Here is a 72089-nt window from a genome sequence, read left to right on the forward strand (position 1 = left end):
TTTATTTTATAGATTTCTGCCCTTTTCTCTATTAAGTCTCTGCCTTCTCTGAAATAGTTTTTGTTGTGTTTTCCTAATTTAAAAGGACTACAGAGTCCTTTCATTGTTACTGTTCTTTAGAAATAAAAACATTTGATGCTGTACATTATTTTTTTTTCTGAGTATATATCTTGTTTCATATGTTGGTATTTCTTGTTCTACTTTCCTAGTATATATCTTGTTTCATATGTTGGTATTTCTTGTTCTACTTTCCTTTGATCTTAAGTATTTTTTAAAGGGGAAATAAGCTTAAAATGAACACCAAGGGTGCTTTCTAAGGAAAAACAACTGTGGAAGTGATTATTCAGCAGTTGTGAAGAGAAACCTCATCTTATTAATCTAGGTGAGAGTAGAGGAAAAATGTGGAGTGTTGGCTGATTGTACTGATGTTAGCCACTAACATTTTAGTTAGTTTTCCCCCCATTTAACTTGACTCCATTCTAGTCCTAGATCCCTTATTATGTCAATTTCCGACTATGTCTGCTCCTCACAACTCCTACCCTCACTTCATTTTGCAAGCAAAGCACAGAACATGATGCTCCCACAGTAAAGAAGGCTGGTACCTAGGGATATAATTTTCTAAGGTACCTCTCTTTTCCTGCATGATTCAGTGTAGGCAATGAGAAGGGAGGGGTAGTTTTATTTCTTTTTGATCCTGGGAAAGAAGAAATGTCACTTAGGGGAAGATGAGGAGATTGAGGAGGTGGTAGGACTTCTGTAAGAAGTCTTGGTAGCAAGCGAATTCTCTTCCATGCTTCCTGGCCACTTTCCATGCTTTCTAACAATCTATGATTCCTGGGCAAGTGAGTAACTGCAGTTTCAGTGAATAATGATGAAATGATGTAATTTTTATCCACTTGATCTTTTAGATAGGCCATAAATCCTGAGCAGGAAAACAAAACATTACCTATTATTCAACATGGATCTGAAGGGCCTAGAAAAATGGCACTTCACAACACTTAACAAATGCTGAGTGATTGATTTTATTGCCTAACTTGAGATGCTTGTAATCTTATATAATAATTTCATACTTGTTATACCAAACTTTATACATCTTTTTAAATACTTGGTATTTTTTTCTGATTACTTTCACTAATAGAACTAAAACCCAGGACATTATATATAATGCAAACATAAGAAACCTCTGAAAGGTAAAGACCTTGGGGCCTGAGGAATAACATGTGGAAAATTTCCTGGGTTTTCTTTTCTTTTCTTTTTTTTTTTTTGCCTCATATTCTAGATTTATTGCTGAAGAAGCCAACTATGTAGAAATTCCAACAGGCACAGAGCTCCCAAAAAGTCTGTTTGGAATAATGAAACAATTCTAAATCAAAGACATCCTGCAGGGGAGGCGGAGGGAGAGGGATCAGAGGGAGGGAGGGAGGAGCACAGGGGACTGTGGTGATGGTGCACGGGTGCATTGGGGAAGGAAACTCTATGGGGACTACACCTGAGGGAGGGTCGGGAAGCAAACATTGTTTAAAAATGGACACTGATGTAAAAAAAATATATAAAAATAAATAAATAAATGAAGTTCTGGAAATGGATAGTGGTGATAGTTTCACAGCATGGTTAATATACTTAATACCACGGAGCTGGCTAATTTTAAATACACTTAAACTTGGTAAAAATGGTACGTTTTTATGTTATGTATATTTCCTGAATAAAAAAACAAGATTGGGGAAAAAGCGACTCACTCATACAGCTGTTTAAATGCCTTTGTACACATTGTCTTGAGTTTCTGGGTTATACTTCCTTGTTATGTTCTTCCAGATCATCCCAGAATTATCCTTTCATAGCCCTAATCGCATGTTTTATTAAATAGCCCTCCTCACTAGACTGCAGGCTTTGAGAGAACAGATTTTTTTTGTCTTATTCACTGTTGTGTCCTAGGATCTGTTATGGTGAGGCCAAACAGCAGATGTTCAGATATTTCTTGAATGTATTAACAAGTCTCATGAAAGTGTGAAATGATAGAAATCTCAAGTTTCACAATTCTAAATCTAGTCCTCTTATTTGGAGGGGCTTGTAACCTTTTAATTGCATATTTTAAAATTGGATGAAAATGGTTTACTGCATTCTATATACTTTCGGGGACATAGGTTGACATGTCTTCAGGTGTATGTTACCATCCCCCCAAAATACCCTTATTTCTCCACCATAGTCCATTGGGCCTCCCCACCCTCCTTTGCTCCCCTCTTTTCTTTTTTCCCCCTCTGGCAGCTTCAATTGTACAGCCAGATTTTTAGCGTTTCTTTTTTTTTTTTGGTTTAGGTTTTCTGTTCCTTTGGTTTTTTTCCCCTCTATATGTCACATATGAGTGAAATCATCTGGTATTTGTCTTTTTCCTTCTGATTTTTTTTACACTTAGCATAATCCCCTCCAGCTCCATCCATGTTGTCACATGTGACAAGAGTTCATCTTTTGTATAGCAGAGTAGTATTCCATTGAGTATATGTACCATAGCTTCTTAATCCACTCCTCTACCATATTGGGACAGCCCAGTATTTTCTAGTGCTCTCTCTACTTCTAATAGCTCTTGCATTACACAGTTTCTATCTGTAAGTATGGATGGTAATTTTTTTTAAGATTTATTTATGCATACAAGAGCTGGGGTACAGGCCAGAGATACAGCGGGTGAGAGGATTCACCAGAGACAGAGTGGGGAACAGAACAGGCAGACTGACTGAAATACACTGTTGAAGGGAGTAGCAGGTGAGTCAGGAGAGGTCTGCTGCACCATGTGGGTTGCTCCCTGGAAGGCCAGGGATCAAACTCGCGCTGCAGAGGCTGCAGATTTCTTCATAGTGCTGTGTTTAACCCCTTGTGCCATCAGAGAGGCCCTGAATGGTAATTTTTGTCTTTCCCTTGAATATGTCTTGAATTGGAAAATTGATTTAAGCTCTAATTGTGATTTTCACTACACCTTTGAAGGTTTTTCTTTCTTGTTTACTTGGCATAACCTTTTCCTCATTCACCTGTGAGATAATGAATAGAAACATTCAGGCAGAGTTTCCCAGGCAAAAATGGAATGGACAGAGCTGAAGTAAAATATTTTCTGAAGAAACTAAAAATGTATTTACCCATTATCATATTTTTGGCAAATGTTTCTTCCTACTTTTCACACCTTCTTGCAATCCAAATAATTTCCAAGGCACAATGTGCACTCATCCTACAACATCTAGATGCTAAAAACATTATTTGTGAATATTTGACTATTTTGGCATTTGAGGGGACATATAAAATAGCCTAGAAGAAGAATTCTGACTGAGTCCCAGAAAGGCGGGGGTGAAAGCTTGAGAGGTGAAGGCAATGTCTGACTAGGGAATGCTGTGGACCAGCACTTAGGAAGCAATTGCTGCAGTCAGCTCTGTGTTATTCCAGGACTTTCCCCAGCAGAGGGCGCTGTCGGTCTGTGTGAAGCCTCCTGGGCCCCTCATTGAAAAAGTATCCTTTGATCTTTGCAGTTTTGTATTCTTGCCATTACTTTTAAGATTCAGCTAGGGTGACTCTAATCTTAGGAAAACCTTGCGATCTGAGGTTTGGGCAGCAGTTGAAGGCTTACTGGGGAATACTCTATTCACTTTCTCAGGGTGGGACGAGCTCTTTCCAGTTGGCACCAAAGACCTGGGGACAGGGACGGAAACTAAAATTAACAAGAAAGCTTTCAAGGCAAACGGCTCCATCTCTTTTCCCAGACCCAGCTTTCTTTTCTCTGTGAACACTTGGCTTTGAAATCAAACCTATTTTCTGCAGGTTGCAAAGAAATGTGGGAGCATTCAAGCCCTGTTTGAGTACGAACTGTCTTGGAGAAGTGTGTTTCCCAGACTAAATTATCTGAGCATGCGAGGCGATGACAGCTGAGAAAGACAGGGAAGTAATATATTTTTCATTCGACAGCAAGCTAAGGGACATCTTTGTAGCTCACACAAGAACTCTGGGAAATGCTGGGCGGTCAGAAAAGCTGAAGCCTTTGGGATTGCTGCCAAGGGGACTCGGCTTACATGCTCCCGGCCATAACAACTTCATAGGCAACACGGAGAGTGACAGCTTGGCTGGACGCTGGAGGTTTTACACTTTGTAGGCTTGAAGACACTACTTAGCCACCACTCCCCACTTTTGCAGTCATCTCTACCTCCAGAGCAGTTGGAAGAAGACTTTCGTGTTTTTAATAGTAGTATTAGTTATCCCTGTGCATGCCAAAGGGAAGATAGAGGGCAGGACAGTGGGGTCCTATTGCAGCTAGTGGCTGGGGTATTAAACCGCAGATTTCTTGTTTGAAAAGGTCAGGTCTTTTATTAAGACTAGATTGAGTGGGAATCAAGCCTGATGGGTAAGGCTGGGGGTGGAAGGAGAATAGGAGCAGCTTACTCGCCACCTGCAGTGTCCCTGGAGTGTATCCACCTTTGGTGAGCCCTGTTGGCTCAAGACTCTTTTCTCCCTTTTTACCATATGGTGAAATTAAACTGTAAGGAACTCATCTGAGGTCATACCGGCCAGGGCAGTCGGCCTCCATATTCCTGGTTCTTTCCATTCACCAAACCTGGACTCCTCTGGACTTAAGGGAATCAAAATCTCCCCTTATGTGTAGCTTAGTTGCTTGCCCAAGGTGCAGATTGTGGAAAATGGAAAGGAAATTTTTATGGGGGAAAGTGACTTTTTGGGAATAGGGTGTATTGGAGACATTGCTTCTTTCCATGTATCAAGGAGCAGCCTGACTAGTCACCCCAAATTTTTCTGTGGGAAGATATTGATGAGACAGTATATTCTGGGAACCATTTTAACCAGACCTCACGCTGTCAGGCTCTTGGGTCCAATCTATGAAATCTGTGTACCCATGAGGAGTGCTCTGAGGCTTCCGTTAGGAAATATTCCCTTGAAGACACTTTACTAGATCCTCCCAAGGAGTGCATCTGGAGAAAAAGAAGAAGTCACTGGATAGAGAGTTAAATGTGTGGGGTTCAAATGCATCCTATTAACCAGCTTTCTCAGTGTTGAACTCGAGGAGATTATGATGATGATGATGATGGTAGTGAAGACTGAGTATCTGGTTAAATGATCTCCACATGTGGTAGATTTGCATTTGGTTCACATGAAGTCAGAATGAGCTCCTGGGAAGTGAGGGAAGTTAGGAAGTAAAGCAGTCGGCTCTGGTTTACTGGGACCTCCTCATTAGTCTTAAAAATCTTGACGTGGTACTACCGTGGACCAAAACATCTCTGTCATGGCAGGAGGGAGCTTACTAAAGCTCTGTCCTTTTATGCAGGAAGAAGGTTCTAGTGTTTCCGGGGATACAATGTAGTTAAAGCCAGATCACCTGAGACCAGCACCCTTGAAAGCTCTCTATTTTACCTCAGCTGTTCTCCCTTTTGGAATGTTCTTCTGTGTCTTTTATAGCTGGTCAACTCCCATTCATTTTTCTTTTTTAAGATTTATTTATTTTTTAAAAATGATTGTATTTATTTGTTTTGTGTAGAAGAGCTGGGGTGTAGACCAGAGGTACAGGGTGGTGGTGGTGAGAGGATTCACCAGAGACAGATTGGGGAGCAGAACAGGCAGATATACTGAAATACACTGCTGAGGGGAGCAACGGGCAGCTGGTGAGACAGGAGAGATCTGCTGTGCCATATGTGGGTTAGCTCCCTGGCTGGGGATAGAACCCAGGTCATAGTGGTAGCACTAAGACTTAACCTCCTACACCACCAGGGAGGCCCTTCCATTCATTTCACAAGAATTAGTTATCACTGCCCTTTTCATTTTTCTTCCTCATTGTCAAATAACTACAAGTAACACTGCTGATATGTCAGAGCTGAGTTTATTGCTGATTACAGCAAGAAAGAGCACGCTGCGGGCAGAGTTCTTGTAGGATCTTGGAAGAGTAGGCCAAGGCCAGGATACTTGTGAGGTTTTGAGGTCCCATGTCAGCCTTTAGATTCAGAAGCTTGGTTAGGATGGCAAGAAGATCACAATTGAAGAGTTTAGGATTGGTGGACACGGGGAGGTGAGGGTTTTGATAGGATCGGAATAACTTGGATTGCAGACAATCATTGGATGCCAACTATTGAAAAGTTCATCAATTTTATTTATTTAAAGATTTATTTTTATTTATTTATTTTATTTTATTTATACAAGCACTGGGTACAGTCAGAAGTGCAGGAGGGTGAGAGAATTCACCAGAGCCAGAGCGGGGAGCAGAGCAGGCAGAAGGACCGAAGTACACTGCTGAGGGGAGCAGTGGGCGGCAGGAGAGGTCTGCGCGCCATGTGGGACCCTCCTCTGGAGGCCGGGGAGCAACCGGGGATCGAACCGGCACTGCAGAGGCTGCGGGCAGCTTCGCAACCCAGCGCTCAACCGCTGCGCCACGGGGGAGGCCCAATTTTAAATGGATTTTCAAGCACCAAGCTCAGTTCTTTACAGATTCTATCTTCCTGGAATAGTAAAGGCAGGTCAGTGAAGACGGCAGAGTTGTCAAGTCCTATGGCTGTGGCCTGTCGGGGGCGAGGTAGTTCTGGTTCTCACCATCCATGGAAAGATGATTTCTTCCTTCATCACAAACATAGCAGATCTGTTCAAATGCCATCACAACCAATTTGAATTTCTGCCCTTTCCCACACAGGAGCTCCTTGAAGTCAGGGGCACTTGCATTCAAAGTCACAAACTTTGAAAATTGAGATGTCTATGGAATAAATGAAAGAAAATTTCCAAATGTGATCCCTACACCAAGAATGGGCTGCATGACAGTTGACAAAGAAAATCTTCAACACACATCAGTTACACTACTCCCCTGCCTCTTCTCCTCTTGCCCTACCTCTTGTATTCAAGAACACGGGTGATAAAATTATGATCAATTTGGAGAGAGAGAGAAATATGAAACCAAACCTCTTGCATCTTGTCATTTATCCAAAATGTGGATATATATTTTTGGAGGGGGTGGTGGAGAAAGGTCAAAATCAGCATTTAAAAACCTGTGATGTAACTTAGATAACCTGACATGAAATGTTGGCAGCCTGCCTTTTTCTGTAGATCAGTGCAGGAATATAAAGCCAGGCTATCTTTCTGGTTATACTATTATGATGCCTTCATTTTCTTGCTTAACCTTCCAGAATCAATCAGAGTTCAGTGTCTGAGTTTTGCTACAGTAATTGCCTGGGAGGGAGCTGAGCCAAACTAATAAGGGTCACTTCAGGGGTTTTCTAGGGGGCCCATGGCGGTCACTAGGAAGAAAACTCAACTGGGACCTCGAAGCTTGCTTTATTGGCCATTTCTGTATTCAGATGACTCACTGGAAACATCTTCCAGCTGTTTCTCTCCTATCCATGGCCCCATGTAGTATTGTAGTCTGCAGGTTTTTTTGCTAAAACAATAAGGATGAAAGAGGGTGGTGGGGAGGGTGCTGGAGCAGGGCAGGATTCCTGTAGCACCAGATAATAAGAATGCCAATAATGCTTGTGAAGATCCACATTTGCATAACAGCCTTGTCAATAAAAGCTCTTGCTAGGCTACTGACAAAATTAAAAGGCAATGACCAATTTGCTATTCCTCCCAGTTGCTTGTCTGGGGCTTTTCTCTCCATAGGGGATCTTGCTGAGCAAGGAGCAGGGATGTCTTTTAGGGGTGCAGAGTCCGAGAAAGGGAGGAAGGTCTCTTACAGGTGCTGTCCATGTTGGACCAGTGCTGATGGGGAGAGCAGTTCTAGACGAATGCCCATGAAATCACAGGGGAATTGGTGGAGGGTAGGCAATATCTCAGAAAAGGGCCAGGAGAAATGGGGAAGATTGAGTAAAAGCTGAAAAGAAAAACATTTACTGAGCTCTTAAATAATTTGTCTTACAACAGGATTCTGCACAGAAGTGATAATGAAGAAATAAGAGCTATGTAACTGGATATATTTCAGCTTAACGTTATGTTATTATATGGGGATGTAAACATAGATTTGGTGTTCTGCAAAAAAAAAAAAATTAAGGGCCTCCCCGGTGGCTCAGCGGTTGAGCGCTGGGTTGCGAAGCTGCCCGCAGCCTCTGCGGCACCGGTTCGATCCCCGGCTGCTCCCCGGCCACTGGAGGAGGGTCCCACATGGCGCGCAGACCTCTCCTGCCGCCCGCTGCTCCCCTCAGCAGTGTACTTCGGTCCTTCTGCCTGTTCTGCTCCCCGCTCTGGCTCTGGTGAATTCTCTTGCCCTCCCGCGCTTCTGACTGTACCCAGTGCTTGTATAAATAAATAAATAAATCTTTAAAAAAAAAATCTTAAAAAAAAAATTAAAAATCTACAGGAACACATGAACAAATGTACCTAACATACCTTTAAGGGACAAACACAAGTCCCATACATGTTATATGATTCCTTTCTTTTTTTTTTTTAAAGATTTATTTATTTATGCATACAAGAACTGGGATACAAGCCAGAGATGGGGGGGGGTGAGAAGATTCACCAGAGACAGTGGGGAGCAGAACAGGCAGATGTACTGAAATACACTGCTGTGGGGAGCAGCAGGAGATATAGGAAAGGTCTGTTGTGCCATGTGGGTGACCTCCCTGGCCAGCCCTGGATCAAACTCATGCTGCAGTGGCTGGCAATAGCTTGATAGCACTGTCTTTAACCCCTGTGCTACCTGGGAGGCCCATATTCCTTTCTTATAAAATTTAAAAACAGCTAAAACTATGTTAGGCATATATATTTTGTAAAAATAATACAAAAATGTTGGAAAATGATTCACCCCTCATTTATGAGAGTGGTTATCTCTATGGGATAGGGAAGGAAATGAGTTGGCGGAGTGTGTAGGGTGATGGGTTGTTGGTGTTCATTATGTTATAAATAAGTGCATAAGATAGAGGACAGCACGGCAAAGACAAGTGATGGCCGTGTGTGGCCCAGGCTTATTCATTTCAGTTTTGAGAACCTCAGGTAAACACACACACACATGCCCATGGGCTACTACAAAACAGACAGTCAAGAAAAACAGATCAGACACTAACCAGGGACAGACTCAGGGCTCAGGATGTTGTATGTGTCCTCTCAATCCTTCTGACACTTTATGAGGTGGACAACAGTATAAATCCTGTTTGACCCATCAGGGTGTCAGGCACAAAGCAGTTAAATCACTTGTCCAGAGTCACATGGAGGTCAATAGGTAGAGCCAGGATCTCAACCAAGTCCAGCAGCCAAGTTTTATTGTTCAAAGTTCCTAGCTCAATTGCTTTTTGATCCCGGCACTTGTTGGAGCTCCTCATCCTGGCATGTCTATTCAGCATTCTCCCCACTGACATAGCGTGTCCCTATGTGGGCTGACACTGCTGGCCCTGTCCCCTGCCCAGGACAGTGGTGATGGATATTTGTTGCAGAGAAATGACCACTCACTGACCTGATCTGAGCACCCTCCCCATCAGGGGTCTAGCCATAGTGTTGGGGTCATTCTATGAAGTGGTCTCGTAGATCTTGACTAAGGAGTGGAAAATACCAAGCTAAACAGACTGCATCTTGCAGAACGTAGATGGTGGAGAATGGAAATTACCAGCCAGCCAACAGAGCATGGTGAACACAGGCAGAGAAGAAGCGTGAGCTCACGAGAACTCACACGGGCCTCCAGCTGGACTGTGAAAGGTGAAGTCCTGGACCAGGGATGTGGGTGTGGGACACACTGTGATCTGTGCTTCTCCAGGTGTGTGCATGAATGACACTTGCTCACTCTATCATTCATTCTGGTAAACGCAGCAGAAAGACTAAGCAGGAATCATTAAGGCATGAGATATGGAGAATTCCTCTTTCTTTACAATGTGTGCAAAGATGGTCGTAAATGCATTTGCTTTTCCCAAATGAGAGATCTCCTTTCAACAGTCCTTTCTTGGGGCTGACTTAGAGACCACAGACAAGCAGAGCCTCTGGAGAGCCTAAGGAAGAAACTAGCGTGAGGAATAAAATTAAGTTGAAAACCTCCTTTGACATTTAAGAAAAGTCAACAACCATCTAAGTGATGAGAGAGACCAGAAATATAACTGGCTGAATGTCAATTTTAAAACTAGAAAGATAGCTGCTACTTTATCTCACTGAGCAGGTGTTTCTGAGCAGTAAATAACTCACGGATGGTCTATTAAACTTTAATGCTTGTGATAACAGCAAAGAGCATGTTGCCGCCCTCTAAAAAATACATATATATAAAAACAAACAGCAATTTTCAACATTTATGCTTTGCACCATTTTCTTTCCACAGTTGTTTTACTGCATTATCTTTTGCTATTATCTTGACCACAAGCTCCTGCTGCATGGAGCTGATTTGCAATCGTGGGCAGAACAACCTAATGTAATTAACTATCTGGCAAGTGTACAATGATCATTTCCACATAAAAAAGATTCTCTCCTTGAATGAGCACCCTCCAAATAAGGCACTGATTTCGCTGCTTGTAAAACAGGGGATGAGATTTTAATTTTTTTTTTTTTAAGGGAAGAGGCGTGTTTCCCCCCAGCTTTCCTCATTTAGTTTAAACTCATCATCTTTGTGAGGTTTTTATTGAAATAGTAATTATGGCACTTCAAAGTGACTTTAAAAAATATCCAGAAGAAAAAAAAATGAAGCAATGTAATTGGAAAAAGGTTAGATACGAAGAGATGTGCAATTTGAATCAGCCAGATGAGAGTTATTACCTAATAATGAGGCTCTGCTCTCCTATTACACTGGCTTTTGTATCTGAGCCTTTAAAAACCAGGAACTAATGAAGCTTCTTTACTCCCCTGTGACTGAGGTTGCTGTTGTCACTGTTTGATAAATGGGGAAAATAAGCCACCGAGTCCAGGTGAACTTGGCTTTTCTTCAGTTCAAACCATTTATTAATGCCATGCTTTGGAATAAAACTTAGAAACCTCTACTGTGGGTTCTCTTGCTTGCTTGTTTCCTTCTTCTAGAATGCCAAGGCATCTTCCTCTTGTCCTGCACAGTGAGGTCCCGAGGTACAGATAGTTACACATGGTTATGGCAGAGTTGGGGAACTGCAACCATCCCCAATGAGATTAAATGATCTAGCAGTTGAGACTGAATCCTCTGGTGGAATTGAGGAGGGAAGGAGAGTGGCATAGCTGTGTGCAAGAACCAAAGAATAAATATTCAACTGTTAGATCCGAGGTAGTTTGAGCTCAGTAGTGACGGGAAAAGTCGGTAAGCCCTAGTCAGGATTCCTCACCCTCAAAGCAGCATGCCAGGTGCACACCAGAGTAGAAGAACTGAATATTACTGGGTGTCAGCTGATACACAAAACTGTTGTGTATCCTTTGTGAAAAGTAATAAGTAATGTTTACATCATAGATCAGACAGTGAGACCAGACAAGGAGAGAGAATTTCCTTGGCTCTTTAGTAAACTTAGGTTCATGCTGTGCCAGTTAAATATGAGGTTTATGGAACTGACCTAAATGTCCACTGGTGAATGAATAAAGAAGTCACGTAGAGTTGTACACATCTAGAATATTATTCAGCCATGAAAACAAGGAAATCCTACTATTTGTGACAACATGAATGGACCTTGAGGACATCATGATAAGAGAAGTAAGCCTGGCAGAGAAAGATAAATACATATAAATTCCACTTACATGTGGAATCAAAAAACCAACAAACTCTTAGGAAAAAAGAGCATACTTGTGGAAATTGGATGTAAGTTGTCAATAGGTACAAAGTTGAAGTTATAAGATATATAAGTACCAGGGAGATAATGTACAATGTGATGACTTTAGTTAATTCTGCTGGATGGTATATTTGAAAGTGGTTAAGAGAGTAAATTCTAAGAGTTCTCATCACAAGGAGATTCTTTTATCTTTTTATTGTATCTGTATGAGAAGGATGTTAACTGAACCTATTGTGCTAATCGTTTCATAGCACATATAAACCAACTCATCAAGCTATAGGCTTAATAGATAAAATGGTGTATGGTGATTATTTCTCTAACGAAACTGGAAAAGAGTCATAAAATTGAGCTGGACATGTCTGAACCCCTTCAGACTTGGGTCATCAGTGAGGTGATTGTGAGAAAACAGTCACTAAAACTGTAGTCTTTATTTTCCTTGAATTTTAACCGTATTTTCTGGGTCTTCTCCCGTCTACATTTAATCTCCTTCCTTCCTTCTGCCTTAATTCTTCCACAAAGATATATTTTTATTTTAAATGGAAGGGCAGGAAGAAGAGTATAAAACAATGTGCCAACCCTTAATTGAACATTTTGTGCAGTCGCTTTCTTATGCACTTTATAATTATTTACTGATTGAATCCTCAAACAAACCAATTAGATGAATATAATTCTTATCTCTATTTTACAAATAAGGGACTTAATGTATCTCTATTTTGGTGGTGCCTGAAGGGACCTTGCTCATGTTATTTGACAATAACCTTTACCCAGGCATCAGGATGCTAAAAAAGTCACTCTAGGGCCCCCTTTGAGATTCTGTAGAGGAAAAAACATTGAGTTACAAGTCTGAAGACCTGCTTTCTGGAATTCTTTTCTGTTATTGATAAGAAATCTTGTGTCTCCACGTTGTCACAAATGACAAGATTTCATCTTTTTTGTAGCTGAGTAGTATTTCATCTCCCTAATCCACTCATCTGTCCATTGTCATTTAGTTTGCACCCATAGTTTGGCTATTGTAAATAGTGCTGCAATGAACAAGGAGAACACATATCCCTTCAAATTAGTGATTTTACATTCTTTGGGTGGATACCTAGGAGTGGGATTCCCTGATTGTATTTAATTAGAGGGGATTATGCTGAGTGAAATAAGTCCGAAGTAGAAAGAAAAATACCAGATGGTTTCACTTGTATGTGGAATATAGAGAAACAAAACTAAGGGTTAGACAGAACCAAACCAGTAACAAGTTCTAGAAGTCAGACTGTAGAATTGAGGTTACCAGAAGGAGAGAAGGAAGTAAGGGGAAGAGGAAGTAGCAGGGAGTATGGTGGGAGACTATGAGTGCTTCGGTGGTGAGAGTGATGGGATAATACACAACCAGAGAGGTGTGAAACTGTACTTCTGAATCACATAGTGTTGTAAACCAATGTTACCTCAATTACAAAAAAAAAAAAAAAAAAAAAAAGAAAGAAAGCTAATATTCTATCTCCTGGAGACTCATGCAAATGAAGACAATTATTTATTTATTTTTTAATTTGTTTTGAAGAGACAATGTATAGAAAAGCACTTGGTTAAGGGTGAATTGTTTTGCAAATGCTAAAACAATCCTATATAGTTCTTATTTGAGTCTTACCTGGTCCCTTTTCTCCTACCCTCTCCCTTTCCCCTTGGTCTCCATCAATCTAAGAGATTAATTTCTACTCCAAAGAAGGCAATTTTTTAAGTCATTTCCTTAAACTTGCTAAGATCCTTGAACTGACAAGCGAAATCTTGTAAAAATGCTGAGCTGTCATCCTGATGACCAAATTTATGCTCAATTCCTGGGAGGGGGTCTCAGCTCCTCAGAGCAAGCATTGACCCATTACACTTGTAGCCCTCCAGGCACGTACACACACACACACGCACACACACACACACAAAACTGTACATGCAGTACTTGCCTTTAAATGGATATGGGAGATAGGGAGATAGATGCCACCAGCCATATGGTGAGTGACTCATGCAGCACCAATTGCAAAATTGCAAGTCATCACCTCCTCCTGCTCATAGCTTGCTACAGAGAGCAAGGTCACTCAGTTCAACCTCATCTACTGTTGCCTTCTCTCCTTAACTTCCTTTCTGCTCTACCCAGCCATCCCTGTATTTCAGTCTCCTACCCATGGAGGCTCCATCCCCAAGTCAGTTTCTAAGTCAAACTTTTCATCCAATAGGAAAAGCTACCTTCCCCCGCTGAGCTGCTCATTCAGCCCCCAAATGGTCATTATCAGTGATCTCAAGGAATTCTGCCCCTCCCTCTACAGGCTCTGGGATAGATCATGCAGCCTGGGAAGGGAGAGCTTTGAGTGGGGAACTCAAAATTGTAGCAGGGTACTCCCCAGGGAAAGTGGAAGTTCCAGGTTCCCTGTTCAACCCTAAGGAATGTAGAACAGGGCAGGGAGGAGAAGCTGGAAAAGATAGAGAGAAGGACTGAGAGAAAAAACCTTGATGAGGAGAAGCAGAGAGAGATGGAGAAGACTGGAGGAGACACATGAAAAGAGACAGGTCAAGGATAAGCTGTGCTTGCTTCCTGGTCTTGTATTTGTTTTTTTTTTTTAAAGATTTATTTAATTATGCATACAAGAACTGGGGTACAGGCCAGAGGTGTGGGGGGTGAGAGGATTCACCAGAAACAGAGTGGGGAACAGAACAGGCAGATTGACTGAAATACACTGCTGAGGGGAGTAGCGGGCGAGTCAGGAGAGGTCTGCTGCGCCATGTGGGTAGCTCCCTGGCCAGGGATTGAACCTGGGCTGCAGAGGCTGCAGATAGCCTCATAGGTCATGTCCCAACCCCTTGTGCCACCAGGGAGGCTCCTGGTCTTATATTTGTAACAGGAACTTGGGGGACATTGAAGGAGACACTTGAGAGATACAGAGAAGTGGGTAAGATCTGTGGGGAGGCTGACAATGGCAGCTCTTATCTTGACTTGGATTTTGCTTTTGCTTTTTTCCTTCCAAGCTTGCCTGGCCCCTTCTGCCCCTTTCCTATGGGTCCCCACCAGGAGGTGCCTTAGACTTGTGACAAGCTCTTGGGCCACAGTGGCCCTGCTTTGGGCCAACCCTGTTTTGTTGGGCATTTACCCGTGAGGGGACCTGTAACTTTGGGTGTTTAACTAGAAACTAAACTACATTCTCTGTCTTCTCTTTTCCCTATTGCACATTAATTTATTAAAGTTCCTTTCCATTAAGGTCTTATGCCCGAGAGTATATTTTGTTTTGATGCAGCGGATGGCAGAACCCATTTAGAGCAGGCAGGTTTAGGGGTTGGGGTGCCTCTCATCCTGTCCTGTAACAGAATGAGGTTCAGCAACAAAGTTTGATCTTGGTGGTAGCTTCAACTCTGCTTTGGGTTTTATCAGTGACTCTGCCTCTAGTTGGCTAAGAAATTTTGGTTTAAACAACCTAGGGCTAGACTTAACTGTGTTCCAAGTCTGTTGCAAAGATGGACATATTTATTAAGCTGACACATACTGAACATTCATGAACTTCCAGGCACTCTCCTTCATGATTTGCTGGCATTATCTCATTTAATCCTCCCATCAACCTCAGAGGTGATTACTATTATGATTCCTAGTTCATAGGAGAAGAAAGTAAAATAGAGAGGTTTGGAAACCCTCAGTAAAATTGAAGAGCTGGGACTTGAACTCTGGATAGATGCCTGACAGAAGTCTATATTCTTAAACAAATCTTTGTTCTATCTCTTTCAGAAGTGATTTTATATATTATTTTCTATTGAAATTGTAGAGAGTGAACTGTGGTAGGGAGAATTCTAGGACTGCCCTATGATGTCTGTCCCCTGGTGTTACACCTATATCATTTCCTCCACTCAGCTGTGGGTGGGACATGGACTGTCTCTGCCAGCGGAAGGTGGCAGAGGTGATGGGCTGGCTGTCTTATGATTTTGCTCTACTATGTGAGACATCTGAGCAGACTAGAGCGAAAGAGACTGATGCTGGTCTGAAAGGAGTAAATAGCCACGAATTGCCTATGGAGAGGGCCGGATGAGGGAAACTCTTGGACCTCTCCATGGTCTCTGGCCAGAAGCCAATGAGAAGCAGAGGCCTTCAGTCTCATGTCTGCAAGGATGCAAACTGCTAACAATGCAATGAACTTCAATTAGGGTTTCCACAGTGGAGCCTCAAATGATTGCATCCTGTGAAACCTGAGTAGGGACTCAGGCAAGCCACGCTGGGGTTCCTAACACACAGAACTGGGAGATAATGAATATGTGGGTTTTTTTTGTTTGTTTGTTTTTAAAGATTTATTTATTTATGCATACAAAAGCTGGGGCACAGGCCAGAGGTATGGGGGATGAGAGGATTCATCAGAGACAGAGTGGGGGGCAGAATAGGCAGATTGACTGAAATACACTGCTGAGGGGAACAGCGGGCGAGACAGGAAGGGTCTGCTGGGCCATGTGGGTCACTTCCCTGGTGAGGGATTGAACTGGTGCTGCAGTGGCTGTAGACAGCTTCATAGTGCTGCATCTTAACCCCTTGCGCCACTAGGGTAGCTGCAGATATGTGTTTTTTAAGTGGGTTTGTGGTAGATTGTTTTGCTGTAATGATAACAATAAAAAAACTAATAGAGGTTGAGGAATCTTCCTTGGTGGATTATAGAGCTGGGATTTGAACCCAGTTGTCTGACAAAGTCAGATCCTTAGTCATGACCCTATTCTATTTCTTTCAAGAGTGATTTTATAGATGATTTTTTGTTCAATATTGTAATTATTTCTTCAATTTTTGACTGCTTTAGCAACTCATAGCCTATAATGTCCTTGACAGAAGAGGTCTTAGAGGAGGCTTTTGATATTTCATTCAAAGAACTCATCTCCTCTTTGACTTTCTTTCTGTTATTGACAAGTCTGCCAAATGCTTGTGTCCCCACCCCTGAGTATTTTAGACCCACTGGTGCCCTCACAGTATCTTCAGACTTTTATGGGTCTGTAAAATCTTCAGCATCTGTACCTCAAAAGCTCTAAAGTCCACACTATTCTATAATGGGTAGAAATTTAGATCTTTATGAAGAAAGTTATAAAGACTTTGGACACGAAGACATGTAGAAAAGACATTAAAAGAATTGAGCTGGAGAAGCAAAATAAAGAAACCAGACATGAAAGAAAACTGACCAGTATAAAGGGCTATTTCAGCCAGGGGTTAGGATGTCAGATCCCTTGTTAAGACTGATGGTATATTTTGCCCTCGAGTCTTGTCAGAATCAGAGACAAATTTGAGGGCCCAATGCCAAATGGAAATGCAGGGCCCTTTGTTCAAGAGTTAAGAGTTTCAAAACAATGACAGCAGAGCATTAAGCCAAACTCAGGTTCCTTCAGAGTGTGGATGGGCCCATGGATGACAGCACAACCTCCATACTCTTGAAAATAGACCTGAGCATGTTCACATGAATTCTGGACCTTGTGGAATTTACAATTAGGCTCTGGTTATTAACATTAACTCTACTCCCTGCCCCCCAATTCTGTGCTGCTTACTTGCCTACTAAGCCAAGGATCTTTGAAACTGATATCCAGAATCTACATTACATTTTCCATCCCATCCTCCTGCCCTTAGCTACACTGGAATGCTTAATCTGAGAGGCAGGGAAGGCACTTGCCTCTTGGTTATAGAGATCAGAGAATTTTATAGCAAAAATGGTCAATGCCTCCATCAAAGTTACAAAGGAAATGGAATTCTCTTATATCTGTATCTTCTAATGGGATCATAAAGTTAAGTGAAGGAAGATTTCTTGTTCTTATCTTTGCTTCTTCCTTTCATGCCTCCACCCCACCCAGCCCAGCCAGTATTGCACTCCATGTGCTAGCTCTGGGTATACTAATTATTGGAAAGATTGGTTGATATTCACTGGTAAGACCTAGGGAAAAGACTTTTTGTGGGTGTGAAGAGAGGGAGCAGATTTTTTTTAAAGATTTATTTATTTATGTATACAAGAGCTGGGGTACAGGCCAGAGATCCTGGGGCAGGAGGAGGGGTAAGAAGATTCATCAGAAATAGAGTGGGGAGCAGAATAGGCAGATCTACTGAAATACACTGCTGAGGGGATCAAACTCATGGGGCAGTGGCTGTGTATGGCTTGATAGTGCTGACACTTAACTTCTTGCATCACTGGGGAGGCCCCCAAGGGAACAAATTTTTAAGTGAAATTGGCTTCCTGGGAAGCAACTTGTTTTAGAACTGAGCAAACATTCCAGCACCACTTCTATCTGAATTCTGGTCATCTTCATGGCATCCTTTATTTCTCTTTTCAATTAAGACCTAGGGAAAATATTGGACATATCTCCAAAAGGTGTGGCAACCCCTTTTCTGAAAGTTATAACAGCTATGACAGGAATTTAGAAATTAAGCAACGAGGTTGATGACATTGGACCTTCTCTGTATGTACAGTCAGATCACCTGAAACTTAAATATACTCAATCACTGAGGTGCCAAAGCATTTGAATGAGCCATGCATTCCTTCCTGAGCAGAGCTGCCTTCATTTTCCTTTAGTTTCTTCTAATTCCTCAGTCCACTATGAGCATAGTCTGTGGTCTTAGCTGTCCTCCTTTCTCAACCCTATTTGGGCAGCAAGTTGATTTCTGCTCATATTGCTACAGACACATGTGTGGTCAAGTTCACCATGAATTCTTACAGCTGTAAGGCACATCATTATCATTTAATGCAATCTTTTCTTCCTCTGCAAAGGAAAATCAAGTGTTCAGAATAACATGGCAATCACTGGCAGCTTCAGAACCAGGACTTGTTCCTTTTAATTGTACATCCAATGCTCTTTGTCAGATACTAAGCAACTCTATTCTCTACTGAGTCATTTATTGTATTACTGGCTATGACCTCAGCATGCTTTTGCTTCCACAGATGCCCTTGGTCTTAAGATATAAATGTCTTCCTCTGATTGTGCTAATGGACTTGAAACACCACTACTGTATCTGAATCTTCCATCTTGGAGTCACCTTCTCTTTCTCTTTTTATCTTAGTCTTTCTTTTGTAGGTGTGGGTAGAGACCAGGGGGGCTATATCTAGCCAGATCCAATTCATTTATCCCTTATCAATATTTCATCTTTATTGATACACAACCATTAAAGTTATAAAAGTTCTTCAACACTTTTCAAATATTTAAGGTCCAATATCTTTAAGAGAACACAAAAACCCTTTCTCTCCAACTATTCTGGCTTTTGCTTTATGGTGAATTTCTGTCTTTGGTTAAGGAATAGCAGTGATGATTTCTCTTGCAGTCTGCCTTGTTGTTCATATAATTTACTTTGAATGCATCCTCTATTACTGTTTCAAAATTATGAGACTTATCTCATGATTTATCATATTAGATATAACTATTAACATGAATTCAAATTAAGCCTATAAGTGCTCAGTCTATATGTTTCTCTATTTTCTTCTATTTCCTTCAAATAGGAGCAATGTCTTTAAATGAGCAAAAGGATGGAAGAAATATGATATCAAGCTACATTTGATTTATTGGCTGACATTCAGTGCACAAATCATTACAATGGATAGATGGAAGGACTGTCATCTTTGGAAGGGAACACTCTGGGACTCTTCTGGGGATGTAGCCCTGCAATCTTGTCACTTCATAGGGTTTAATAATATCCTGAGATAGGTTGCCTTGGTCAGATGGGTAGCTGCTCCTAGTCAAGACTGGTAATGTTTACCTGTGAAGAGGGTCTGTGTTCTGGAAAGCAGAGGGGAGCAGAAATACCTAGAGGTACTGCCTGCCAAGTGTTTAGAAGAGTAAAGATTTTAGGAATCCAAGGGATAGTTGAAATCAAGGCTCAGTGGCCAATGAAACACCCCCAGATCTGTGTGTGGAGGCCTATCAATGACAAACGAGCCCAGCATGAATGTGCCACTTGCTGAATGGTGTGTCAAAAAGCTGTTTAGAGGCAGCAAAGAGACATTATGCAAAGCTCAGCTGGTGGTGTCTCCAAACGTTGCCGCCTTTAGTTTCCCTATCAGTTTGCATCATCCAAGCTCCTAACTCACTTGTCCACATCTTTAGATTCTACCCCACTCCCTAGTTCCTTTATTCCCTCTGCATAACCTTGCCAGTGAGTCCACTGAGTAGGATCAGTCACCTCTGTGCTAAAACTTGATTGCATGACAGGCTAATGTATCCATGGCTCTACTCTGGGTAAAACATGCCAGAGCTCCATTCTATAGGTTTGCATATGGTATGCGTGTGTGCATGTGTGTGTGTGTATGTGTGTGTGCGCATGAGCCTGCACATGCATGCATGCTGCAGGATTGGCTGCAAGCCTTTGATAACAAATACAATAATGCTGTTTATATTCACATGGGGAAAGACTTGACTATCAGAACTGAGCTCTTCACAGCATAATTACAACTTGCTGAGTGCTGTGGCTCTGGTGAACAATGAAGATATAATCAGTGCACCTATTTGTCCTCCTGGATTCCAGCTGTTAAAGCAATTTCTTTTTCACAGAACTGACAATTTTGCGGTTCTTGTGAAAATCCACCGTTTCCCCCCTGAAATCCTGTGAAATGGAGCTCGCCAGAGAAAACACTGTGAAGGCAGCCTGGTTTCTGCATCATCTCCATGAAATTAGGCAGATCATATTTCCAGCACTGCTATCCTGATTGCATGTTTGTTTAAAATGACAGTTGATGTTGTGTATCTCTTTCATTAGGGAGGCTCAACGATCTTGACATTATTAAGTAACTGCAGCATTTGCTGCATATAAACACTAATCCACAGAGACATCTCAGATAGTACTTGAAGAAAAATAAGGCTCTTTGAATGCGAGGAACTAACAGAAGGATCTTGGCCATATTTGCAATCTGGCAGGTGTACTATTAGCCATTCACAAATAAGCTATTTTCCATGAGGCCTAAACACCAAGATTTAGAGGGCAAACATCAACATCTGGGTTCAAGCACTTAAAGTAGCCAAGTCAAATAGAGGGAGACTGGAGAGTTCTGGAAGAGAAAGGCAGTCAGAGCAGGGCTGATTGGCTTCCTTTTCTCTGTTCTTTGGGTCCTGGATGCATTGGGTCCTAATGCTGAATAATGAATCACATGCAGATAGGAATAATCACTTTGTTTTTTAGTTATTTTTCATAGACACATGGAAGGCTTGATTCTATATGAGCTCAGTTCTTGGGCTGGGAGACCTAGATGTGATTTTTGTATTTTCTCATCAAGTGCTTTAAAGGTGTATCTAGTTTTTTGTCCCTTGGGGATACTGCCCCTTTAATCTCCAGGTACTCACAAGACAAGCCATTGTGATGGTAGAACCTGGTGGTGCCTCTCTTAGGTAGACTATTAGGTTGCTTGAAAAAGATAGAATAAAATTCATCACTTTTCCAACAGCCCAATATTTGTGGTTACTTCCTCGGGTCCTGAAGTTCTTGCTTTCTCTGTCTCATTCATTGGCCTTCTGAAAATTATTGCATGTGAAAATATTCCACAAGGTCTCTTTTCCTGCTCACTTCCTGCCTTACCATCTTCCTGCTCAACTCCTTCCTACCTGGCCCATGCCATCCAGTTTCTGGCAGTGACAGCATATTGGTCCACACACATCCACAATCCATCTTCTACCTCTGGTCAATTGTCTGCTTGTAAGGCTTCCCTGACACACTCACAATTGCTCCATCTCAGAGTTGATCCAGAATTTACAGTTGCCTTCACATGGTCCACTGTGATTCCATGGTCCATAATTCCATGAAGGTCTGGTTCAGACCTTCAACCCCCAATCCCATTTGTATGTTGGGAGTGGAATCATCAGCAGGACAAAGATGACTGTATTGAGAAAAAAAGGGTAGGTAAAGGAGTAAAAAGTATGCTTAAGTCAATCAAAAAGAGAATGATCTTGGAATTCAAAATCATTGCTTTCTTTCCTCTTCCCCACGAAGTTATTAATTTCACCTTATTGATCCTTTTTTCAGAATGAGGAATGGGAGTTTAGGAGGGTGTTTTTGCTCAAAGACTATTGAAATCATCATGCACCACATGGGGTCAGCAGAGAGTTAATTATAGATAAGTGGACTGGAAATGGGGCAGACTTAAACATAATTACACTGACTACCACTGAGGTCTTGAATGCACATTTCACTAAATTGCCCCAAATGCTAGTCCAAAGTCATCAGAGACTAAGAGAGCTCAATTGCAGAGACCTTGTTTTATATTATCAGGGAATAGCAGTAGCCATAATCATATAAGAACACTTTTTTCTGGGTTACTCAGGACAGTTCCAATTTACACTGAAAGTCCTGGGTTAGTAATTTCAGAAGTATTCTGATTTGGATGATAAATTACATGGTTGCCTTATATTTAAGTTCCTTGATGTCTTTAATTGTTCTAAACCTCAGATGAGTCCAGTTGTGGGACTGGCAGGCATGAGCAACATTCAAAATATTAAGGGAGATCAGGGGGAGCAACATGGCGGCGAGGAGACGCTGCGAGTAAGATCTCCCATTAAAAAAAGTTAATAGGGAGGAAAAGCGGCAGGTCCCAGTGAGAACTGGGACACGGAAGATAAACGGACTACTCCAGCAAACTGCCCGAAGAAGAAAGTTGCCATAAAAGAGGACGAGAAGGGAGGGAAGCGCAGAACCCTGCTCCCCTCCCCCGCCCACAAAGTCGGCACTCTCCGACCGGCAGAAAGGAGGGAAACAACAAACCAAAACGGCCAACAAGAAAAACGGACGCAGCAAGTGGGACTGTGAGTGGAAAGGAACTATTGCAGCCACCACACTCCGTGAACGGGAGAGGCGAACCCTGCAGGATCCGCCGCAGAGGTGAGCTCCAGGCGCCATTAAAGAGAGCCACGCCCCCCAGGAGGAGACCAGTACCAGCACACAGCCCCGGCCGACCGGTAAGCTTGCGTGCGGAAAGCGGCGCGGATCCGGACCGGATCGCAGCTGCCCAGGTCCCCGCGCCTGCGACCTAGGCTTGCGGGGAGACGGCGGAGGCCCTCCCTGAGTGAGCAGGAACAAGGCGCCCAGGCAGGGGAGCGGGATTCAAAAGGCGCCATTCCCGCGCCACTGATCTGGGCTACAGCCCGCGTCCTGGAACTGAGGGCTTTGGAACTGAGACCCGGGGCACGAAATTAGGGGGAGACTGCGGAGGCCCTCCCTGAGTGAGCAGGAACAAGGCGCCCAGGCAAGGGAGCTGGATTCAAAAGGCGCCATTCCCGCGCCACTGATCTGGGCTACAGCCTGCGTCCTGGAACTGAGGGCTTTGGAACTGAGACCCGGGGCACGAAATTAGGGGAAGACTGCGGAGGCCCTCCCTGAGTGAGCAGGAACAAGGCGCCCAGGCAAGGGAGCTGGACTCAAAAGGCGCCATTCCCGCGCCACTGATCTGGGCTATAGCCCGCATCCTGGAACTGAGGGCTTTGGAACTGAGACCCGGGCACGAAATTAGGGGGAGACGGCGGAGGCCCATCCTGAGTGAGCAGGAACAAGGCGCCCAGGCAGGGGAGCAGGATTCAAAAGGCGCCATTCCCGCCCCACTGATCTGGGCTACAGCCCGCGTCCTGGAACTGAGGGCTTTGGAACAGAGACCCGGGGCACGAAATTAGGGGCGTGGGTTCCCCACGACGGTGGGGCACAAGGCAGACACAGCACCCCAAAGCCGTTGAGGTGTACCCTACCATCCCCGCTCTGCTCCCTGTCCCACGGGGTGGAAAATCAGCTCCCCAAGGGCTCTAGGAGAGATCTCTGGCACCACCTAGCGACTTGAAGCCAGCAGAGGCTCCTGAAGGAGCTAGTGGCCAGCTGGGGAGTTTGCCCACACCGGGCCCCTTCCGAACAAGTAGTCTGAGCCCACAGGGAGAGCGAGCACCCACAGCCGGGGCAGACCAGGTGCGCAGAAGAGTGTGCCTGAGACCAGACACGCAGGGAGTGTGTCCCACATCACCATTTTAGAACAGGGACATTTCTTCAGTAAAGACTACCTGCAGAAGGCTTCCTCAGGAGCCAGAGGTGAGCGGGGGAAGTTCGCCCACGCCAGACCCCCTCTGGCCTGCAGTCCAAGCCCAGAGGGGAGCAGGAACCCACCGCCGGGGCAGACTAGGCGCACAGGGGAGTGTGTCCCTACATCGGCATTTTAGAACAGGGACCTTTCTCCAGTAAAGACTGCTTGAAACTGACAGATGACTCCTGGAAGAACCAGAGGGGAACAGAGAAGCCCACCCAAGATGCCGGCCAGTCCCAACTACACAGTGTCCCAACGCATACGGCAAATTAGAAAACAGACAGTAGGGAAGAGAAGAACCACACGCAACCTAGCAACTCTCCAGAGAAAAAGCACACCACAAAAAGAAAGCCAGCCCCCAGATTGCAAAGACAATAACTTGGAAGAATTTCTGAGCCTTCCAGAAAGAGAATTTAAAATTGCCGTGATTAAAAAACTAACAGAAGTCATAAAGGAAAACAATGATAAAGGAAAAATAATCAACGATCAGAAGAATGCAATTGAGTCCCTAGAGAGGGAAAACAATGGTCAGAAGAAAGAAATTGAGTCCCTAAAGAGGGAAGTAAAAGAAATGCAGGAGATCAAAGAATTAATGGAAGAACTAAAGAATTCTGGGAAAAGCAATGAAAGCAGAATAGATGAAATGGAAGAACGAATAAGTAATCTTGAAGACATAGAAATAAAAAGAACCAAAACAGAAAAGGAAAGAGAAGTACGAAGGAAAAAGAACGAAGAAAGACTTCGGGAACTATCTGACTCCATGAGGAAAGGAAATATAAGAGTTATAGGAATACCAGAAGGAGAGGAGAGAGATGTAGGAACAGAGAAAATATTCAAAGAGATAATTGAAGAGAACTTCCCAAATGTGAAGAAGGAGCTGAAAATTGATATACAAGAAGCAAGAAGAACACCAAACTTCCACGACGAAAGGAAAAATACAGCAAGACACATAATAGTAAAGCTCCCAAGAATCCAGGACAAGGAAAAAATAATGAAGCTGGCAAGAGGGAAGAAACAGATAACATTCAAAGGAAAACCAATCAGGCTGACATCAGACTTCTCCGAAGAAACACTACGGGCAAGGAGAGAGTGGAGGGACATAGTCAACAGACTCCAAGAAAACAGATGCCAACCAAGAATACTCTATCCCGCAAAGCTCTCCTTCCTCTTTGAAGAAAGAATATGGACCTTCCCAGACAAACAGAAACTCCGGAATTTCATTGCAACTAAACCCCCACTCCAAAAAATACTACAAGGAGTCCTAAAGCCAGAACCTCAGAGGGACGAATAACAATGAAAGAAGGCCAAAAAAAAAAGTTATTAAAAGAATGAATAAATAAAATCAAAGGAAAGACAAACACAATGGCAAATACAGATGTTAACATATCAATAATAACTCTAAATGTAAATGGACTAAACTCTTCAATAAAAAGACACAGAGTTGCAGCCTGGATTAAGAAACAAAACCCAACCTTTTGCTGTCTCCAGGAAACACATTTAGCTACAAAAGATAAAAATAGGCTCAAAGTTAAAGGATGGAAAACAATCCTACAAGCAAAAGGACCAAAAAAGAAAGCAGGAACAGCTATACTTATATCAGATAAAACAGATTTCAAACTCAAAAAGATAAAAAGAGACCCCAAGGGTCACTACATTATGATCAAGGGGACAATACTTCAAGAAGAAATAACACTCATTAACATATACTCACCAAACGAAGGAGCACCAAAATATATCAGACAACTGTTGTCCTCTCTGAAAACAGACATCAGAGAAAACACATACGTAGTGGGAGACTTCAACACACCACTATCAACAATGGATAGATCAACAAGACAAAAAATAAGTAAAGAAACTAAAGCTCTAAATAAGGACCTAGAGCAATTGGGCTTAACAGACATCTATAGAACACTAAACCCCAAAAAAACGGAGTACACATTTTTCTCAAGCGCACACGGATCATTCTCCAGGATCGATCACATACTGGGGCACAAGACAAACATCAACAGATACACCAAGATTGAAATCATATCAACCATCTTTTCTGACCATGAAGGCATCAAACTAGAAATAAACCATAAAAAGAAGGCAAGGAACTTTCCTACCTCATGGAGATTAAAAACCACACTACTGGAAGACCATTGGACTAATGAGGAGATCAAAGAAGAAATTAAAAAATTTTTTGAATTGAACGACAAGGAGGACACCAATATCCTAAATGTATGGGATGCAGCAAAAGCAGTAATAAGAGGAAAATATATAGCAATAGAAGCTCACATCAAGAAACAAGAAAGAACGCAAAGAAACAACCTAATCTCGAAGCTCAAAGATCTAGAAAAAGAACAACAAAAAAACCCCAAAACCAGTAGAAGAAAAGAAATAATAAAAACCAAAGCAGAAATAAATGAAATTGAAACTAAAAAAACAATCCAAAAGATCAATGAAACCAAGAGCTGGTTCTTTGAAAAAATCAATAAAATAGACAAACCCCTAGCCAGGCTCACAAAGGAAAAAAGGGAGAAAGCACAAATAAACAGGATCATCAATGAAAGAGGAGAAATCACAACGGACACAGCAGAAATCAAAAGAATAATCAGTAACTACTATGAACAGTTATATGGAAACAAGTTCAACAATCTAGAGGAGATGGACAAATTCCTACAACTCTACAATCACCCAAAGCTAGATAAAGAAGAAATAGAACACCTAAACAGACCAATTACAATTAGCGAAATTGAAATGGTAATCAAAAACCTCCCCAAAAACAAAAGCCCAGGACCTGATGGATTTACAAATGAATTCTACCAAACATTCAGAGACGAATTAGTGCCTATCCTTCACAAACTCTTCCAAAAAATTGAGAAGGAAGGGACAATACCAAACACGTTTTATGAAGCCAACATTACACTAATACCAAAACCGAACAAGGACAACACAAAAAAGGAAAACTACAGGCCAATCTCCCTAATGAACACTGATGCAAAAATCCTCAATAAAATTTTAGCTATCAGAATCCAACAATGTATCCATAAGATAATTCACCACGACCAAGTTGGATTCATTCCAGGGGCACAAGGATGGTTTAACATCCGAAAATCAATCAACGTTATCCAGCACATCAACAAAAAGAAATATAAAAACCATATGATAATATCAATAGATGCTGAGAAAGCTTTCGACAAAGTGCAACACCCATTCATGATAAAAGCCCTTGAAATTCTTGGGATACAAGGAACATACCTCAACATCATAAAGGCCATCTATGACAAGCCAACAGCCAGTATCATTCTCAATGGTGAAAAGCTGAAAGCAATTCCATTAAGATCTGGAACAAGACAAGGATGTCCACTCTCACCATTGCTTTTCAATATAATACTGGAAGTCCTAGCCAGGGCAATAAGACAAGAGAAAGACATCCAAGGAATCCAAATAGGAAAAGAAGAAGTCAAACTATCACTATTTGCAGACGATATGATATTATATATAGAGAACCCCAAAAACTCCACAGAAAAGCTAATTCAACTCATCAATCAGTTCAGTAAAGTGGCAGGATACAAAATCAACACGCAAAAGTCAGTAGCCTTCCTATACACAAACAATAAATCTGAAGAAGAAGAAATCAAAAAGACCATCCCTTTTGTTATTGAAACAAAAAAAATCAAATATTTGGGAATAAATCTAACAAAAGAGGTAAAGGACCTATACAAAGAAAACTATAAAACACTGTTAAAAGAAATAGAAGAAGACACAAAGAAATGGAGAGACATCCCCTGCTCATGGATTGGAAGAATAAACATTATTAAAATGGCCATCCTTCCAAAAGCAATATACAGATTCAATGCTATTCCAATCAAAATTTCAATGTCATTCTTCAAAGAAATAGAACAATTATTGATGAAATTCATATGGAATCACAAAAAACCCCGAATAGCCAAAGCTCTCCTGAAAAAAAAAGAAGGGAATGGAGGCATCAGACTCCCAGACTTCAAACTATACTACAAAGCCATAATCATCAAAACTGCATGGTATTGGAACAAGAACAGACAGACAGACCAATGGAATCGAATAGAAAATCCAGAAATAAACCCACAGATTTATGGTCAACTAATCTTTGACAAAGGAGCAAAGAATATGCATGGGAGCAAAGAAAGTTTGTTCAATAAATGGTGCTGGGAAAACTGGGTCGCTACATGCAAAAGAATGAAGCTTGACCACCACCTCACACCATACACAAAAATCAACTCAAAATGGATTAAAGAACTAGACATAAGACCTGAAACCATAAAATATATAGAAGGAAATATAGGCGAAACACTACGTGATTTGCACATCAAAGACATCTTTACAGACACATCACCCAAAGCAGTGATAGTGAAGGCAAAGATAAACAGCTGGGACTACATCAAATTAAAGAGCTTTTGCACAGCAAAAGAGACAATAACAAAAACAAAGAGAAACCCCACCATCTGGGAGAACATTTTTGCACCCAACACTAATGATAAAGGACTGATCACAAAAATCTGCAAAGAGCTGATGAGACTCAACAACAACAAAGAAAATAATCCAGTCAAAAAATGGGCAGAAGAGCTTAAAAGAAACTTCTCTGAAGAGGAAATGCAAATGGCCAACAGGCATATGAAAAAATGTTCAACATCACTTGTCATCAGGGAAATGCAAATCAAAACTACCATGAGATACCATCTTACACCAGTGAGAATGGCACATATTAAAAAAACTAGCAACAACAAATGTTGGCGAGGGTGTGGAGAAAAAGGAACTCTTCTGCACTGTTGGTGGGAGTGCAAACTAGTCCAACCACTGTGGAAAGCTGTGTGGAGATTTCTGGACCTACTAAACATAGAGCTTCCATATGATCCAGCAATTCCACTCCTAGGTATTTACCCAAAGGACACAGAAACATCAATTCCAAAGAACACCTGCACCCCTATGTTTATAGCAGCACTGTTTACAATAGCTAAGCTTTGGAAACAACCCAAATGCCCAAAAATAGATGACTGGATCAAGAAGATGTGGTACATATATACCATGGAATATTACTCAGCATTCAAAAAAGATAAACACATGCAATTTGCAGCAACATGGATGGCGCTGGAAGGGATCATGCTCAGCGAAATAAGCCAAAAAGAAAAAGAAAAATACCGGATGGTCTCACTCATAGCAGGAATCTAGAAAACTTAAATAAGGGACCAGGAAAATGAATAACTATAAGATAGTGAAAATCAAAATCAACAAAAAACTATGAACCAGAGACACTTTTAGGGGGGCGGGAGGGGAGGGATTGGGGTCAGAATGGGGGGGCTGCAATTGTATGGGGAATATAACAATAAAATTTAAAAAAAAAAAAAAAAATAAAAGCAATAAAGAAAAAAAAAAAATATTAAGGGAAATGAGTTTTAGATCCAAATAAAGGAGGGTTTTGTAAGTGATCTTGGAAAAAGATGATATAAACAGTAAGAATATTTAACTAATCAAAATACTGAGAATAGAGAAGTGACAAAAAGTAGAAGGTTCCAGTCAAGTCAATTTGGAATGACCCCATAGGTAGCAATAAGTAGGGAAAATATTTTTCAGAGCTGCTACCTTGGTATGGGAAGAGAGTAGTCATTAGCTCTAGGAGTTTGGACATTAAGTTGTTTATTAACCAGAAGCCTTTGATCTTTCTTCCTAGATCCTTGTTCACCAAAGGGCCTATATGGGTAAAGGACCAATCAGCCCCTTGTCAAATGGGGTGATGACATATTCTTCTTGTTTTCCAAAATACTCTTGTGGGAATCATCAATGTTTCCAACAAGAGAGTTGAGTTTGTGTTTGATCAGACGGGAAACCCACCATCTGCCATGAGCCCTTTGTCCTTCTGGAAAATTACTGAACTGCAGTATATCAAAACTATAAACAAATAAAAATCAATCGCTCAAGATACCAACTCTGACCACAAAGTCAATAAGAATGACAAGGATAAATTTGTTCTTTCCTTAAATGCTGTTTGAACACAAATGGGATGGAACTCAAATATGGAGATATTTGTAGAGGCACATTTGAAGATTGAGAATAAAGAAGAAATAAGAGAGTTCAACAGCAGAAGGTATGGTCAAGGAAAGGTGAGAATAGAACAAGGAAGTTGATAAATGGAAATTACAAGAAAAAAATAGTAAACTCTTCTACATTGTATAATATTTTATTTTGGTATAAGGTAGTTTTATTGGCTTACATTATATAAACTATTTTTCTTTTCTTTTTTTTTTTGTGGGACCCTCGCTGGCGGCTGGGGAACGAACTGGTGCTGCAGAGGCTGCAGGCAGCCTCGCAGCCCAGTGCTCAACCACTGCGCCACCAGGGGAGGCCCTAAACTATTTTTCTATAGCTTTTCATATACCTCAAGTGTAGAACAGGATAAAGAGACAACTACTAATGGCTCTGTTAGGTTTTCCAGAAGGTGTAAAATAGGGAGATTATAGCCCTGTAGGAAAAAGTGTAGGAGCAGCACATTTAGGCAAAGTAATATTGATAATGATAAAAACGGTGGTAATAGCTAATTTGTTTTGTGTTCTTATGATGTATCAGGCATTTTTTGAAGTATATTGTTATTCACTTAATTTTTTACAACTATTTTCTACAGTGAGGTAGAACCATTATTAACAAATGAAGAAACTGAGGCACAGGGTCACTAAGTTAATCACTCAAGTTATATAACAGTAAATGGAAGATTTAAAATTTGGGACAATTTATTGGAAATGGAGATGAATGGACATTCTTGATTATACTCATGATTCAATGCAAGGAGTGGGAACATTGCAGAAATCTCCCAGAGGCTGAATACGATGATTATAGAAGCCAAGGCACCTCAAGCTTACATGTGTACTCAGGAAAGAAAACCAAGAACTCATAATTGTGAGTGAGGCAAATGGGTTTCCAGCTGTGTTTTCCAAGATAAGGTTGTGATTAACTTAATGTCAACCCTTAATACTCATTATATATGTGTCCTAATTAGACTAGTTATATTATTATTATAGTTTTTTCATAAGCATACTTGCCTGGTATTTTAGCATGGGTGTCAGAAAAGGAAAGACAAATAATGGATTATTTCATGGATTTATGGAACATACAGAAATAAAAGAAAGAACCGACAAAACTATGTCAGTATAAGCCCTAAAATCGAACTACATAATTGGGCCACCAGAAGGAGAGGGTGAAAGGGCCTCCCAGGTGGCGCAGCATTTGAGCGCTGGGTTGCAAAGCTGCCCACAGCCTCTGCAGCGCTGGTTTGATCCCCTGCCACCAGGTGAGGGTCCCACATGGCGCACAGATCTCTCCTGCCGCCCGCTGCTCCGCTCAGCAGGGTACGTCATCAGTCTGCTTGCTCTGCTCTCCGCTTTGACTCTGGTGAATTCTCTCATCCTCCCATGCTTCTGACTGTACCCAGTGCTTGTATAAATAAATAAATAAAACTTAAAAAAAAAAAAAGAGAGGGTGAGGGAGGGAAGTAAAGGGGGAAGGAGACCCTGGTGGAGGATTGTTGGTGCTTTGGTGGGGGGTGTGGTGTGGAAACATACAGCTGAAGGATGTCTGTACCCCCAAATCATATTCAGAATTGTAATCCCCATATTACCTCCCTGGTGGCGCAAGGGTAAGTCATAGCACTATGAAGCTATCTGCAACCACTGGATCACGAGTTCCATCCTCGGCCAGGGAGGTGACCCACATGGCACAGCAGACCTCTCCTGTCTTGCCTGCTGCTTCCCTTAGCAGTCTATTTCAATAGATTTGTCTGTTCTGTTCCCCACTCTGTCTCTAGTGAATCCTCTCACCCTCACCCGCACCTCTGGCCTATACCACAATTGTGTGCATAAATAAATAAATCTTTAAATTAAAAACTGATACCAAAAAAAAATCACATTAAGTCTTAGAAAAATACCAGGAGGCATACTGCCTAATGCAACAATTACCTATTAAGTATCAGATGAATAAAAAATAAATAAAGTAAATATTCTCTGGGACAAAATGGGAAGCATACAATAAACACTCCTGATGCACTTCTGTTCTAAAGTATTATGGTGGTTGTCTCAATGCAAAGGACATGTAAAGTTTGTGTGATCATTTGGGTAGTAAGATGAAGGATTACATTTTACAGGATACTATTTCTGCTCTAAAGAATAATTATCAAAGTAAGGTTATTCAGACTTCTATGCTAGGCAGATAATTCCCCCAAAATGAATGAAATGAATCACTTCAAGGAAAACAACTGACAGTATTTGTTGCCAGTGATAAAATTTGAGCTTTCAAATGAAAATTAGGATTTTGGAAAAAATCTGTATCTGCTACCATCAGTTTCCCAAATATTTAAAGACTTCTCTGATGGAATCAGTGGTGATAATAACAATGTGGTTTTTGACACTATATAGTCAACATTTGGAAGATCTGTATTAATTTAGAGAACCAACATTTTCCAAATGACCAAGGCAGGCTGTTATAAAATTATGCATGGGTAAATGACCCACTCAAAGAACAAGGTAAATCAGTGGATTTTAGTGTAATAGAATATGAATAGATCATTCACTTGGTTTATGATTGCACATTACAGCTAAGCTTTGAAGAAAGCACCACTTGCAAGTTTTAGAATACCAAAGAAAAAATATTCACAATTACCTGAAAAGGAAAACCTTCCCTCTTTAAAAAAAAATTACATACCTGTATAATTAAAGTCTAATTTTTCTTTATATACTTCAACCAAACAAATATCACAACAGATTGAATGTAGAAGCAGAGATGAAAATCCAGCTGTCTTCTATTAAGCTGTATATTAAAGAGGTTTACAAAACTGTAAACTAAGCCGCTTGTCTCACAAAATTGTTTTGGAACATTTAGCTATTTTTCATTAAAAATATGTTATTTATGCTATCATGCACTGGGTTTATTAATATACTTTTAGAACAAATTTACACATATTTTAAACATTTATCAATTATAAATTCTAATATGGTAAATATCAATGGATATCAATCCACATAAACAAAACAGTCTTTGATGCCTTTAATTATTTCGAAGATGGGATAGGGAGTCTGAGACCAAAAAGTAGGAAAATGCCAATATAAGAAATAAGATGTTGCCTGCACTGGGGAGGGACCCAGTCTGCCTGGAAGCCTGATCACTCCCTGAGAGCAGACCCTGTGAGGGAAGTTGGTGGAGTAGGGGGAAGTGGGTCACCCATTGTTTGCCATAGGGAACATCACATGCAGTATCAGCACTTCAAGGAATGGAGACCATGGCCCCCGGGAGGCAACGAGGTCCTTAGACCACTCTCCCTCGTTCTTTTCCTCTTTTTTACATTTTAGAAAAGAGACACTTAATATCTTGGGCAACGAGGACTAGCATTGTGTAGGAGACAGTATGTGAAGCATAGGAAAACATAGTTGCAAAAACCATCAAAATTATTATTCTCAACTTTAACATTGAATAATTCCCCCTTTTTTCCTGGGGTTCAAAGGTACACACACATAAAAATGTGAAATATATGCATGTTTTTCTGAAGTCTGCTCTCCAAGGAGGCCTGAAATACAGCCTTCAGGCAATACATACCATGCACAGTCTACATGAGTTTATGTAGAACACCTTTGAGGGGGAGGTTTTAGGGTTTTTTATTTTAATATTTTGTTTTTCCCTTGGATGTTATTGAAGAAGGTAAGGGGGAAAAAGTAAGATTAATTTATGAGAGGGGCCTCCCTGGTGACACAGAGGATTGAGCTTAGTGCTGTGAAGCTGTCCACAGCCTCTGCAGCACAGGTTTGATTCCTGGCCAGCCTGGGAGCAACCTACATGGCGCGGCTGACCTCTCGTGTCTTACCCGCTGCTCCCCTCAGCAGTGTTTTCGGTCCGTCTGCCTGTTCTGCTCCCCACTCTGTCTCCGGTGAATCCTTTCACCATCCTGCGCTCTGGCCTGCACCCCAGCTCTTATATAAATAAATAAATCTTTAAAAATAAATTTATGAGATATATTACTAAACCAAACAGATAAGAATAATAGACATTTTTAAAATAGACACCCATCTCCTGACTGCTTGTTCATACCAGGCCTTTGACCTTACATTCCCAGGTCTCCTGCATGTTTAAAATATATTGGAGATTTAGCAAATGTGCTCTAAGGACAGTTATTATTACCTGAGATACTTTGTGCTCCTGGAGGGATATAGGCATGAACCTTACCCTTGAGGGTTCATAAAATTCTTCCTGGCAGCCAGATTTCAAAGGAGACCACAGGCCTGGCTTGGAGACACCTTGCTGAGCTATCATTATTCCTGGTGGTTTGGCATTGGGAAACCATCTTGTTCCTGCTCCCTTTTTTTCTCTGCCTAGATTGTCTCTCTCATTCCATCTGATCATCCCTCAATCTAACCTGGACTTTTTCCTTCTGCTTGTCTGTTCCCCTGACTAAGCAGATTTAGTTTTTTATCCAGTTTCTGGTTCTGTCCTACTCTGTTGCTGTTGCACAAACTGTTCTCTTGACCTGAAATATTCTTCCCTGTTTTATCACCTGGCAAACGCTTACTCATCACTTAGACTCAGCTCAAATGTTTTCTGTTCCGTGAAGTTTTCCTTGGTTCTCCCAGGAAGAATTCATTATCGTCTTATTCTTTTTTTTCTTTTTAAGATTTATTTATTTATGCATACAAGAGCTGGGGCACAGACCAGAGGTGCGGGGGTGAGGGGGGTGAGAGGATCCACCAGAGACAGAGTGGGGAGCAGAACAGGCAGAGTGACTGAAATACACTGCTGAGGGGAGCAGCAAGCGAGTCAGGAGAGGTCTGCTGCACCATGTGGGTAGCTCCCTGGTCAGCTGGGGATAGAACTTGTGCTGCAGAGGCTGCGGATTGCTTCATAGTGTGGTGCTTAATCCCTTGCGCCACCAGGGAGGCTGAAGTCATTATACTCTTATCCACATGGTTTTTTATTTCTATGTTACAGACCCTCTTATAATGAATCAGCTTTTGCTATTTCTACATGTTTCCCAGGCCACACTGGGAAAACTCCCAGAGGCGGAGACTTTGCCTTATTTGTGAGCTCCCAGCAAAGAACTGGTATATTCTAAACTTTGCACAAATGCTCAGGATTCCAGCAAGGAACAAGAATAGCATTTCAGGTCTCAGTCTCTGGGCCTCTTGTTTAATCAAGTTTTCAGTGTCTACACGGTTCATTCCACTTGCTCATTCTTTTTCTTTTTTTCCACTTTTCTCTGCCTTGAACCAGAAGTTAGAGCCCTTCGTCTGCTGCTCTGGGAGCCTGCTACTCACCCAGGGCCCAGCTGCTGAATAATCATTACCAATTAGAATACACAGGTATTGTCATTTAGCATAAGTTTCCACAAGGCACTCTTTTGTCCACACTAAGTAGTTAGTATATGTGTGGTTACTCTGGATGGCAGTTGTTTTTCAATAAAAAATCAGAGACTATGCATACAAGAACTGGGGTGCTCCTCTGCCTTGTCTAACACTAGTGATCTAGCAGGATGAGAGAGGGGAAGGGGAAAGAAGAAATAAATTAGGTTTGTTTATATGGAATTGCTAATATTTCACTCCATACAAGGAACTTTTCATGGAGCTGGCCTTGCTTGAAGCATGTATATTGAAATGGAAGAGACCAGGGAAGGGTGTCTCTAAGTGGGACAGGATTGCAGGTGGAAGAGTCCCGTGTGGTTGGGATCATGAAGAGGTTGAGTCACCAGGGCACAGCTTGCCTTGGGTCCTGGACGTGGGTACTAGCTCTGTGCTGAGAGTGGTGCACCCAGATGCTGCAGGACTGAATCAGCTCTCTGTTTGAGGTCAACTAGCAAGAGCCAAGGGGAGAAGTTGCCCTAGAACTGTGGGGAGGAAGGACACACAGAGGAATAGGCCAGATCATGTGGACAGTGAAAACTAACCCCTGGGGCAGCCTATTGGTTTGGCTGTGGAAGTTTTAGGACAGGCCAGTGAATCCACAAATTTGTGTTTTGTGGCAGTCAGACTCACAATGTTCTCAGTCCCTGTGGAAAGCTTATTTAATTGAAATGTTTTTCAAAGAATTTTTTTAAAGATTTATTTATTTATGCATACAAGAACTGGGGTACAGACCAGAGGTCTGTATGGGGGGGTAAGAGGATCCACCAGAGACAGAGTGGGGAGCAGAACAGGCAGATCGACTGAAATACACTGCTGAGGGGAGCAGTGGGCAAGGCAGGAGAGGTCTGCTGCGCCATGTGAGTAACTCCTTGGCTGGGGATTGAACTCATGCTGCAGTGGCTGTGGATAGCTTCATAGGTTGCTACTTAACCCCTTGCCCCACCAGGGAGGCCCAAGAATTTTATTTTTTTTGACTCAGGTATACTAACTTGCAGTGATGATACGCTAGATTTACTAATTTTTCCAAAAGATTGTGTGGCCTCACCAAAAAAAAAGAGGGCTTGAGAATAAATTGCTTGCTCTGTTTAAAATTTTGATGCTCTCCTCTAAGACTTATTGTAGCTGTGCTTAGGGCCCCAAGGTACTCTTAGACTCTTATCTTGGGGGGAAAGTCTTGGTGCTGGGTTCCCCAAATCAAAAGGGGTCTGTGGAGCACGACTTCCTAATGGGAACTCTTCCCCTGAGCAGCTCAGAACTGCACCTCAGACCTTTACCAGCAGTGTCTGTGGCTCTCTGGGAAGGTGAAGAAAGAAAGCCCTTCACCTAAATTATGTGTTTGGACAAAGAGTTTCCTTTCAGCTCATTGACTCAAGGGTACATGGCTCCAGCCATGGACCACAGTGGGTTTTTCTAAAAACTTGGGACAAACGTAAGGATCTGAAACACAGTTAAAAGAACCCTTCTGTCACAGGAGATGGTGGTGCCATGTTCGAGGGAATAGTTAAACCCCTCCCCTCCCCCCAAGCTCACAATGGACTATCCAGTCTAACCACATTTGTGTCATTATTTTTTTTTAAAGATTTATTTACTTTTATACAAGAACTAGGGTACAGGCCAGAGGCATGGGAGAATAAGAGGATTCACCAGAGACAAAGTCGGGAACAGAACAGGTAGACAGACCAAAGACACTGCTGAGGGGAGCAGCGGGCAAGGCAGGAGAGGTCTGCTGTGCCATGTGGGTTTCTCTCTGGCCGGCTGGGAATCGAACCCATGCTGCAGAGGCTACGGACATCTTCACAGTGCTGCGCTCAACCCGCTGTACCACCAGGGAGGCCCTGTGTCATTATTTTTATGGGAAAACCCAGTTTGAACTTCAAGTGAAGATAAATACCCATTCTTTTCTCTAGTGCACACTTGGGAAGGGGAGGGACCCCTCACCTTTTCCCTTTACATGAAGACTCAGCCTTAGGAATGGAACACGGAAGTAGGGTGACCTGGAGCAGTTCAGGTTTAAACTATTTGTCCTTTGTGCCTATGATTAGTGTTTCCTTTCATTTTCAAAAGTTGCAGGGTTGGACATTACAAGGAAATCCATAAAGTATATGATTGCCTGAATGACCCTAAGAGCCATTACAAGCAATGGGGGTGGGGAGGGAAGGGAGAGAGAACCTGGGGGTCAGAGGAGTGTCTGTATGGGTCCAGGGGTCACATAGTACTTAATCTGTCCATTGCAGGCCCCCTAGGTTTCCTGTGACCACACCAGCTGGGTAGGTTTCTAGAAGGTCCCTGCAATGAGGAATAATGGGAGTGCTAATTTCTGCATTAGGTTAAGTATTTGTTTCCCAAGACAAAAAAGAAGAAATGAAGGAAACCCAGGAAGATCAGTTGAAATTGGGCTTAATAAGTCTGATCCTCTCTGGCCACCAACTCTTCTTGCTTCTGATAAGAGAGAGAGGCAGCTGGTTTTATTCACTGAAAATTCTTTTTTTAAAAAATATTTTATTTTATATAATTCTTACATCATTTTTCATTTTTGCGCAATGTATGCATTTTCATTTTGGTTATATTCACTGAAAATTCTGATGACCATGGGAAGGAGGAAAATACAGGCAGATACTCAGAGTCCCTGTTTGGCAGGCGGCTGCTTTCTCATCCTGGGCTGAAGCTGTTTCCTGCTGAACGAAAAATGGCTGTGAAATGTCAGCTCAGGAAGGCAGTGCTGGGCCGCGGCTTGTAACTCCTCCTCCTGGGGGTTTAGTGCAATCGTATCAGTTCTGCCAGGGATTCCCCCCCGCTGTCAATAGGGGTTATCATATCAATAGACCCACAAATAATTGCCTCCACCAACTACTCCATTTCCCAGAGAAGCTAATCCCTAAGGGGAAAAAATGAGCTAATGAACCACATCAGAAGGCGAAGCAGAAGGAAAATCTCTCCCAGGAAGGTCAAGACAGCACATGCTTGTCCATGAGATGATAAGGCAACAGGGAAGGGGACTTGGAGAGAATCTTTAGCTGCAAACTAGACTGAGGAAGTAGGGAAAAAGAAGGGAAGAACAGAATTGGCTTTTTACCCTGTGCGCCTCGTAAAATGAATGATCAAAAGTAAATTACAGACTTGCAAATGGGTGGTTAACGACTGAGACAATATGAGTGCAGAGAGAAGCTCATCAAAACACACTGGGCAAGAGGGAGAGGGAAGGATGGAATACAAATGACACTCCATAAAGCTGCAGCATCAAAGCAAGGGCCCCCAGCGGCCAGGGTCACCCCCACACCTGTCGGGGCAGAGGGAGAACGTGCTGAGTCTTCTTTCAAAGGAGAAGGAGATGAAGCGTCTGTGTGTAGAGGAAAACAGCAAGGAAAGAATGGTGGAGAGGAAGGAGAACACGGCACAATAGCCCAAGGGTCTGGGGAACAAGAGAGGGCCTCTTCCCTCCACCCTGGATCTGGCTTCATGGGCCAGCGAGGGTGGGAAAGGCTGAGGGGAACCAGCCTATTCTTTGCGTCAGTGCATAGCCTCTCCACCCCACCCAGGCCCTGAAATGTAACAGTCAGAAGAGGGGTGATGTGGGGGACAGAGAGTCCCAGATTCGCTATGACCCCTCTGCAGCATCTCTGCAGCTTCTCATTCTATGGGGACTTCAAGGAAAAAAAAAAAAAAAAGCTTAAGAACTCAGGTTCTTGGAGCATTTTTTTGTGGGAAGAAGGGACCGAAGCAGAACCAGCTGCCACAGTCTAGGAGGAGCACTACGAGGAAACATGTCCCTAGTTTGGGAGGGTGGGCACCTGAGGGAGCCATTAGAGCAGTCACAGAAGGGATGACAGATGCTAATGCAGACTGCAAAGCCATCCATGGTCCCTGGGTCTGAGGTTATCACAAAGGAAGGGATTTTGAGCCCCTAGGATATGCCAGACACTATGCAAGAAGCTGAGAGTTTGCACTAGTGATCACTGTCCCTGTAAAGGAAGCTTACAGTACAGCAGGAGAGACAGATATGTTAATAGATATTTGCAAGAATAATGATGTCACCCCATGATGATGGGAGGCTTCTCAGAGGAGGTGACATAAGATCTGGGTCTGAAAGTGCCAGATGAGAAGAGCAGGGTGAGGCTGGCAGACCAGGAGGAGGCCACAGAGGCCAGAAATGAACTTGGCATGTTTACTGAGTGGCGAATACCTTAGTGTGGCTTGAGACCAGGAGATGAATGTGGGGGGTGAATCTGAAGTTAGGCTGAACTTGACTGGGGAGACTCTTTAAGTGAGGCTAAAAAGATTGGACTTCGTTCCTTTGGGAAGCCACTGGAGGTTTGGCATGATGGGATCTATAGTTGGAAAGTCCTCTCTGGCAGCTGGGTAGAGGAGGCACACATAGAGATGCCTGGGGACCTCTGTGCTGTGGTCACTGGGTACATCTGCTGTGCCAGGTGTCTACCTGTTTATAGACAGGGAAAGGGCCCAGCAGGTGGGAGGAGCAGAATTGGCAGGGGCGAGCAGAGGGGATTAGATTTCTCTGTCCCACACAGGGGAAGAGCCACCTGCTCCAGGCTTGAGCCAAGCCACACAGTAGGCTGCTTTCCTATCTGCCCTTTAAGCTTAGCTGGTAAATCTTCAGCTCAAAGGACATAAAGTGCAGTGCATACAAGAGCAGCTCAAAGCCCTAGCATGGGCATATGTTCAGAAATTGTCTTAAGAAGCCAGGAAATCAAGACGCTTTTCAATAGGTTTGAATTCCTGATGAATTAGCAAAGACAACTAAAATGGGCTCTTTGCTCCCCTTATGACTTAGCCTTGGCACCTGCCCTGATTTAACTTCCATTTGTTGACATTTGCAAAGGATTCTGGGGCTAGAATTCTCTTGCTCTCTTCTCCATTCTGATATTTAATTGAATCCCATTGATCCATAGCTTAAGTGTCTCTTCCTCAGAAGAATCTTTCTCCTCTCTGCAGGCTGGTATTTGTTCTCTTGTTTCTCTCTGGGACCTAAAGCAATGACCTGCTTTAGATATTTTCTTATTCCCACCCCATGCCCCAAGACTTAAGGACTTGTTAAATAACTGACTAAAGCCCCAAACCAACAAATTCAAAATATAATGTTAGGACTGAACATGGTTAAGTTAGGACTGAACATGGTGTAAATCTTTTTGTTTAAGATAAAGGGAACGGTTAATTTTTTGAATTTCAGGCATTTACTGGTTTATGGGAGGTGCTCATCCCCCAGTGATGTAATGGGAAACTGGAGATATTTTGACTTGTTGGATCTTCCCCATCATTTTCCAAATCCATATCCACTATGTAAATCCACTCTGTAGATATACCCTCAAATACCCTGGTAGTTCTGTCATCCTCAGGGCATTGACTGGAACATGAACCCTCATCCCCAATGAACAGAGACTACCCTTTGTTGGACAACTCCAGAATTCCCCTTCTTCCTTATAACCCTGACTATATTAGGGGCAGCAATATACCCAACAATAAAGAATATGTTTCCCAGCCTCCTTTGCACCTGGAGGTGTTACAGGGCAACCCCAATGTGAAATGGGTTGGCCTGACAGTGGATCCTCACCCAAGTACATAAAAGGGACTTATAATGAGATTAAACTGCAGTCACACACAAAAAGGTTATTAAAGGGTTTATTTACAAAAGGGGGAAAATGAAGAAACGAATAACTCAGGAAGAAAGAGAGAGAGAGAGATAAATTGGTGAATGCATCCTACTAGTTCTGCTGAGCTGGAACCCCAATAGCATGCTGAAAGCTGGCAAAAAAACCAAGGACACCCCAAGGCCCACATGTCTGGTTATATATACCAAACCTGGCTGCTTAACTCCATCCTTAGTTCCCAGCAATCCTCCCTTTGGTGGTATGACATTACGGAATTTGTAGTCCTCGGTATCTTGGATCTCTAGGGTGAGGATGGGGTCCATAAAACCAATTTGTGGAGTTTGTTCAGGACATCTTTTTCCCCCCACAGAGATAGACATGTGACAGAATTATGGTCAGAAAATATCAGAATTATAGTCAGAAATACCAGGAAAACTGTTTAAGGTGATTAGACTCAGTTGGAAAATATACCTTTTGTACGTCCCTCAACCTGGAACTAAGATGTGATGACAGGAGTTGGGCAGCAATCTTGCAACCATGAGGCAAAGACCTAGTGAATTCAAGACACTCAACTTTGACATCCTTGAGCCAGTTAGCTAATGTCAGGGACTGCCCACACCAAGATTTCTCATTAAATGAGGAAATTTTACCCTAATCTTGTTCCACCATATTTTGGGACCTTTTGTTACATGTAATCAAACTCAGTCCTGAACTAACACACTCTTTGTAGTTTGTAGATGTCCTAATGAGCTATCAAGTGTGCCTTTGAGTATCTTGTTAGGTGCTGGGAGACCTTTGCCCCACTTGATATGAGCACCTATAAGCATGAGCACTTGCCTGTGGGGTCTACAAGGCCCAGCCAACACCTGGCTCCTCTCTAATCCAATTTATCCATCGATTCCTGTCTCCATACACTAGTCTCCAATCCTACTAGTCAAAGGTGTGGGGCACACCTGTCCCCAGGGCAAGGCTTTTGTTCTCATTCTTTTTTTTTTTTTTTTTTAAATAAATTTTATTGTTATATTCCCCATACAATTGCAGCCCCCCCATTCTGACCCCAATCCCTCCCCTCCCGCCCCCCTAAAAGTGTCTCTGGTTCATAGTTTTTTGTTGATTTTGATTTTCACTATCTTATAGTTATTCATTTTCCTGGTCCCTTATTTAAGTTTTCTAGATTCCTGCTATGAGTGAGACCATCCGGTATTTTTCTTTTTCTTTTTGGCTTATTTCGCTGAGCATGATCCCTTCCAGCGCCATCCATGTTGCTGCAAATTGCATGTGTTTATCTTTTTTGAATGCTGAGTAATATTCCATGGTATATATGTACCACATCTTCTTGATCCAGTCATCTATTTTTGGGCATTTGGGTTGTTTCCAAAGCTTAGCTATTGTAAACAGTGCTGCTATAAATCTCATTCTTTTTTTAATGAATTATTTTATTTTATATAATTCTTACATCATTTTTCATTTTTTTTTTTTGATTCCCTTATAATGCTTTTATTTTATTATTTTTTTTTTAATAAATTTTATTGTTATATTCCCCATACAATTGCAGCCCCCCATTCTGACCCCAATCCCTCCCCTCCCGCCCCCGCCCCCCTAAAAGTGTCTCTGGTTCATAGTTTTTTGTTGATTTTGATTTTCACTTTCTTATAGTTATTCATTTTCCTGGTCCATTATTTAAGTTTTCTAGATTCCTGCTATGAGTGAGACCATCCGGTATTTTTCTTTTTCTTTTTGGCTTATTTCGCTGAGCATGATCCCTTCCAGCGCCATCCATGTTGCAGCAAATTGCATGTGTTTATCTTTTTTGAATGCTGAGTAATATTCCATGGTATATATGTACCACATCTTCTTGATCCAGTCATCTATTTTTGGGCATTTGGGTTGTTTCCAAAGCTTAGCTATTGTAAACAGTGCTGCTATAAACATAGGGGTGCAGGTGTTCTTTGGAATTGATGTTTCTGTGTCCTTTGGGTACATACCTAGGAGTGGAATTGCTGGGTCATATGGAAGCTCTATGTTTAGTAGGTCCAGAAATCTCCACACAGCTTTCCACAGTGGTTGGACCAGTTTGCACTCCCACCAACAGTGCAGAAGAGTTCCTTTTTCTCCACACCCTCGCCAACATTTGTTGTTGCTAGTTTTTTTAATATGTGCCATTCTCACTGGTGTAAGATGGTATCTCATGGTAGTTTTGATTTGCATTTCCCTGATGACAAGTGATGTTGAACATTTTTTCATATGCCTGTTGGCCATTTGCATTTCCTCTTCAGAGAAGTTTCTTTTAAGCTCTTCTGCCCATTTTTTGACTGGATTATTTTCTTTGTTGTTGTTGAGTCTCATCAGCTCTTTGCAGATTTTTGTGATCAGTCCTTTATCATTAGTGTTGGGTGCAAAAATGTTCTCCCAGTTGGTGGGGTTTCTCTTTGTTTTTGTTATTGTCTCTTTTGCTGTGCAAAAGCTCTTTAATTTGATATAGTCCCAGCTGTTTATCTTTGCCTTCACTATCACTGCTTTGGGTGATGTGTCTGTAAAGATGTCTTTGATGTGCAAATCATGTAGTGTTTTGCCTATATTTCCTTCTATATATTTTATGGTTTCAGGTCTTATGTCTAGTTCTTTAATCCATTTTGAGTTGATTTTTGTGTATGGTGTGAGGTGATGGTCAAGCTTCATTCTTTTGCATGTAGCGACCCAGTTTTCCCAGCACCATTTATTGAACAAACTTTCTTTGCTCCAATGCATAGTCTTTGCTCCTTTGTCAAAGATTAGTTGACCATAAATCTGTGGGTTTATTTCTGGATTTTCTATTCGATTCCATTGGTCTGTATGTCTGTTCTTGTTCCAATACCATGCAGTTTTGATGATTATGGCTTTGTAGTATAGTTTAAAGTCTGGGAGTCTGATGCCTCCATTCCCTTCTTTTTTTTTCAGGAGAGCTTTGGCTATTCGGGGTTTTTTGTGATTCCATATGAATTTCATCAATAATTGTTCTATTTCTTTGAAGAATGACATTGAAATTTTGATTGGAATAGCATTGAATCTGTATATTGCTTTTGGAAGGATGGCCATTTTAATAATGTTTATTCTTCCAATCCATGAGCAGGGGATGTCTCTCCATTTCTTTGTGTCTTCTTCTATTTCTTTTAACAGTGTTTTATAGTTTTCTTTGTATAGGTCCTTTACCTCTTTTGTTAGATTTATTCCCAAATATTTGATTTTTTTTGTTTCAATAACAAAAGGGATGGTCTTTTTGATTTCTTCTTCTTCAGATTTATTGTTTGTGTATAGGAAGGCTACTGACTTTTGCGTGTTGATTTTGTATCCTGCCACTTTACTGAACTGATTGATGAGTTGAATTAGCTTTTCTGTGGAGTTTTTGGGGTTCTCTATGTATAATATCATATCGTCTGCAAATAGTGATAGTTTGACTTCTTCTTTTCCTATTTGGATTCCTTGGATGTCTTTCTCTTGTCTTATTGCCCTGGCTAGGACTTCCAGTATTATATTGAAAAGCAATGGTGAGAGTGGACATCCTTGTCTTGTTCCAGATCTTAATGGAATAGCTTTCAGCTTTTCACCATTGAGAATGATACTGGCTGTTGGCTTGTCATAGATGGCCTTTATGATGTTGAGGTATGTTCCTTGTATCCCAAGAACTTCAAGGGCTTTTATCATGAATGGGTGTTGCACTTTGTCGAAAGCTTTCTCAGCATCTATTGATATTATCATATGGTTTTTATATTTCTTTTTGTTGATGTGTTGGATAACGTTGATTGATTTTCGGATGTTAAACCATCCTTGTGCCCCTGGAATGAATCCAACTTGGTCGTGGTGAATTATCTTATGGATACATTGTTGGATTCTGATAGCTAAAATTTTATTGAGGATTTTTGCATCAGTGTTCATTAGGGAGATTGGCCTGTAGTTTTCCTTTTTTGTGTTGTCCTTGTTCGGTTTTGGTATTAGTGTAATGTTGGCTTCATAGAACGTGTTTGGTATTGTCCCTTCCTTCTCAATTTTTTGGAAGAGTTTGTGAAGGATAGGCACTAATTCGTCTCTGAATGTTTGGTAGAATTCATTTGTAAATCCATCAGGTCCTGGGCTTTTGTTTTTGGGGAGGTTTTTGATTACCATTTCAATTTCGCTAATTGTAATTGGTCTGTTTAGGTGTTCTATTTCTTCTTTATCTAGCTTTGGGTGATTGTAGAGTTGTAGGAATTTGTCCATCTCCTCTAGATTGTTAAACTTGTTTCCATATAACTGTTCATAGTAGTTACTGATTATTCTTTTGATTTCTGCTGTGTCCGTTGTGATTTCTCCTCTTTCATTGATGATCCTGTTTATTTGTGCTTTCTCCCTTTTTTCCTTTGTGAGCCTGGCTAGGGGTTTGTCTATTTTATTTATTTTTTCAAAGAACCAGCTCTTGGTTTCATTGATCTTTTGGATTGTTTTTTTAGTTTCAATTTCATTTATTTCTGCTTTGGTTTTTATTATTTCTTTTCTTCTACTGGTTTTGGGGTTTTCTTGTTGTTCTTTTTCTAGATCTTTGAGCTTCGAGATTAGGTTGTTTCTTTGCATTCTTTCTTGTTTCTTGATGTGAGCTTCTATTGCTATATATTTTCCTCTTATTACTGCTTTTGCTGCATCCCATACATTTAGGATATTGGTGTCCTCCTTGTCGTTCAATTCAAAAAATTTTTTAATTTCTTCTTTGATCTCCTCATTAGTCCAATGGTCTTCCAGTAGTGTGGTTTTTAATCTCCATGAGGTAGGAAAGTTCCTTGCCTTCTTTTTATGGTTTATTTCTAGTTTGATGCCTTCATGGTCAGAAAAGATGGTTGATATGATTTCAATCTTGGTGTATCTGTTGATGTTTGTCTTGTGCCCCAGTATGTGATCGATCCTGGAGAATGATCCGTGTGCGCTTGAGAAAAATGTGTACTCCGTTTTTTTGGGGTTTAGTGTTCTATAGATGTCTGTTAAGCCCAATTGCTCTAGGTCTTTATTTAGAGCTTTGGTTTCTTTACTTATTTTTTGTCTTGTTGATCTATCCATTGTTGATAGTGGTGTGTTGAAGTCTCCCACTACGTATGTGTTTTCTCTGATGTCTGTTTTCAGAGAGGACAACAGTTGTCTGATATATTTTGGTGCTCCTTCGTTTGGTGAGTATATGTTAATGAGTGTTATTTCTTCTTGAAGTATTGTCCCCTTGATCATAATGTAGTGACCATTGGGGTCTCTTTTTATCTTTTTGAGTTTGAAATCTGTTTTATCTGATATAAGTATAGCTGTTCCTGCTTTCTTTTTTGGCCCATTTGCTTGTAGGATTGTTTTCCATCCTTTGACTTTGAGCCTATTTTTATCTTTTGTAGCTAAATGTGTTTCCTGGAGACAGCAAAAGGTTGGGTTTTGTTTCTTAATCCAGGCTGCAACTCTGTGTCTTTTTATTGAAGAGTTTAGTCCATTTACATTTAGAGTTAATATTGATATGTTAACATCTGTATTTGCCATTGTGTTTGTCTTTCCTTTGATTTTATTTATTTATTCTTTTAATAACTTTTTTTTTTTTTTTTGGCCTTCTTTCATTGTTATTCGTCGCTCTGAGGTTCTGGCTTTAGGACTCCTTGTAGTATTTTTTGGAGTGGGGGTTTAGTTGCAATGAAATTCCGGAGTTTCTGTTTGTCTGGGAAGGTCCATATTCTTTCTTCAAAGAGGAAGGAGAGCTTTGCGGGATAGAGTATTCTTGGTTGGCATCTGTTTTCTTGGAGTCTGTTGACTATGTCCCTCCACTCTCTCCTTGCCCGTAGTGTTTCTTCGGAGAAGTCTGATGTCAGCCTGATTGGTTTTCCTTTGAATGTTATCTGTTTCTTCCCTCTTGCCAGCTTCATTATTTTTTCCTTGTCCTGGATTCTTGGGAGCTTTACTATTATGTGTCTTGCTGTATTTTTCCTTTCGTCGTGGAAGTTTGGTGTTCTTCTTTCTTCTTGTATATCAATTTTCAGCTCCTTCTTCATATTTGGGAAGTTCTCTTCAATTATCTCTTTGAATATTTTCTCTGTTCCTACATCTCTCTCCTCTCCTTCTGGTATTCCTATAACTCTTATATTTCCTTTCCTCATGGAGTCAGATAGTTCCCAAAGTCTTTCTTCGTTCTTTTTCCTTCGTACTTCTCTTTCCTTCTCTGTTTTGGTTCTTTTTATTTCTGTGTCTTCAAGATTACTTATTCGTTCTTCCATTTCATCTATTCTGCTTTCATTGCTTTTCCCAGAATTCTTTAGTTCTTCCATTAATTCTTTGATCTCCTGCATTTCTTTTACTTCCCTCTTTAGGGACTCAATTTCTTTCTTCTGACCATTGTTTTCCCTCTCTAGGGACTCAATTGCATTCTTCTGATCGTTGATTATTTTTCCCTTATCATTGTTTTCCTTTATGACTTCTGTCAGTTTTTTAATCACGGCAATTTTAAATTCTCTTTCTGGAAGGCTCAGAAATTCTTCCAAGTTATTGTCGTTGCAATCTGGGGGCTGGCTTTCTTTTTGTGGTGTGCTTTTTCTCTGGAGAGTTGCTAGGTTGCGTGTGGTTCTTCTCCTCCCTACTGTCTGTTTTCTAATTTGCCGTATGCGTTGGGACACTGTGTTGTTGGGACTTGCCGGCATCTTGGGTGGGCTTCTCTGTTCCCCTCTGGTTCTTCCAGGAGTCATCTGTCAGTTTCAAGCAGCCTTTACTGGAGAAAGGTCCCTGTTCTAAAATGCCGATGTGGGGACACACTCCCCTGTGCGCCTGGTCTGCCCCGGCGGTGGGTTCCTGCTCCCCTCTGGGCTTGGACTGCAGGCCAGAGGGGGTCTGGCGTGGGCGAACTTCCCCTGCTCACCTCTGGCTCCTGGGGAAGCCTTCTGCAGGTAGTCTTTACTGAAGAAATGTCCCTGTTCTAAATTGGTGATGTGGGACACACTCCCTGCGCTTCTGGTCTCAGGCACACTATTCTGCGCGCCTGGTCTGCCCCGGCTGTGGGTGCTCGCTCTCCCTGTGGGCTTAGACTACTTGTTCAGAAGGGGCCCGGTGTGGGCTAACTCCCCAGCTGGCCACTAGCTCCTTCAGTAGCCTGTGCTGGGGTCAAGTCGCTAGGTGGCACCAGAGATCTCTCCTAGAGCCCTTGGGGAGCTGATTTTCCACCCCGTGGGACAGGGAGCAGAGCGGGGATGGTAGGGTACACCTCAACGGCTTTGGGGTGCTGTGTCTGCCTTGTGCCCCACCGTCTTGGGGAACCCACGCCCCTAATTTCGTGCCCCGGGTCTCAGTTCCAAAGCCCTCAGTTCCAGGACGCGGGCTGTAGCCCAGATCAGTGGCGCGGGAATGGCGCCTTTTGAATCCCGCTCCCCTGCCTGGGCGCCTTGTTCCTGCTCACTCAGGGAGGGCCTCCGCTGTCTCCCCGCAAGCCTAGGTCGCAGGCGCAGGGCCCTGGGCAGCTGCAATCCGAGCGCCGCTTTCTCGCAAGCTTACCGGGCGGCCGGGGCTGTGTGCTGGTGCTGGTCTCCTCCTGGGGGGCGGGGCTCTTTAATGGCGGCTGGGGCTCACCTCCGCGGCGGGTCCTGCAGGGTTCGCCTCAGCTCCCGTTCACGGGTGTGGTGGCTGAAATAGTTCCTTTCCACTCACAGTCCCGCTTGCTGCATCCGTTTTTCTTGTTGGGCGTTTTGGTTTGTTGTTTCCCTTGTCTCTGCCGGTCGGAGAGTGCCGCCTCTGTGGGCGGGGGAGGGGAGCAGGGTTCTGCGCTTCCCTCCCTTCTCGTCCTCTTTTATGGCAACTTTCTTCTTCGGGCAGTTTGCTGGAGTCGTCCGTTTATCTTCCGTGTCCCAGTTCTCACTGGGACCTGCCGCTTTTCCTCCCTATTAACTTTTTTTAATGGGAGATCTTACTCGCAGCGTCTCCTCGCCGCCATGTTGCTCCCTTATCCATTTTTCATTTTTGCATAAGGTATGCATTTTCATTTTGGTTATATTCCCCATACAATTCCCACCCCATTTTTCTGACCCTAATCCTTCTTCTCCTCCTCCTGGCCCCCACTGTAGTGTGTCTCTGGTCTATAATTGCTTGTTGATTTTGATTTTTACTTTATTGCAAGAAACATTAATTCAAAAGGGCACCTGCACCCCTATGTTCATAGCAGCACTAGTTACAATAGCTAAGCTATGAAAACAACCCAAATGCCCAAAACTAGATGACTGAATCAAGAAGATGTGGTATCTATACACAATGGAATATTACTCAGCATTCAAAAAAAGATAAACACATGCAATTTGTAGCAACATGGTTGGAGCTGGAAGGGATCATGCTCAGCAAAATAAGCCAGAAAGAAAAAGAAAAATACCGGATGGTCTCACTCATAGCAGGAATTTAGAAAACCTAAATAAGGGACCAGGAAAAAAGACTAATTGTTCTCATTCTTTTTGCTGCTCCTCCCTCTCCACCTCTGCCCTGCCTCTGCTGGGCTTCTAAAATCTTATCAAAAATGCTACCTTGTATCTAAAATAAACCCTTTCCTACCCCCTTCATTATTTTTAGCTCCATACCTTTTTGGGTTTGTTTGTTTCAGTCCCAACACTATCACAATTTGAAACTGTGGCTTATTTTTTTAGTTCGTAATTTTTGGTCTGGATCTGTGTTGTGTTCCTTTCTCCCCATGCCCATCTGAAGCCTACGTGCATTCTGGACAGGGCCGCATAGACATGGCTCATCTTTGTTCTCTTCACCCCTACAGAGTATCTCACATAGGGTCCACATGAAGTAGGTGCTTTGCAAGTATAGCCCATCCACACTGTGCGGACTTCATATTTGCAAACCACTAATTCACTACAATGTGTTTGTAACCCCCTAAATGTACCCTCTGAGCTTTTGCAGTTTTTCAGAGACACACAAACCTGTGAAAAAATTGACTCACTCCATAGGTGTGTTCCCACTTGAGGTCAAACAAGGCTGTGCTGCCTTCTTATTTCAGCAAACCGACTTCAGTGTGCTGTTCATGGTCAGTTTCGTGCTTTTTCATATTTTGTGCTTTATGTTGGTGATTTTGCACTTTGAAATGCCTTCATTCCCCACTCCCTAGTCCTAAAGTGTCTAGTGATGCTTGGGGTAAGAAGGCTGGAGTATACTTTATGGGGAAATGTGTGTTAGATGCTCTTTGCTCAGACATGGCTAGTGTTTTTGGCCATGAGCCCCATGCTCATGAATCAACAGTATATATTAAACAAGGTGTCTGTACACATAAAACTAGGTTTTGTACTGATGCAATGACAAACATGTTGTGAGCTAAGGCTTGCAAGAGCCTGTGCTTCTCCTGGAGCTCTGGTGCAGCGCTTGTTAGTCAGTGTATGTGATGATATCATAGTAGATACCTACTGCCAGTGATGAGAATGGACAGTGTTTGTTGATGAATGCTAAGGTTTGTGCCTTGTGGGGTGGGGTACACTGGGGGCACAGGAGAAGGAGTGTGAATTCACAGCATAGTCAGGTTAAGTTAATTCTGCTTTCAAGTTGGCAGATCTTGAGTTGGTTTTATTATGGGTGGCGGGAAGTGTCTTTAATTCTCATGCCACCATCCTGCAAAAATGTTGCAGTGAGGTGCCCCGGAATCCACAAGGTGCCCTGAGGTGATGATTTTGAAAAGGGAATTAAGAGCCAGCACCTCTCAGTGGTTGCCTGTGTCAGATGATTATAGAGAAGAAGAATGACAAGAGAAAATGAAAAGGAAATGGGCTGACAGCCTGCAGAGTGGTATTTCAACTCCAACACAAAACATCCAGTAGTAATTATAGAATAACCTTCATTTAAATGCAAATAAGCCTGTAATTAAGATAAGGGACCTACCATTTGCCAGCATTTTGTTGTTGTTGTTTCTTTTATTTTAAAAATTTTGGGGGTGACAATTATTGTTTCTCAGACATTCCTCTGCTTTATTGATGAGTAGTCATTATGTTTATGGATTGTGTTGTGAGTGCAATATTTGGATAACTGCAGAATAGAAATTAGTGTCACTTACTTTCAGCTGCCCCCAGCAAAAGAAAAAAATGTGTACAGTGCATAATGTCGACATAAGCAAAACTTCCTAAGTGGCATGGCCCTGGCGACATCGGATAATGTGCTGTCCCAGATCACCAGGAGCCTGAGACAAATGCACTGAGTCCAGAATTATAGGAGGAAACAAACAGCTTTCTTGATGATTCTGAGCAGAGCTGCTGAGTCCTTGCAAAGCATCTACAATTGCACTAAGTGCCTTTCGTTGGTAGAAAATGGACAGAAGCAGGGATGCAATTTTTAGATGTTTTCTCAATTGGATCTTACATTGACCCGGCCATGGACTGCATATTAGTTTGTGACAAGTCTCTTAAACTCTTTTGCCAAGTTAATATAGATCACTTCACTTATCACCTGCTATTGACTCTGGTTGATCTATGACTGCGTTAGGAAAAGTCAGGTCCCCCCCAGTTAATTTCAAAACAAAAAGCTATTTGCCCAGCAAAGTCATTCATTCATTTATTCCATAAATATGCACAAACACCTATATTATATTTATTTTTCTTTCTTCTTTTTTTTAGCATCTACTAGTACCAGAACTATTCTTCCCTTCCCTCCCCAATACTTCCCTCCCCTTTCTACCTCCCCTTCCCTAACCTCCTCTCCCCTGCCCTCCTCTCTCCTCCCTTTCTCTCTCTATTTTAGCGTTTGCTTGTGCCAGAACTGTTCTAGACTATTAGATAAAACAGTGAACAAACACACACCAAACTTTGGCCACCATCAATCTGTGCCCACTTCCACAAGCACATCCTAGGCCTGGCCCAACCATCTCAACACGTCCTTCCTGCCACTTGTCCTTAACTCCTTGACTCATGCTGGGATGAAAACCTTCTATTCAGCTAGACAGCATCTGAAGTGAGAGTTTCAGAGCAGCTGAAAGGTTCAGCAAGTTCAATTTATTTTTTTAATTAGCTAGGGGGTTTCTTTAATAGTCCATTAGCCATCACTTAATTAAAGAAAACTTTTCCCCCTAAAAATGTACAGAACTCAAACTAGAACTTCCTAGGATGTTCTTTTCTGAAGGTTGGTTGGGCGAGCTGAAATGCTTTGTGATATCCTCAGGAAGTCCTTGACAGTTGCCTCCATGTTTTTTTATTAATTGTTATTTTGAAAGGATACAATATCTTACCAGGCTCCTTTGTTAAACTGGGGGAGGGTGGGGTAATTAGAGGGGTTACGTAAGCAAAGGCAAATTCAGAGGGCAAACCTGGTTAAGTCTGACTGTTCACATAGGTTTTTTTATTGACCTTCCTTAATGTCCTTTGTCACTGTCCACAAAACCAAAGAGATTTTACAAAAAATTAAACAATTTAAATTAACATTGCCTGAAAGGTGATTCTTGTAGCTTCCCTTACACTCTCTTTATCTCTATTAAGTGTTATCTGTTTATCTGGGGAACCTAAGATGCCCTTGATAGAGTTTATACACTGCTACCCAAGACTGAAATGTGTTTGATGGATTAACTGGGGAACTTACAAAACTTTAATGTCTTTTTTTTTTAAAGTGTCTAACTTTGTATCCTCTGGGGTGATTGTTAACTTCAAAAGCCATTTCAAGGTTCAATAAAACTAATGGAGGTGAGATGGGCCTAGCAGAGCATTCTCAGGTTCCTGTTCTCACCGTTCTTTATCACTCACACCATGAGAGTGCCAGCATTTCTGCAGTACCCACAGATAATGTACCCTCATCCTTCATTTTTAACTCAAATGACACCTCCTCCACGGAGCCTTCTCTAATATCCCCTAACAATATAGGATTAATTAGGTACCCCCTTTTCCATGTTCTGTAAGAGGGTACCTCCAACCCTCTGCCAAAATGTGATATTTAAATTCTACCAATAGTTGCTCCATATTTCATTTCTCAAGGTAGAAAATGGATCTTAAAATTGTTGGAACATGGCATTTGGAGAATCATATGCAGGTCTATAGTCTAGGGCAGAAGCTCAGCTGTGTCCTCCCCTGCTTTCCCTGTACCGAAAGGAGTCACTTTTTCAAGACTTGCAGCTTTGATGCAAGTGTCACCCATAAGTTCCTATGAGCCTTGAGCTAGGAAAGTATCCTAGATTTACAACCAGGGGACTGAGCCAAAGGCTATTACAGATGGCGCCCTCTGGAGGGGAGGTAAGGTAAGGATGAATATTCCCTGGGGCAAAATAAGGACAAAGTCTGGTGGGGGTAGACTCTGATAAGAAATGTAAAGGGACTGCAGAAGTAGCCACCAGGGTTTGGTGTTTTCAGGTATTCAGCATTTTCCAGGATCTTCAGCCATTCTGGGATCAGCTATTTCTACCCCACCACGATGATTTCCAGGTCTTTGCAGGCTTTCGAAGGACATGGAGAGGCCTCCAGCAGCCAAACTCAGAGGAGAAAAGTTGAAAGGTTTTGCAGGTAGCTGAGTGACTGAGACAGTTCCCAGCTTTGCTGCTGTTAAGGCCTGGGAGGGAAGGTGAAGACCTGGGGCTGGGCCCTCACTGAGCTGGGTGAGTGTGGGTCTTTTGTCAGGTCTTTTGGCTGCTGCAGCTGCTGTTTCCAGTGCCGCTTGTCTGATGCTGTGCTGGGGCATCTCGGCAGCTCTGGTGAGCATCTCCTGTTGTTTCTTCCTCTGTCTTAGTGAGCTGGATCTCTGCCACTTGCTCCAGGCCCTCAGCGGTGGAAAGATGCCATCTTAGACACCTTTTATTTAGGACTTTAGAACACTGGACACTGCTTTGGGTGAGATAATCAGCCACTTTGTTTTCCCCTATTTGTTAAATAAATCACATTATTACTGTTCTCTGAACCTGAGTGTCTCACAGTTTTGGTGAAGAACTTAGACAGTGAGTGGTAAATTCCTTGGCCAGTTTTAGTGCTCCTCATTGCCCAGTATCAGATTCACACACTTCAGACTTTGATGCTAGGTATTCTGTTCAACCATTAAGCAAGGCTGCTTTCACATGTGTGTTAGGAGAGAATGCCATAAATTAATGGGTTTTTGATTTCTCTAGTTGGGAACAGCAACCTGAACTTGAGGATAGGTGGACAAATTGAGGGAACTCCTGTCCTGAGTAGAGTCTCAGATACCATGCATAAGATTGAGAAAGGAGGTGCCCATCTGGGGCTCCTGTTGAGAAACTGGTTGGTGGATTCTGAGATTTATATATCAGAACTTAATTTTAATATTTTCTACCAATTGCAGTTTCTTTTTTTATGTTCAGTCACATTTTTAAACTACTGCAGTTCTGGATGAGTTGTGCTTAGAGTCATAATGGAGGCATGTGTGTCTATGCTTTGGAGGAAAGAGGTGGAGGAAAGCAGTAGCAGTGATGAGAAATATGAGGTAATGGGCAGAGAAACATGATGCAATGACTGGGAGAGAAAACTGAGGAAAATAGATTTGTAAAGGGTTTATCTCCCGCTTGGGGAAGGGACTGAATTTCTTGCAGTTATTTTTGGGCACCTGAAAGAGATTGGTTCCATGACCCACCTTAGATACCAAAATCTGAGGATGCTCAAGTTCCTTCTATCAAATGGCATGCTATTTGTATATAATCCGTGCACACCCTCCTGTATGCTGTCATCCTCTCTAGATGTCTCATAAAACCTAAACAATGCAAATTCTATGGAAACAATTATTATACCATGTTGTTTAGAGAATAAAAAGACAGGAAGGTCTACATGTGTTCATTACTGGTGTAACCATTGTGGGCTTGACTGCTTAGTATGTATTTTCAATGTATAGTGGTGGAACCCATAGAACCTGCAGATGGGGAACCCTCTGATGGGGAAGGACTGATTGCATGAAGATGGAGTCTCAGTGTAATAATTCGATTCTATAATTTTGTATCTAAATGAATGGTGGACTTTTGGGGAAGGAAATGTCCTTCCCTTGATGGACTTTTGGGGAAGGAATTGACTCATTCTTCATGTTCTCTGGCTTCTAGGCAGTTAAAGATAGATCCCTCGTTACTAGAACTAGTTCTAGTAATGGAAAATTACTAGAAAATTCAGTTACCTTAAACTTCGGGATCCTCAGAATCCTGGGATTGGTGTGAACCACTGAATGACAGGAAAATAAAGTAGAGATGAAGATAAAGGACACTTTCTGTTATCTGCAAAAGACATTGCTAATATTCCTAGGATTTGTTGCACACATTCAAATTATTAGGAAATGCTCAATTTAGCTAGACAGTAATACATATATTTGCTGCTCAAATTTATGAGCCTTTGAATTCTATCCTTGGATTTTGGATGGCTTTGAAGACACTAAATTAAGTAGTTCTTCCTTAGGAATGAACTTATGATCAAGGAAAATATCCACAGGCAAATTTTCTGGTGGACTGAGGATGCTGCAAAGTCCTGGTACAACCCTCCACCCCTCCCTTGTCCCCAGATGTTACTCCTTTGGGGATTAAAGTCCTTGAAGACTGGAAATATTTCTTTTTGTCCTCAGGTGTCATGCCCTGTCCCTCCCTTTCTCTGCTCCAAATCTACCTTGACTTGGCTACTTTTGTTCTCTTGACTGGTTCCAGTTGCCCTTAGCAGCCTCCCACAGTCTGCCCCATTCTGAATTCTACATTGTTCTGAAGTGAGAGAGCTCATTTTGTTTTCCTTCACTCTCTCCTGAAGGGAAAGCAAAACAAACACAAAAAATGACGGATCTTTCCAGATGCAGACAAATTCATCTCTTTTCAGGACATTTTATTTTCACTTTGACAGCAGTGGTAAGACTTGGTCAGCGCTCCCTCAAGGATAGCTCATTAGGGATGGGAGAAGCAGTATCTGCGACAGTCAGGCCGACCTCGTGGCTGCTGCTGTGAAGACCACAGGGACGAATTGGAAAAGCCTGCAGTTGTTAGGGTGGGCTTTTATTCACCTTCTTGACAAACACTGGGGAAAAATCCTCTTTGTGACTATTTTGTCAGTTTTTTGGACATGTCAGCCGCTATGATTGTTGTCACAAGCCATTTAGCTAAGTGCCTACTATGCCCACGGCAGGTTGCAAAGAATGCAGTGGTAAACATCATCAGTCTCTCCCTCCACCCCAGACAGCACAGATACTCTGATGGTTAATTTTATGGGTCAATGTGGATAAGCCATGGTTCTCAGATATGTTAAATGTTATCTTTGATGTTTTCTGTGAGTTATTTTGGGGTTGAGATGATTGTTTAAATTGGTGGCTAGGTAAGCAGTTTGCCCTCCATAAAGTGGGTGGTTCCATTCAATCAGCTGAAGTCTGACCTTCCCCAAGCAAGAGGGAATTGTGCCAACAGATGCTTTCAGACTCGAACTGCAACATCAAACCTCTCTTGGGTCTGCAGCCTGCCAGCCCACCCTGCTGATTTTGGACTTGCCAGCCTCTACAATCATGTAAGCCAATTTCTTAAAAGACATCTTTTCACACACATACACACACAGACACACACGGCTCTGTCTCTGGAGAACCCTGACTAATAGAGATATTTTATATCATTCTTTTTCATCTAATTTCTTGCTTTTAGAGTACACCTCCATCCTCCCTACCGTACTCCCTCCCGGGGGAGGTATGACCAGGTTCTCCCATATCAACACTGTTCTCTATTTCTGTAGGACTTGGAGAATTAGTCTATATCCGCCACAGCAGCCTTGGATTTCTGCCAGAAACATACACACTTTTGATTTAAGCAAAATAATAAGTAAAATCGAAATAATTATTGAACATTTGAAGATTTCCTTTCTTCCCCATTTGTGGTAAAGAATGATTTTCTCATCTGACAGTACAATTGTAATTCCTGGCTACAAAGAAGGGGCTAAGTGCCCAATATGTCTAGTTCAGGGTTTGTCAGAAATGGTGCTCAACTGGTACGAAGGCTTTGCTTCTGCTACTCCTACTCTACACACTCTCCATATGGGCACTCATCCTAGTCCGTGACCTCATTCACTGTTGTCATGCTGATGACTTCCATGGTCCAGATGCCTGTGGCTAATATATACTTCATCTCCTCTTGAATGTCTCATGGACATCTTAATCTTAACATGTTAAAATCTAAGTCTATTATGCTTGCTGCAAACTCCATTTCCTTTTCCTCCCTATGTTCTTGGTCTCAATGATATGCCCCTGTTTACCCAGTTGTCTAACCTAGAAACCTTAATATGGTTCAAATCCCTATTGTCTTTCTCCTTCCTTTTCAATTATTTCAGTAAAGTTCTTATCTTCTTAGGACTGGATTACTGTGTTGGTCTCTTCTCAAGTATCCCTTTTATGCTTTCATTTTACGCTCCACACTGCCAACTCAATGACCTTTCCAGTGTGCAAATAGCTGTCTACCCTTTCAAAATCCTATGAGGGCTTTCTATCAGTTTTAGGATACTGTGGCGTATAGTTATCTGTTACTGCAAAACAAATAATTCCACAATTTAGCATCTTAAAACAACACATATTTATTATGCTAGACAGTTTCATCAGGAATCTGGGAGTGGCTTGGCTGGGTGTTTTTGGTTCAGCATCTCTTATAAAGTTGCAGTTGAGCTCTTAGCCTGGGCTGCAGTCTCTGAAGACTTGACTGGGGCCGGGACATCTGCTTCCAAAGCTCACTCACATTGCAATTGACAGAAATTGTGAGGTTTGTTTATTTTTATTTTTATTTATTTTTTTTATCACATCAGTCTCTCCATTGGGGCATGCTTCCCCCAAAACAAGTGATCTAAAAGAGAGCTCAAAGTGGAAGTGTCAGCTTTTATAACCTAATTTCAGATGTGCTATACCATCACTTGTGTTGTCTATTACTGGTTACGAAGACTAACCTTGGCAGAATGTGGGAAGAAATCACACAAATGTCTGGATTTGAGAATGAAGTGTCCATTGGGACCATCTTGGAAGTTGAATACCATAAATACTTTCAAAGATTTTGCTCTTGTGTGCTTCTCCAGCTTCTATTCCTGTTGTATCGACTTCCATCATAATTATTATTTTTTTTTCAATTTTTATATTTTATTTTATATATTTTTATATCATTTTTCATTTTTGCACAATGTATACATTTTCATCTTGGTTATAGTCCCCATACAATTCCCACCCCCCTTATTTTGACCCTAATCTCTCCTCCCACCCCTCGCAGTGTGTCGCTGGTTTATCACACAATAATTATTAACTCTTTCCTTGAAACTTGGACTTTGGCCATACTAAATTTCAATGTGTTTGTATTTCTCAAAACTCTTTGCCATCACGTGAGGCTCCCTCTGCCTAAAAAATTATTTTATCCCTGTCTTATCTTTTATGACATTCTACCACCAAAGGAATTCCTGTGATATATCTATTCCCATAACTCAAGCTTTTTCTCTGTGCTTTCAAACCACCCCACATTTACCTCTATCACCCTGCTTTAAGTTCTATTATAATTTATGAGTCTCCTAAACTCTACTCTGATATTCAGAAAAAGAAAAAGTGAGTTTTTTATCACTTGTTTTATTCCCAATCTCACTCAAAGTACTGGAAAACAATAGAAGTTTTTTAAAAATGTTTGGTGAATGAGTAAATAAAGTGAGTGCACATTTTGCTGGAGAATATGAATTTTAGGGAGGAATAAATGCAAGCCCTCTGTCACATTTTACTACGTTTTACAATTTTGCCAATACCAATTTCCTCTTGGCAATTTTACTTCATGTGGCCTTGAATGAAGTCTCTCAGTGGTATTCAGTTAAAGCATAAGCTTGTCTAGAAAATTAAGGATGGCTTCACTCCTGTGATTGGCACCTTGTTAGTCATGCATAAGAGATTGGACTCAGTTGGGGATATTTATATTTGACTTCACCAAAATAGCAACTGAGGGTAGTCAGACTTCCTTTATGGCATCCAAGGGCTTCCAGAGAGAAGATTCTAAGACAGCAAGGCAGAAGCTGTAAGGATTCTTCTGATGTGCTTTGGGGAGTGTCACACTGCATTTTATTGGTTTGTGCAAATTACAGAACCAGCCTGTGTTCAAGGAGGGGAAACTAGAAGCTCATAAGTAGCAGGTGATATGGTCTCACCTTTGGTGTCACACCAACTTTGGAGATTAGCTGTCACAACTATAATTCACTATTGTCGTATATTACCCATGCTAAACTTTCTGCTAATATTGTGCAGGTGTGATTTTCAAATATTTTTATTTCATCTTTATTAATAAGAAGGAGAAGTGAGGGGTTTCTAGCTTACTTTTAGGGAGGATGTATAGCTGGTGCAAATAGGGATGAAAATAATATCCATGGAACGTTCACCTTAAAATACCTGCCAATCTTAAAGAAAGCCTACACTGGCATGACAAGGGGTCTTTTCTTCTTGCCGAAATATTTTAACCAATAATGTAATATGATAAGAATTCTTAACTGCAGTGGGATCTCTTTCTTAAGGGTGGCTTTGAGGTGTATAGGGTGATTTTTGATCATCACAATGACAATCAAATGTTGTCACTAATACTTAATTGCATCCCACAATATGTAGAATAGTCCCATACAGCAAAGAATTATCCTGTCCAAAATTTCATTAGCCTGCTGTTAAGAAACACTGAATGCATAGAGATAAGCCTCCCATATTTGCTAATGTCACAACCTAATATGATTATGATAGCAGAGAACTGGTTCAATAGCGGATTATGTAGGAAAAAAATATAGAGATTTTTAGTTGGATGCAAGCTTAATAAGAGCCAACACCATACTGAGTCTGCCAAAAATTACTGTTATCTTAAGCTATATTAAAAGAAATTTCATTCCAGAACACAGAGAGCTAAATTAACAGAGATTTTATTCTACTCTACACTGGCCAGAGTGCTCTTAGAATTTCATGGTTACTTCTAGGTACCTGATGTTAAGAGTGGGCTAAATAAATGAAGGAATGGCCACCTAGAGTCTGGAAACCATGTCTTTTGAATGAGAAATATGAGAGCTATCTTCAAATTTTTGAAATACTGTATGGAAGAAGGATTAGGGTATATTCTTTGCAAATCTGCAAAGTAGAATTGGGATAAACTAAGGAAGATTTTTCAAACAAAGGAAGATTTTTCTAACAATTAAAATAGATTGCCAAAACTGTGGAGTATTGTGCCCTCTGGGATATAATTAGCCCTGCTTAGGAGTATCCCTGTAGAGTGCCTTACCATGAGCCCTGGGGTGATTTTAAATGAATTTAATATTATTGAGAGGATTCTGACATGGAGTAGTGCCTGTAAGTTACCTTTTATGATTATTATTTTTATTGTTATTATTGTTATTATTATTTTGGATTTGTGAACTCATATTCATGAAATGCTTGTGGAACCACCTCTTCATACTTACACACACTGTCTCAACTATTAATGCTTTTCTCTAGCGTTGTAACCCCAAGTAAGTCCCTTCCACTAACTAAACTTTTCTTTCCTCAATCACAAAATAGGAAATTGTAGTGCCTGGCATATGTTCATAACTAGATAGCTGTGATAATCAAATTACCTAATAACTTTACTATTAAAGCATATAAAATACATGAAATTCTTTGTTTTCCACAAAAGTTATGGTCAATGTGCACTCCTATAACTGTCTTATTCTGAAAGAAATGTTTTGACATTCTTTTTAGAGGCTAATCTAATGACTTGCAATTGTCTTCCTTTTCTTGATAAGGTGTGAAGGTCTCTAATAGCTGTCAACAAAGTGTCATGGGAGTGATTTAAGTAGCAGTTACTGTTCTTTTATTGGTTGGCCTTTCTTTGGTTTAATACTGAGTGTAACTTGATCAAGAAAGGGTGAAGGGGAGATATGCTTTTACTTAAATGATGTTTATTTTGGGAAAAAATGACATCATTGTTGTCTTCATAAACCTAGTGTGCATTGGCATCAGCTTTTTTACTTTGAGGTGGTTTCATAGTGGAACAGTACAAACTCTCCTGCTTGTTACAAGAAAGCTTCAAAAGGAAAAGGAATTCATTGACATAAGTCGACATTTGTTGTTTTATTATTTTTATTTTTTCTTTCTCTTTTTAAATATATATATATTATTTTTTAAATCATTGTTCATTTTCAAACAATTTTTGCTTCGCCTCACCCCCTCAGGTGTATTTCCCCATAGAGTTTACTTCACCAGTGCACCCGTGCACCATCACCTCAGCCCCCTGTGCTCCTCCCTCCCTCCCTCCAATCCTTCTCCCTCCTCCTCCCCTGCAGGATGTCTCTGATATATAATTGTCTGTTTTTGCTTTGTTGTGTTTTGCACTGTTATTATTTTTTCACACTGATGTCTTATTTGGTTCCTCTATATTCCTGCTATAAGTGAATCCATCCAATATTTTTCTTTTTCCTCTGGCTTATTTCACTGAGCATAATTCCCTCTAGTTCCATCCACATTGCTGTGAATGGCATGAGTTTATCTTTTTTGATTGCTGAATAATATTCCATTGTGTATATATTCCAAATCTTCTTGATCTAGTCATCCATTTTTGGGCATTTGGATTGTTTCCAGGTTTACCTATGGTAAATAGTGCTGCAATAAATGTAGATGTACAGGTGTTCTTTTGAATCAGTGTTTTTGTGTCCTTTGGTTAGATCCCTAGTAGTGGAATTGCTGGGTCCTATGGTAGCTCCATTTTTAGTAGACTGAGGAACCTCCAGACAGCTTTCCATAGTGGTTGGACCAGATTCAATGCTATTCCAATAAAAATCTCAATGATATTCTTCAAAGAAATAGAACAAATACTGATGAAATTCATATGGAACTGTTAGGGGGAAAAGGATGTCCCAAAGCTAATTCCATATAGGCTTTGTGGACTCCACCCCCACCCTAGGTCAAAGTCAAAGACACTGGGAACTCCAAATCCCATCACCACCAAAGGGAAGGTGGCTGGGACCTGAGGGTGGGGTTAAGCAGCCAGGTGGATATAAAAGGCAGACACGTGGGCTTTGGAGGATCCCCCCATTTTTGGCTCTCCGCCAGCTCGCAGCGTTCCGTCTGGCCAGCTCTGAGAGTGACTTTGGGTTTCCAGGTCGTTGGATCGGGTAGGACGCATTAAAGACTTTATTTCCCTATTTTCTCCCTGAGTTGTACATTTTCCTTATTTCCTTTTCTCTTGTAAATAAACCTTTTATTAACCCTTTTGTGTGTGTCTGTAGTAGAGTATTCATAAGTCCCTTTAAAGCGCGCGGGTGAGGACCCACAGTCAGGAACCCGTTTAATATCGGGGCTGCTCTATAACAGAACTACAAAAAACCATGAATAGCTAAAGCCCTTCTGATAAAAACAAAGGAGGTATCACACTTCCAAACTTCAAGCTAACTACAAAGCCATAATAATTAAAACAGTTTGGTATTGGAACAAAAACAGACACACAGACCAATGGAAATGAATAGAGTGCCCAGAAATAAAACTACACTTATATGGACAACTGATCTTTGACAAAGGAGCAAAGAATATGCAATGGAACAGGGACAGTTTGTTCAATAAATGGTGCTGGGAAAACTGGACCACCACATACAAAAAAATGAAACTAGACCACTACCTCTCACTGTGCACAAAAATCAACTCAAAATGGATAAAAGAACTGGACATAAGACCTGAAACCATCAAAGATATAGAAGAAAATATAAGTAAAACACTACAAGACATACATCTCAATAACAACTTTAAAGACTCATCACCCAAAGCAAAGAAAGTCAAGGAAAAGATAAACACCTGGGATTACATCAAACTGAAAAGCTTCTGCACAGCAAAAGAGACATTAACCAAAACAGAGAGACACCCCACGGATTGGGAAAAAATCTTTGCATGCCAGTCAACTGATAAGGGACTGATCACAAAGATAGACAAAGATCTCACACGGCTCAACAAAAATGAAATAAATAATCCAGTCAAGAAATGGGCAGAAGAACTTAAAAGTCATTTCTCCAAACAGGAGAGACATGTGTTGTTTTAAAGAGATCCACGTTAGCCAAATCAGCCTCATCAAGTCCTTTTACATTCTAAAAAAACCCAAAAACAACTAAATTATTGTTCAATTAATGTTTAGTTAAATTGATTACAGATAGTAGGCTGATATTAGGTTGAATTTATAGCACACCAGTGTTAGAGTTTTATGTATTCTATGTGTCCTTTACAGCACATTGGGGTCTCTTGTATAATCAACACATAAAATACACAGACACCCATTTCAGGTGAGTTGGAGCACAATTTAACTATTTTAAATGACTATAGATATTTATTGCTATATTTTTCCCCTTATATTGCTAGTGATATCCTATGATTGGTTTTGTTATAGAGCAACCCCGATATTAAACGGGTTCCTGGCTGTGGGTCCTCACCCGCGCGCTTTAAAGGGACTTATGAATACTCTACTACAGACACACACAAAAGGGTTAATAAAAGGTTTATTTACAAGAGAAAAGGAAATAAGGAAAATGTACAACTCAGGGAGAAAATAGGGAAATAAAGTCTTTAATGCGTCCTACCCGATCCAACGACCTGGAAACCCAAAGTCACTCTCAGAGCTGGCCAGACGGAACGCTGCGAGCTGGCGGAGAGCCAAAAATGGGGGGATCCTCCAAAGCCCACGTGTCTGCCTTTTATATCCACCTGGCTGCTTAACCCCACCCTCAGGTCCCAGCCACCTTCCCTTTGGTGGTGATGGGATTTGGAGTTCCCAGTGTCTTTGACTTTGACCTAGGGTGGGGGTGGAGTCCACAAAGCCTATATGGAATTAGCTTTGGGACATCCTTTTCCCCCTAACAATTTGATGCCAAATTCTTGATGTGGTACATAATTCCCAATTATAGTAATCTTCCTATGGGGACAATGGTATTTGTTTCCATAATAATCCATTTTAGTATGAGATTTCCAGAAATGTAAGTATAAAATGAGACAACTTGTATGAATTTTTCAGTGGTAGTGAATGGCTACTTTTGTTTGCTTTTCCCCCTAAAGATAAGGATGATAATGCTTCATAGACCTCCAAAAAAATCCCGTGGAAGTAAAAGTGGTTACAGATCTCTCAGTGGACATGACCTGTTTTGGTGGCATTGCATTTAGAGCTGTTCCTTCCTCCACTGTTCTACAAGTGTTCACACATCAAACAATACACTGGAAAGGAATGTTCAAGAACATGTTGTCAGTTGGACTTACACAAAGAACACCAAGATCTGGCATGCTCACTGGAGTAACTTAGTGAAGCACAGGCCGGTAAAGGTCAGAATCATGTTGAATTCAGGGCATTCAGACACTCTGAATTCAAGCCTGGGGTGGTTTTTGTTATTCAAATTTTCCCTTACTATTGCGGTGCAATTGTTGCTGAAGCTACCTGGAGGCACCATTATTTATCTGATACTAAGTCTCCCTTTTAGAAATGCTCCCTCCTCTAGGCCCCCTGTCCAGATGTTCTGATTGAAATCAATAGTCTTTGAGTCTGGGAAGTTCTACAACCTCTGCGGAGAAAAGAGAAATGCCATTTGAGGTGCCAGGGGAAAATCAATGTGACTGATTTCCTTACCTTGAAGGTTGCCCCTTGTGATGATGGCCCCTTATTCTCTTGCCCTTCTGGGCTTAAGGCATCCTGCATCCAGATTAACTGGTTCCTATACACTTATTTATGTTGCATCAGCCAATATCCTTCAGCAACAGTAGCAGCAACCTTGATTTGTTTCCCCCATTTACAGCTCTGTTGCTAGAGGTGGATGGAACATTTAATTTGGCATTAAATTCTATTCTGGGGCATCATCCCCTGTGGCAAAGGTGATGTGGATGGTTTGCATTTATGATTTTGCTCAGTTCAACTCATTTTTATGCCCAGGGAAGAGTTTCTGTTTAAGCTTTTCTTGCTTCTCTTGCAGTTTTATTTCTGATTTCATATAGACGATTTCATAGAGTGAAACGGTCTGCTTTCCCTTTGTATTCCGACTAACATTTTCCACTAGAAGTGTTGGCAACAGCCCTGTTTCTGCATATACGTGCAAAATAGACAGTGCATTTGAATTCTGAGCGTGGTGCTGTTCTAGAGGGAGGTGGTCTGTGTCGGGGCAGACACGATGTGGATCTAGCATGCATGTCAGGGGTAGGACTCATTTCAGTGCTTCTTTTTTTGCATCTTTCCTCTAATTTCATGGCGGATGGTACAGTGGAGGGTCTACTTCTTGTCACTTTCTTTATCCTTGAATCACCTTCAGCATGGTTGACAACCAACTTGCTTTGTGCATTAATATGTTAAAGGCAGAATGCACTGGAAATTGCTATCACTTCTCCCAAGGTGCTATTTCTGAAAGCCTCATGGTTTTGCTAGATGGCTGCTGCCTGCCCCAAATGTGCCAGTAGCGCCCACCTCAAGGCTCTACAGCATTCTCAAGTGCTGGTTTTTCTGCACAGAGATGCCCTCTATGCTCTAACTCTTCTGAAGGTGGTCTCAGCAACTGGTCCAAATTCTTTTTTCCACAAGCAATAGAAAATTTGTTCCCTCCTACCATATTAGTCTTTTTTTCCTGTTCTCTCTCTGCCTCTTATTTCATAGTGTGTCCTTGATCAACAAAAGCCCATGTGGAGGCTCGAGTGGCCAGGGCAGGAAACAGGGGCAAAGTAGAGGGGAAACTGAGGCATAAGGACCTCCTTGAGAGCTCCTGGACTCCCACCCCTCCCCTGCCTCCTTCAAGTGTTTCTTGATTACTGACTTTTTAAGGGAAATACTTGCCCCTGGCAGTCAGCAGAAGGGGACCCAGACCCTTTGTTTCTGTGGAAACATTTGTTCCTCATTCTTGTGAGAGAAAAGGAATAAAAAATGAGAGAAAACCACAATTAAACTGCAATATCTTACAGAGTCTGAGGCTGTTGAAGACAAAAATGATTGTGTACAATAATTGCAAGAGAGAAACAAAATAAAATTCCACAATTGTTCCCTTTGCTTGGCCTATTTCAATAATTTCACCGTTAATGGATACTCAGCTTTTTTTTTTTTCTACCGGTAGCTCAGAATGACGCTTCAAATCACATACAAACCTTGTATTTAGGTCCAGGTAAACACAACTGGAGAGAATCAGTAGTGATTCCAGCTACAATCACTAGATGGAGCCCTTGCTATGCACAAATCCAGCCCCAAGGGCCTCAGGGTAGGCAGCCTTTAACTATAGGGCAGCATTTTTTAAGAACACTACGAGGTAAAGAGAATCCATTTGTCTTCCAGCTAAGCCAGAAGCCCAGCTGCTAGTGCAGGTGTTCAAAAATTATCAGTATGTGGATTCATATGTAGTATACATGTGCATGTGTGTGCACACCCACCCACCCACCCGCCCACACACACCCATTACCTTTACCAATTATTTACTAGAGATCTGGAGGGATACCGCTGGCAGTATTAGTCTTCTAGGCATCTCTGTAATCGCTGGAAGCCCCCCATTTTGGGTGAGACTCTGGCTTCATGTACACACAGCTTCAATATAATTAGTTGTCTAATTGCTCGCCCACACTGAGCCCATGTGTGTGTTACTAATTATGATTTATTTAAAAACCCTCCGTTTGCCGTTCTTTGTTCTTCTTTCCTCTCAACTGAAGGGCCCAGGGAAGAATTTGATTTGCAAACTGTTTTGAATGATAGTTTTCACTTCCCCCTGCATTTTCTGGACCTCACCTTCCAGTTTCAAAATCTAGGCAACTTCTTATAACTCATTCCCAATGAGCTTACTGCTACTTGCTACCTCTCCCTCCAGCACAAAAGGTATGAGGACAGGTACAGTCTGGAAGGCAGTAACCACCATATCTAAGTCACATCACCTTGTCTGCTGAAACCCTGATCTGTGTTTCTGATATGTTACTATATCCAAGCTTCAGATCCTTGTGTGCTTTGATGATTACCAGACATCTCCGACTCCAAAGCCAGCTGCAACCCAACATGGGCAAAACTGGATCTCAAATCTTAGACCCCAGACTGCTGTCCCTCTATATTTTATCTTGTCCAAGCCAGAAACTGGAGAATCCTTGAATCCTCACTTCCAATTTCTGTCTTCAAGTTTGATTAATTTTGCTTCCTCCTGTCTTTCTACCTGGCTTGTGTTTGCTGTTCTCAGTGCTGCTTTTTAAAACAAACCCTTCCAACTCATGCTGTAGAGGCTGTGGATAGCTTCATAGTGCTCTGTAGCACGAGTTCAATCCCTGGCTGGCCAGCAGAACTCTTCTGTCTCACCCGCTGCTCCCCTCAGCAGTGTATTTCAGTCGGTCTGCCTGTTCTTTTTCCCACTCTGTCTCTGGTGAACTCTCCCCACCCCTGCACACCTCTGGCCTGTACCCCAGTTCTTGTATGCAAAATAAATAAATCTTAAAAAAATAAAACAAACCCTTCCATTCTTGCCTAGAGCAGCATGATGGCCTCCACTTATCTCATAGACTCCTAGTGCATCACACCCCATCCACGCCATGGTTGATTTTCCTAATACATCACATGCTCATGTACTTCACATGTTTCAAAGCCCCCTGGCAAGGCTTATGAGACTTTTCCCAGGCACACTCTGTTCCAGGGTACTCATCTTCTAGGACTTGTCCCACACTGACTGTTCCAGCCACAGCTAGTTGCTGCAGCTCCCTCAGAATGTGCCACCATATCTGCATGCCCCAGCCAAAACCCTTCCTGATCCCCATGTTACCACAATCCTGGGGTACATTTCTGCTAGGACCCTTAATGCCAGGGCACCTCCTCTCCTTGTTTGTCTCCTTCTAGAGACTGCACGCTCCAGGAAGCCAGGGACAGTGCCATTCAATCCACATGTGTCGCCACTGTCCAGCATACACCTCATAGTAGCTCCACGTGGACTTGGCAATGAGCAGAAACCCCAGACAGTATTAGCACAGGGCTGTAGTACTCTCAGATGCCAGCTGGAGAGAGTGGAGTTTGCATATTTAAGAGAGAGAGAGAGAGAGAGAGAGAGAGAGAGAGAGAGAGAGAGAGAGAGAGAGTGTTTGTGTGTGTGAGAGAGAGAGAGAGAGAGAAAACATGAGGAATTCTGGGGTTCACAGCAGGTTCTCATTCTTTCCCTTTTAGTTAATTATTATCTAAATGAAAACCCGCAGGGCACATGGCATTTTGCTTGCAGCCTGGGGAGGTTACCTACAAAGTGAAATATTCATAAAGTATACAGAGTCATACACAGCAAATACATGCCCTGAAGGTAAGGAGAGTATTTGATAAAGAGCGGCCTGAATAAGCAGAAGGCTGTTAATCAGAGACTAGTATTCCAGATCCCTGGCCAGACCTGGTCACTCTCAAAGAGTTCTGATCAATGACAAGGAAGCTCAGATAGGTGCAGAGACGAAACAGGTGCTGCTGCAGGCATGTTTTAGCTCTGAAGGTGAAAGATCCTTCACATAGGGGGTTAGAATTTCACACATATATAAATCTGGGGAAGCAAGAATAAATATTTAGTTCATCGCAGCGACCTTAGAACACTGTCAGTGAAACTGGAACATCAAGGCCATGCTTCCTGAGTTTGGCGACATGAGAAATATTGTCAAGACCCCTCGAACCTGCTGTCCATGGCTCTGGGAGTGCTCCTGGCAGCCTCTGGTTCTGTCACTTCATGGCTCGTTTCAACTGTGGAGGGCTGGCTCCTCACAGTTATGGCCTCCCCAGAGCAGCCACATCTGGGACAGAGCCAGGCGGTGACAGAAAGCCAGCCAGCACAGCGTGGGGAGGGACAGCACTGGTGGGCAGGGTCATGCCAGACTCACCACATTTGCTGAGGCTCTGTCAGTTATGCATGACAGTTGGAGCCCCTCTTCTTGATCCTTCTGCTTCTCCTTTCTTTTTACAATGTTAACTCCGGATGACATACTGTATCCCAAACTCCATATCCAAGTCTGTTTTGAGAGAATTTGTGGTAGGATGGCACTGAGGACAGTTTCAAAATCTAGGCAACTTCTTATTTCTGTGATGAGATTCTGGAGCTGATGGCTCACTTCCTGGTGGTCAGGAGGACTCCTTCGCTGGAAGTGGGGGGTGCTATAGAAAGCCTCTAGCAAGTGGGGTCCAACTCAGTGGTGGTGTCCTGGCAGAAGGGGATGCAATAGCTGGCACAGCATATCAGGTGTTTGAAATGTATGGAGAATATTGGCTATATGTAACAGAACTGGTTGTCACTGGGGGTTATTGACCTATGCAGCATGAAAATAAACAGCTGAGAGTCACAGGTAATTGAAAGCCAGGTGTGAAAGCCAGAGGGTGTCTTTGGTTGCATATAAAAGAAACTGAAGCAGATGGGCTGAGAAAATTGAAGACTAAGCCAGGGACTCTCAGGCAGAGCAGGTGAACTTCAGTTACTCAACCCAACAGGCTGATCTGTTAGTCATGGGCAGAGTTCTGTTGAGAAAACCTTGAATTCTCGTCATGAGCCTGGAATGACATCTATGGGAAGAGATCAGAGACCAGGAGATCTAAGGTAGAGACATATGAATGGTTATGATGAAAGTGAGCACCAAATATGAACTTTCTCATGATTAACATCACATGCTATTGTCCACTAGAGGCCATTCTCCAAGGAAGAGACATTAAACAACCACTAAGACAACACGACTGGCAAGTATTGAAGGGGTCTTGGGACAAGGGTGGGGGTCATGCTTGAGCCCCAAAACATGGGCTCCCGCTTACCAAGGCTGATTTCTGCCATGGCTGAGTGTTTAACCTACTGGCAAAAGAGATAAATATTGAGAATCCAATATTGCCATGATTCCTCAAGGAGACCAACTGAACATTGGCTGGTAAGTTAGCTACAGTCTTGACTGCAGTAACAAAATACCATAAGCTTCATGACTTATAAACAACAGAAATTTACTTCTGGAGGCTGGAAAGTCCAAGATCAAGGTGCTGGAAGATATGGTGAGGATCTACCTTCTGGTTTATAGAAGACTGTCTTTTTATTGTGTCCTCGCATGGCAGAGGGTGAAAAAGGCTCTCTGGTCATCTCTTCTATAAAGGCAGTCCCATTCATGAAGTTTCCACTGTCATGATCTAAGAGCTCCCAACATTGGGTCTTAGGATTCAACACATGCATTTGGGATGGATGTAAACATTTAGTCCATTGCAGCCACACTTGGTCCTTTCTATCATGAAAATATCTTTCATGGGGGTGGAATGCACATTTTAGACAGGTGTCAACAGCACTGCCATCAGAGGGTTTGATGGAGGGTTTGATCTACCATCTCTGAGTCTTATTTCCATTGTGCCAGACAAGGGAACCGGCTTAAAGACCTGACTCTTCGGGTCTAACACAAGGGAACCCCTATAGACACTACTCACTGCAGAGCTCCATGCTGGGTTGGCTCAGGCTTTGCCAGTCTCCATCATGTTTCCTCTTCTCCCTCTGGCCGATCCTGCTTCCTTCTTTTTCTTTCACATTGTTGATCCCTAAAGGATGCCTGGCACCCCAAACTCTGCCTCACAATCTGCTTCCAGCAAACCTAACCTGTGAGTCTGTCATTAGCATGAGCCCTCTGCCTCAGGCTTGGATGCTTCCAGGTTCTTACATTTGGCTTCTTTTGGTCAATATTGGGATTCTGAAGCTGAAGGTAGCCTGTATTTTTGGATCTCTTGTTTCCGCTCTGTTCTGAAAAGGTGTACAGAAAATCTGAGTAGAAACATTCTAGCTTTTGTTTCAAAATGAAAATCTACAGTTAATCTTGACCATACATCTGATTCTTGGCCACAAATCCATTTCTTCTCATAGATTCACTGTGGTCCTTTCCTGAAATTGAAATTCAATTCAGTGAAGAAAGCTTTAATCTAGTGTTTCTGTGATTGGAGCAGAAAATAGGAGAGAAACTTCTGTTCAAGACCAGGTTGAGAAGGACTTAGTAACATGCTTGACAGAAAAGGATGAAGTGCATGTTTGAAAATTTTGAAAGAACAACAATAATAATGTAGCCAACCCAGTGCACATGATGTCCTAGATCATTTGGTGACTTCTTCCATCCTGTCCCTCAGGCTCACCCAATTTCCTGGACCTAAGTCTGAACTTACCAAACACACAGAGGTGACCAGACTTCTCTAGAAGTGACCTAAAGGAGTCTGATAATACAACTTGGGACAGAGAAGTAATTACTTGTGAGGTAACTGTGACCAGTAAAAGACTGGAGATGCAAAGGAGACAGGAGATGAATTGTTTAGTCATTTTCTTCCTGATGGCTTGTTGTTAAACATGGTGGCTCTGAGTGGTCCCTTGATGTTTCTTATGAATCTGTGTTCATTGTGTTAACGCGTGATGTTGGACCTTGAGTCTGCTTTCCTCCCCTCTCTGTTTCTCTACCTTTCCCCCTCATCCTTATTTCCTGGGACTTCACCTGTCTCCTCCTCTATGTAGGGTAAATGAAGTTTATCAGGTTTTTTATGCCATTGACCTCTGTGGCTGTCACATGATGCCTTGATCTTATTTATGTAGAAAGTGTGTGGGTGTGGGGCACATGTGCCTGATTATGGACACCTGAGCATGGATGTATGCGCATGTGCAAGTGTGCACACTTGTGCCTAGGAGGGAGAGGATAGAAGGGCGCCCTTACCCTGGGGAAGGGGATTCAAGTTGCTGTCTCCCTGCTGACTTGTTTTCCCTGCATACCATTAATACCTGTGAAAATGATGCCAAGGTTTCCAAAATTCTCTTTCAAATCACTGGAACCATCAGTATACCTACCTGGCCTGGGATGGTTGCAAAACACCTATTAAAGGTTTTTTTTTTTTTCCCCCATGAGTTTCACTTCAAGATCTGTCTTCCAGGGAATCCAGGCTCTAGCATGCAACTAATACACACTGAGTTCTTCGTGAGTGCCAGACATTGTTCTTAGTGTATCTAGGTGTTAACATCTTTCTTTTCATGACAACTTCATGAAACAGGGGCTATTATCATCTTCATTTTGCAGCTGAAGAATGTGAAACAGCTAAGGTGACTTGCCCAGGGTCACCTTGCTAGTCCACTTAGCACTAGCATTTCGATCAGACAATCTGGCTCCTACTCTTGCCTCTTGAAGAATGGCCACTGTCAGAGCATCAGCCAACATTTTTGTGTTTTAAATATGACATGAGTTGGCACCTTCAGAAAGTCTTTGGTGAATACAGAAGAGATACTACTACTTTCTGAAATGAAACTTTTTTAACACCCTCTGCATTGAACACCACCACAAAGTGAGTATCCATTATGTTAAAGACTGGATCATGAAAATGAATCTGGTCATAGATTTGTTTGTTTTTTGTTGTGGTGGCTTGATAATTGATTGTCAGTTCTGTCTGATGATGAATGCTGTCAGTGAAGGACTTTCTCTTTCCTCACTATATACTATATACATGGTGTTTGCCAATGAAATTCTAACTTAAAACATCAAAAAAAAAAAAAACAAGTTTATGATGGGATGTGTGGCCTTGAGTGAAATCTTGGGAAAAAAGAGGATGAATGTGCTGAGAAGAAACAGACTTTCAGAAATGCAGAAATTCTA

This window comes from Talpa europaea, assembly GCF_964194135.1.
Source record: "Talpa europaea genome assembly, chromosome: 12".
NCBI classification, from domain to species: Eukaryota; Metazoa; Chordata; class Mammalia; order Eulipotyphla; family Talpidae; genus Talpa; species Talpa europaea.